General features: G+C 35.4%; 4 protein-coding genes across 9 annotated transcripts; 2 read left to right on the top strand and 2 right to left on the bottom strand.

Moving 5' to 3' along the window:
• The first annotated feature begins 20,927 nt into the window (after window positions 1-20,927).
• Window positions 20,928-31,496, top strand: LOC104903884 (uncharacterized). Its single transcript, XM_010692015.4, has 14 exons — window positions 20,928-21,177; window positions 24,978-25,089; window positions 27,539-27,651; window positions 29,094-29,216; window positions 29,341-29,540; window positions 29,628-29,703; window positions 29,840-29,926; window positions 30,017-30,097; window positions 30,214-30,246; window positions 30,355-30,408; window positions 30,486-30,527; window positions 30,699-30,777; window positions 30,887-30,957; window positions 31,050-31,496. The coding sequence occupies exons 1-14, from the start codon at window positions 21,013-21,015 to the stop codon at window positions 31,116-31,118; spliced, it is 1,305 nt and encodes a 434-aa protein (XP_010690317.1). The 5' UTR covers window positions 20,928-21,012; the 3' UTR covers window positions 31,119-31,496.
• A 908-nt stretch (window positions 31,497-32,404) lies between these two features.
• On the bottom strand, window positions 32,405-34,820 carry LOC104903883 (uncharacterized). Its single transcript, XM_010692014.4, has 4 exons — window positions 34,539-34,820; window positions 34,303-34,400; window positions 33,032-33,286; window positions 32,405-32,829 (listed from the first exon to the last, which is right to left on the bottom strand). The coding sequence occupies exons 1-4, from the start codon at window positions 34,732-34,734 to the stop codon at window positions 32,665-32,667; spliced, it is 714 nt and encodes a 237-aa protein (XP_010690316.1). The 5' UTR covers window positions 34,735-34,820; the 3' UTR covers window positions 32,405-32,664.
• A 5,816-nt stretch (window positions 34,821-40,636) lies between these two features.
• Window positions 40,637-46,255, top strand: LOC104903882 (protein DJ-1 homolog C). Of its 3 annotated transcripts, none has more exons than XM_010692013.4 (9): window positions 40,637-41,024; window positions 41,469-41,669; window positions 42,498-42,647; window positions 42,759-42,938; window positions 43,406-43,474; window positions 44,218-44,418; window positions 45,121-45,258; window positions 45,389-45,736; window positions 45,839-46,255. In XM_010692013.4, the coding sequence occupies exons 1-8, from the start codon at window positions 40,842-40,844 to the stop codon at window positions 45,599-45,601; spliced, it is 1,335 nt and encodes a 444-aa protein (XP_010690315.1). In that variant the 5' UTR covers window positions 40,637-40,841; the 3' UTR covers window positions 45,602-45,736; window positions 45,839-46,255. The 3 variants fall into 3 exon arrangements, with proteins under 3 accessions (XP_010690315.1, XP_010690314.1, XP_048492339.1); XM_010692012.4 differs by having other exon boundaries at window positions 45,814-46,255; XM_048636382.2 differs by lacking the exon at window positions 40,637-41,024 and adding an exon at window positions 41,093-41,334 and having other exon boundaries at window positions 45,814-46,255.
• Window positions 46,256-51,362: 5,107 nt separating this feature from the next.
• LOC104903881 (uncharacterized) lies at window positions 51,363-58,514 on the bottom strand. 4 transcript variants are annotated; one of them, XM_019251947.2, is made up of 6 exons: window positions 58,012-58,054; window positions 57,033-57,114; window positions 56,863-56,922; window positions 56,411-56,554; window positions 54,512-55,264; window positions 51,845-52,347 (listed from the first exon to the last, which is right to left on the bottom strand). In XM_019251947.2, the coding sequence occupies exons 2-6, from the start codon at window positions 57,039-57,041 to the stop codon at window positions 52,000-52,002; spliced, it is 1,314 nt and encodes a 437-aa protein (XP_019107492.1). In that variant the 5' UTR covers window positions 57,042-57,114; window positions 58,012-58,054; the 3' UTR covers window positions 51,845-51,999. The 4 variants fall into 4 exon arrangements, with proteins under 4 accessions (XP_010690313.1, XP_019107492.1, XP_010690312.1 ...); XM_010692011.4 differs by having other exon boundaries at window positions 51,363-51,988; window positions 56,863-57,114; window positions 58,012-58,508; XM_010692010.4 differs by having other exon boundaries at window positions 56,863-57,114; window positions 58,012-58,514.
• Window positions 58,515-72,089: the final 13,575 nt, after the last annotated feature.

Genomic DNA, 72,089 nt, shown 5'->3' with positions numbered 1-72,089 from the left:
TTGATTTCAAGTGACCAATGACTTATGTAATGAGTTATAGCTTGTTTTTCTCTTTTCAACTTTTTTTATCTTGTTATTTGTCGTGGTCTTTTGTGTGCCTACTCAATAACTTGAAACATTATATATTGACTTTAATTCGATTTTTCAAGTTTGTTAGATTATTTTGAAAAGGCATATATATGAATTATAGTTAGAATTTCATCATTTCATGGAGTGAAACAAATTAAATGTGGTTTATAATTTTCTCGATAGAATTATTATTAAGACTTTACCAAGCTTAGAGGCATGTTAATTTGTTGATGTTTGTGTTAGGTGCTTTTTTTTTTTGTTGCCCATTATTGCTCGTAGTTGGGTGGGTGAATTATTTGTGATTCTATGCTTTGGTGTGATACCCCCTTTTCCACCAATGGACAAGTTTTCATTGTGGTTTAGGTTTCCTTGTTTCTCCCCTAACCTCACCTTACATTAGTTCATGTAACAAAAGTGACTCGATCTCGATTATTTGTTTCGATTTATTTCAACCAAATTTAAATTATAATAAAAATTATTTGACCTGATTTACCACAAAATCGTATTGACTCAAATTACCTATTAATGTATAATCCAAAATAAATAAAACGAATTAATAATTCATCTTCTAATATATCAAGCATTTATCAAATTTGATGTTGACGACTTGTTTGTCATCTCTAAACTCGTAGAGGCTATTAGCACATTATCCTTGGCTAACTCATTAGTCATTACCATACACAACCAAAAATATGGTCATAGAATGCAAATTGCAAAGATTCCCTAAATAGACAATTTTGACCCTATTGACTTCCTCATCCTTAACCACCATTGCAGGAATGAAAGGGCATATTAGTAATTTAATATATCATAAGGTCCATTATACTACTCTTTCTCTTTTGTTTTTGCCAATGATTATTGCACTACTTATAAATCATAATACTATAAATAAGATGCTTGAGAAAGACTCGCAAAAACAAACACAAAAAAGAAATATAGAATTCAACTCTTCTCCCAACCCAACAAAATCAATATATAGGCTCAACATGGCACGAAGGAATGGCGAGTTCTCAAAAATGGCAGAAGAAAGAAGATCATTAAGAGTGAAATTTGTGGTAAGAAAACAAGATTTAAATCAAATATTAGAAGGTATAAATGATGGTAAAAGCACAAATTTTGATGTAATGAAGGCATTTTCTGCTGCGGGTGCATCTACAATATTAGAAAAACGTTTACATGATCTTGTCATTATCAAGCAAAAAAGAGTTAAAGGTTCAACTGGAATTAAAGTAAGGTGTCAACATCCTTGGAGTCCTTCTCTTCGTAGTATTCCTGAAGTTTAATTTTATTTGAAAATCGACCTTTTTTTTTATTTTCCTTATTGGAAGCATAATTTTGCACTTCTACTATGATCTCTATACACCTAAAGTTTTGTAAGCATATGTCTTTTTTCTACCCTCACCCTTTATGAATATTGGGTAGGGTTTTTTGGGTGGAGTTTGTTGTAGAAGTGATATATTATAGTTGTGTAATAATACTAGCTACAAGATTATGAATAATACATTATAAATATGAAGTATTATATTTTTTGTTAATTACTTCCTCATTTATTTTTTAATCGCAACACTTACACTTTCCTGAGGCACAATATTGACGATTAACAATTTTATTTATGTATTTGTAAAAATTATTCAAATAAAATATTAAAAATTTTCACATTGAGACGAATCAAATAAGATCTCATATAACTATGTTTATCCTTTTCTGTCAAAGTATGAACTGTGATTTTGTGAGTAGTGGAAAGTCAAAATATTGCAATTATTTAAAAACAGAGAAGGTATTGCTCTACCTATGGAATATTATATATAGCATATCCATTGGTGTGTAATTTGACAAGGTACTATACTTCTATTGATAAACCAAAGAAACTCCTTTGTCTTAAATTTATTGTAATATGGTTACAACTTACGACCCCTCATAATTAAGGTTTCACTATGCCCTTTAGAATAGTTGCTTTGTTTCAATCATCTTCTGTACTTCAATTAGATATTAGAATAATCATAGTGTATTAATATTTTTAGCAATTAATAAAATAGAGGAGGTATGATGTAAGTGTTTATTCATAAAATGTTCAAAATAAGTCCCCTTATGACATCACTTTTTCATACTTTCATAGTTCATACTAGGAGAAAGCTTCAATTGTATCAACAATTCATCACAGATTTTACGTAATAATAAGGAAAGAACCTTTTAATATCAAGGTTGAGGCTCAATCTTCATTAGGGGCACTTTGGAAGAGGGGATCCCCTTATCATCCCCTCCCCCTCTCAAAAATGTCTATCCGCTAACCCAAATCGAATTAATTTATGAGATGTTCCGGTCTATCCTGAACAAAAAACTCGTCGTATATTTTATGAGCTCATATAAACAGGTTAAATCAAAGGAGGCCCACGAAAAAGGGTAACGCATGTTGGGCTATGGCCTGCTCGACGAGTCCGTAGTATAAAGCTACCTTTCATAGAAAGGCTCAAATATAGCTGCACCTACTCCCATGTGCAGGGAAAGAAGCCCATATTATGGATGATTCAGGCCTAACCTTAACTTTTATTTTATGTGGAATTGTGGATTATATAATGTATCTTAAATCTAATGGAGCACTTAATCTAATTGGTGGATTGTGCTCCATGATCAGAAGTATGGTCCCACAATGTAAAATAGAACATTTACGAAAATGAAAATAATTATTTTACAGTAAAAATAGAACATTACAAGAGTTTACTTACAAAAATGGACATTTGACTGTTGAAGTAGAACATTACCATATAATTCAATTACGAAAATGAACATTTTACTGTTGAAGTGGAATATTACTAGAATTCAATTATTTAAATAGAACATTTGCTCATGAAACATAGAACATATTTTCACATAAAATGTCATTTTTTGCTGAAAAATAAGTTGTAAACGAACATTTTTTTAGAATGGAACATTTGCTTATCGTAAATAGAACTATTTTTACGAAAAATAGAACATAATTTTCTGCTGAAAATAAGCTTAAAACGAACATTTATTGAAATAGAACATTTGCTTATCCAAAATAGACAATTTACACGGAATATAGAACATATAAATTTTGTTAAAAAATATGTTTAAAACGAACATTTTGTAAAATAGAACGTTTGCTTACTGAAAATAGAATAATTTTCACGAAAAATAAAACATATATTTTGTTGTATGCTTAAAACGGACATTTGTTGAAATAGAACACTTACTCATCGAAAATGGAACAATTTTTTGAATGCACCGTCTGCATTATGCTCCTGGAAGCACAATATGAATTTCACACTTAATGCACACCTAGCACCTGCGGCGACGCCCCCCAAAAAAACACTATTCCAAGTTTGAAGTTCCCAACTCTTTAGTTAATTTTTTGTTTTTCTAAAATAAAAATACAATCGAGAAAACCGTTATTTTCCATAATTTTCATGTCTTATGATATTTTTATGATATAAGTCATTAAAAATTTTTAATATTAATAGTCAAAATTTGACAATATAAAAAGAAAATGAGAATATTATAGCAGTATTATCTTTTGTGGGTGGAGTATTTTTTTTAATTGGTAAAGGAGAAGTGTCTTACTAGATTGGAACCTCACACAGGTTAATATTGACCGATCCAACTACACAAGCACGACCCTTTGAAATTGGAGAGGGAAAAGTAAGAAATCCTACCCCTGAAAGGCCTTTAGGCTCTAGTACTGGATTTTGATCCCACATTATATACAAACCTTACAAGTTACAAACTTACAACTAGAGCATTAATCTAGAATGAATTATCTTAAGCATCAAAAAAAAAATCTAGGATGAATTATTACTTTTTTTTTTTTTGACAGGGTTCTACACAACTTTATATTGACATCTTTTCTATATTAGTTTAGCATTTTCCATGACAAAGGAAGTACAAAATCATACAAGTCTCGTAGCTTTTTTTAGAGTGTACATATCCCCGTATTATGGTGGTGCGTAAGTTATTTTTAGGGAAGCTAACAGTCAGATGAATTATAAGACCATTGATCAAATTGCCTTGAACGACATATTTTGTATTTTTCATATTAAAAATTAATTCTCAAAGCCATTATCTGTATGACTGTATGTTTAGGCACCATATGCTTTCTAATAGAATTCTAATATCTCCGAACACATCACATGAGGTCCATTCCTCGGATCCTTTTTTTTTTTTTTTACTAAAACGACGTTAATTTCATTAAGCTAAGGGATGTATCCCTGCAAGATAATTTTTTCGCTACATGTTCCATAAGAGTTTCGAGTGTCTATCTCCACCCGAATATCCTGTTTAATTAAGTTCATATAGACCGGGGTGGGGATCAAAATACATTCAATTTGAAAGCTTTTTCTACTATCCATTCTCGCTTGGTTTGCTATTTCATCTGCTACCATATTTGCTTCTCTTCCTTCATGCATTAATCTTCCTCGTAGCTGCTCTAGGAGTGTCCTGCACAGATTTTTTTCTCTCGTTAGTTGGTCTCTTTTTTGTTCATCTGCTTGCAGTCTGACGCGATGATCACTTGTTCCCATCCTTCATCCTTTGCCCACTGCATTCCTGTAGCCACGGCTTTTATCTCCACCTCTTTTGAGTTCCTGCAAAAACATTTCTTCCTAAACCCTTTCACCCAGTTTCCATTTCCATCTCTACAAGCTCCTCCCAAACCGCTTTCCAAGGTCAAGTTAGAGTGCGAGGCATCGACATTTATTTTTAGACATCCCGTAGGTGGTGGAGTCCAAGAAGGTTGTTTCAGTTTTTTTGAGGTTGATATAAACGGGTTTGGTTGGGCAAAGAACCACTCTTGTGCAAACCATGACATGTTTTTTATCACAAAATCCAGATTTTCATTCTTTTTTTAAAAAATCCAATCATTTCTTCTTTTCCAAATCGTCCACAAAGTGAAAACAAAAATTACATTCCAAGGTATAAGTCCATACCTGATTTCATCGATCTCTAAGTTTCCTTTTATCCACTCTCGCAGGCCTAGGTTTTGAGGTAAAATAGGCTTATTAATTTTTTCCCAAAGTTCGCTAACTCTAGGACAGTCACGCAAGATGTGTATCATATTTTCCTTTGGGTTAAAGCACAACCTGCAGTCTGGCGAATCTAAGCATTTTCTTTTCCAAAGATTCTCATTTGTAGGGTTTCTTTCCCACCAAGTTTGCCAAAGAAACAATTTTATTTTAGGATGACCTGGAGCATTCCAAATGATGCTCCAGTCTGATGTGTTAGTGTTTAACGAGTGCAAAAAGTTTTTGTTTTGTATGAAAGTAGCAGCTGTTTTGTTGTCAAACTTTCCATCTTTTGTCCAGCTAGAATAGAGGAAGTCTGGTTCATCATTTAACGAGAAAGAGAGGATCTTGTTTTTTTCTTCTATGGGAAGGTCATGGATTAGAGAGTTATACTGAACCAAACCATTAGAAGCACATTGAGCTAGTGATTTTCCATCTTCCCCTTCTTGTAGGGGGCCATAAATCTTACTACGCAGAGCATAAGTGCCTACCCATTTATCATTCCAAAAATTAATGTTTTCTCCCGTCCCCGGGTTCCAGATAAGACTTTCCTTGTAAGTTTCCCACCCCTTTCCTATGTTTTTCCAGATAAAAGACCCTTTTTTGAAAGAGAGTGGCTCTCCATTTGTTTTTATATATTTTTCATACATAAACTTTGCAGCCCAATTTATTTGGTTATCTAAATTACAGCATTGCTTCACTAGGCCTAATGTATTTAAGTTTTCGCTGGTCCTAAAACCTAGGCCACCCAAACTTTTAGGCTTGCAAATTTTTTCCCAAGAAATCCAATTTATGCCTTTAGTACTCGAGCCCCACAGGAAATTTGCAGATATGCTATCCATTTTTTTCAGCAAAGAATTGGGGAATTGGATGCCCTGCATGAAGTACCTAGGTATAGCTTGAAGAGTTGAAGAGATAAGGATACATGATATATCCCTTGAGGTCCAATACCCAGTAACTAGAAAAAACTAAAACATGTATCATAGATTTCAAATATGTCTATTTTTGGACGGTTTTTCGTTAATTTACGCACTTTGAAATGATTTTATTTGAGAGCTTTTCGAGAGTCTCGTGATATCCTATGATGGCTTTATCAGGTATGGGACTCTCTTCATTGTCTTAAAACGACTTTTACAATTCAATTTGCATTTTTCAGTCAACTTCGAAATAACTACCAAAGCTGACATATTGTATTTAGGCATGAATATACTTTTAAATGGCTTCCTATGACCCAAAGATAATGGCTATTTAAGGACTATGTTTAGGTTTTTACAAGCCAGATAAATTTTTTATCCGAGACCGATTCGACAACCTCTTCATGTGCTGGGATGTTTCTTAGGTGGTTGCTTTCATATTCCTATTACAACTTATTTCACATTTTTCCAATTCAATCATGAAATAACTTTCAAGGTCGTCATATGCCCATTCTTATGACCTATGGATACATCCCAGGAGATCCATTGTCAAAGTCATAATAAGAATGTCCACAGTGTGTATTATAAGCATCCATATTTGGCTACTCTGGTACAATCTTCGAATTTTCCTAAGCACGGAAATGTATTTTATCCAGGATTTATCGAAGTGTCTCATGATAATTCAGAATGATTGTTGGATGGTTATAATCCTCTACATTAAACTAAAATAGTTGATATGCCTTATACCATTTGTAAGTTAACACTTAATAACCTATTATTAACATTAATAATTTAAAAAAGCATTGAGAGATGTTTGGATGATAGGGGTATGGAATCGGCCAGATCTTGTATCCCACGTAAACCAGGCAACAAATTATGACTCAGTTTAAATCTGACTGCTAATCCAACCCGATAAAATTGGGTCTTGCCAAGAAATTAGGACTTGAAACAAGACAAAAAATACTACCGTTAAAAAATCGAGAATAAGTTGCATTTTACTCTTTTGTCTTAATATTTAATGACGGTGAATTAGTGTATGTGTTAGTTTTGAATTGAAGTTATTATCAATTTACTCGTATTTTGATAATTTTAACAGTCTGGTAATTACAAAACTCATTTTAATAAAGTTTAGCTAAAGTTATTACTACACTTGTGCATTTGCAATACATTATGGAATTTTTCAATGAATAATAAATCTTTTTTTTAGAAAGCACAACTAAATTGACAAAATATAAAATAACAAAAGTATCTTTGACCTAACTAACTAAAACATAAACTAACATTTTAAGCTATGGACATTCGACTCGTGATGAAATTGACCTATTCCAAAATTGATACGAATCCGAATTTACACGACCAATCGTTTTTGCCAAGTCTAATTGCATGACACAATGTGCTGACAACGCAATTTTAATTTTTTTTATTTTCCTTTTTGTGCAAAATAAGTAATAACAAAACTAACTAATAAAAATACCATATAGCCATGTTAAAAAAAAGAGATTATTATATAGTCCAAGTTGAAATAATCGAATAAATAGATAAGATTACCATATAATGTCAGACAACCTCATTGGAGTAACTTGGGCAATTTTGTTTTTCTTTTTTAGAGGAATTTGGGCAATTATTGTGTGCAAAGTATGATGCTCAAATTCACTACTCACTAGCATAGGTTGTCGCCTAATAAAACTCATGAAGGAAGGTCTCATGATATGATATTCCGTAACTTTATAAAAAGGAAAGAGGGACCTTACACACTATGCCTCAACACAAAAGACAATCTACTTATCGATCTACATGTACCAAAAGCTTCAAACTAGACGTAAGAGAAACATCACAATTCACAAACATGTAGACATGTAGTGTGTTTCTCCCACTAACGTGGAAAGAGACTTGCTTTGATTTAAGCTAGAATGCAAAGAGAAAGGACAGAAAGTCTGTATTATGTATGGTTGCCTGTCTTTTAGGACTTGCATATATATTCCTTCTCTTGGAAGGGATGATTTCGGTTGGAGGTAACTTTTACTCTTTTATCTGTTTAATTTATTTTCTTTAGTGGGCCATTACGTTCTTGCTACTATCTGTCTTTTTGAGTTGCCTCTTATTTTCTTTATTTTTAGGTGTCCTAAAATATTATATTTATTTTATTTTTATTTATTTGTTTGGACTAAATTATCCATAAATTTTACACAAACTGTCTAAAATACCCTTACTTTTTTTCAAAATATGTGCCCCATTTTATTGTTTTACACCATTTTAATGATCATGTATTTTTTTTTTGCATTTTTAGAAGGAAAAAGAATATAAAGAAGTAGTTTCAAGACAAAAATAACAAAAGAAAATACTTCATCAGGTATTTTTCTTGGAGAATCTTACTACTCCCTCCATTCTCCGTAAAACCGTAAACGAAAAAAAACAAGTACTATTTTATGGGACAGAGAGACTAGAGAATATTAGTTTACCCACTTCTTTTTTTTAATAGATTCACTAATAATTTATATTATTATCTGTTACATAAAGTATTATTTTATATTTGTCACTATCCTTCTCTCTTTTGGCCAATAAATTAATACGTTTAGAATCCACATACTCATTCTCCTAAAACATTTTTTTTGAGGGTACTCATTCTCCTAAAACATTATACCCAAAGAAGTGGGTAACCTTTGCTTGGTCTAGTGGTTTGGTTTGCATCTCACAACCCCACTAGAGGCACTTTGGGGGTGGGAATTTCCCATTACCATTCCCCCTACTCCCAGTGGACTTTGCCTGCAAACCCGGATCGGGTTGACCTGTGCGAGATTCTGGTCCGTTTAGGGCGCCTTCTTTACCTTTATTTCAAAAACCTTTCATTTTTTTTTTTGGTTTGGAATGTCTCGATAGTTAAGTTAAAGTTATTACCTTAATATATAAAAAATACACAATTACATTAGATCTTGGTTCTTTTCCGTCGTAATATGGAAGTATTTTTAATTATCAACATTTCATACTCTTTTTACATATACATAATTAAATATAATATTGTGATGATTAATTATGACTATATTTCAGGAAGTATTTTAGATATCTTAAATGATAAGGTGCTATAACATTTTAGTTGCTAAAATAATTAGTAGTGTTCTGGAAGCACCTAAAATAAAATTCTAGGTGGTTAAAATGATTGAAATTAATAAATTAAAATCAGGTGGCTTAAATTTTGAAAATCATTCTACAATTTTGATAACTACTTTTGTCAAAATAACTAATCAACTTAAGCAACTAATTTAGCGAAAGACTTAAGCTAATTTAGCTATCTTATCGTTTTCAATACCTTATCAGTTTTGACTATTACCTTATTAGTTTTAGCTAACTTACTAGTTTTTAAGTTCTTTTTTAGCTATTATTGTTAAACAGATTCTATATGTGCAATGAAATTAAGTAAACAGAACGACTATTTGTGAATAGATGGGATATTTCTATTATGGTATTATTTGGCATACATTTTCTTCAAGTATGTTAAAATAGTTTGTATTCTTCATTGATTGAGATTTCAGTGACTTAGTGTTATTATTTCACTATTTCCAATTCATTTGAGTCTTAGAGGAAGGTTCCTTAACTAGTCTTGTGCCCGTTGGTAGGCCAGCTGATCCATTCCTTTATTGTGCTCCTGGGCCTACTGGCCCTTCATAACTTGTTTCTTCTGATATTAATAAAATGCCCAATCATAATTGATGTTTCGTTATTGTTTTTTTATAGATTCCCAAATTAGTCATTGGATTTCTTGGCCGACTTCAAATGGTGTATTGTCTTCACCCAAGATTCGTTGAGCAAAATAGGGTATCAAAAGTTTTATCAGTATATTTAACTAATGAATCTAACCTATCTCAAATAAGTTTCAACTTTATTTTTACCAATTAGAAGCTGTCATGAATGATTTCATCCATGATAAGCCTCTTTTTCCATTTTATTTTCAGTTTTTAGTTCTTTTTCTTGTTTTGTCGAATAAACTATTATAGATTTCTTCAAATCCTGTTATGGGATTTTTAGTCCCTATTGTTGAGATTTCCTTCTCCCGGAAGTTGTGAGTATGTTTTTTTATTTTTAGGTATGAGAAATTGTTCTCATTGGTTGAAGCTCGGGACTCGATATGAAGGTTTTGGAATCTCGGATGCGGTTAACATGGCTCGATCAAGAATACTCTTCCTAAAATATGTGAGAATGATAAGACATCATCATCAATAGCTGCTTGATTAAGCAAATACAAGAGGTATAAGGGGGTTGCGCTATATCCCCTCAAAAAAAAAAAAAAAGGGGGTTGCGCTATATTACTCGATCTGGTTCATTGTAATTTATTCGGAGACAAATTTGATATAACCTTGTTTAATTGTATCTTATTTTTCTTTAATATCTATTGTAGATGTCGTTTGGCTTCAATTAATGAAATTTCTCTTTTAAAAAAATGAGCTCCAAAGATTCTATTATTCTAATAAGTTAATACTTTCTCCGTTTCGAAATAAGTGAAACACTTGTCTTTTTTATGTAAGACTTTTTTGAAAGTAATGTTTTACTTATCTCCGAAGGAAGGAAGTATAAATTTAAATTAAATGTTTAGATGATTTAAATAAATTCAACTATTCATGTAAAGAGAATTAACAATATTCCCAAATGGTAAAGAACAAGCTAAATATTGTCAATGCTTAAGAGTATCTCCTCGTCCCAGAAGATAACACAAGAAAAATATCTTGTGAAAGATATTAGTAACATGATAACACCAAAACGAAGAAAACTAACCAGTAAATGACCAATCTTTTTGCAGACTTAGAAGCTACGCATCCCCCTACTAGAAGAAGTAGGAGTATAAATTAGTATATCCATAATTAGGCATGAAGTACATAACTAAAGCTTAATTAGATTAATAAGATTACCAACCTTTGTTCGCGGAAAATTCTGGGATTGAACTTATTTTACCGTTATCGATACTGTAAATTCGAGAGGGCTACTAGAGACTAGAGTCCTCTTATGTTCATGTTGTCAAGATCCAAAGTCGAGTGACAGTGACCTGTGACTCCAATGGAGAATTACCAGGATTATTTTTTTTTTAAGAGAAATTTCATTAATAGAAGGTTAAACGATATCTACAATAGATATAAAGAAAAAAAATTACAATGAACCAGATCTAACAATACAGCGCAATGAGAACATTGATGAGGAAATATATCATTCTGATATAGTTTTTGGAAGAACATTCTTGATCAAATCATGTTAACCGCATTCGAGATTCCAATATCTTCATGTTGAATCTCGAACTTCAACCAATGAGAACAATTTCTCATATTTAAAAAGAAAAAAAAAACCTACTCACAACTCCCATAGGAAAGAAGGAGATCTCCACAAAATAGATTAAAAACCCCATAACATGATTTGAAGAGATCATAAAGTGATACTAATTTATTCAACAAAACAAGAAAAGGAACTAAAAATTGAAAATAAAAGGAAAAAAGGGGCATATCATGAATGAAATTATCCATGACAGCTCCTAAACTGTTGAAGAAGGGGTAGAGGAGATTAGGGTTTTAGAGAAAAAATAGAGAGCAGAGACAACTACCAGGATTACTTGAATTGCTGCGTAGTGTGTGTTTTTTTTATTCATCTACATTCAACAAGAAGAGATGCCTTATTATAATACTAGTATGTATGTCATGCGTGCTTGGATGTTTTTTAGAAAAAAAACTCGAGTTATTTTGACATTAATAAGAGTACAATTTGAACATTAGACATACGACGTATTATTGTTTTTAATTGCAAAATTTGATTGGTTTAGTATCTGTCAATTAAGTCTTTCGCTAATTTTCTCTTTTACTTTTTAAAGTTATATTCGATGAACAAAAAAGAATTTTATTGAATTTATATATGATTTCTTATTTCAAAATTTTTTTGGTTGATTTTTGAATTAAGTACACTACTTCTCAGTTTTTAATATAATACGGAATACTTGATTGAGTATTAATTGATAAAATATTTGACTAATATAATCTTCATATATTGTCAGTATAAATGTGTCAATACGTCATCTGTTTCCTAAAGACCTTCCCTCTTTTCGTTTAAGTGCGTTTCCAAAAGATCTTTCTTCTTTTACTTTATTCCTTATTTGGAATTATTTTTCCCTTTTTACCCTCATATGTCTCTATCATTATGGTCCACCATTACATTATTAATTCAATTTTACTCCCTTTCTCTCTCCTACTTTAACCCATTTTTATTTGTTTATTTATCTTAACCCCTTTCTCTCTCCTACTTTACCCACCCCACACAAGTGGATCCTCCTTGGTATATTTAGGAACAGTAACAAGAAAGATCTTTAGGAAACGGAGGGAGTACTTGTAAACAATTGGTTTCATTTATGGTGACTAAGTTACTATACAAATGTGTTCAGCATTTTTGTTAATTTTTTATCTTGTATTTGAGTTTGATTTTTTTATTTTTCCTTTTTTACAAAGTAGTTAATTTATTAATGAGGGTGGTAAAGTAATTTTCAAGTGGGACATTGTAGCTCCTCGCTTCCCTTATATAATAGAGATAGGGAGTCCCTACTTTCCTCAAAGAAAAAAAGTTCTTTAATATGAGGGATTATAGAATAATAACAACTTTTAGAGTTTATTCGTCGTCACAAGTTTTTGAGTTAGTTTTTAGCGTTCTGACAGGGTCAAAATTCTAATTAAGAAAATAGGAGTGTTTGGTTAGGTAGTGATGTAGGTAGTGTTTTGTGTAAGATTGGCAAAAATCGACCCAACTTGATAATCTAACTTGAGTTGAGATTCTCGAACTGAGTCGATCCAACCCAACCTGAAAAATATAACGGGTCGGGTTAAGGTTGACTTTTTGAACCTGAAAACAACCCCCAAAAACCTGATTTAGAAATCGGGTCAGATCCAGGTCGGGGTCAACCTGAAACTAAATTCGACTTCTATAATCTTTACAACCTATTTTCTATTTTTCTAACTTGTATTGAATTAATCCTGTTTCTTGAATCTTCTAAATTTCTAAACATATAAAAAAATCTTTAAGATTTGATTAAACTGGCGTTCGAGTTCAACACTCACCCAACGTATTGAATTATTGCAATGATTAAATTTAATTTTATGTCAATTTGGGTGGGTTTTGGTTCAACCAATAATCGGAAAGGTCGGATTCAAGTTATGATTTTCGACCCGAAATTAGAATCAGGTCAGGTTTGGGTTAGCGGCAAGTGACACGAAATAGAAACCTGGTCCACCTGAAATTGACCCCCAACCCCACCTAATTGTCACCCCTAGTTTTGTGCTATAAGTAGTGATCAAGTAATGGTTGTTAAAAGCTAAAATTGTAGCTTTTGAATATATATAAGTTTTACATTAATTTTTTTGAGTTATTAAGAAGTAATTATTTATAAACATTTATTTTGACATATTTTTTCATTGAATATCAATACTTCCTCCTTTTTTTTTCTTTTATGTTACACTTTCACTTTTCACCCATGTCAATGCAAAACTTTGAAGACATATATCTCTAATTTTACATTGGTAAAAATTATAAAAAGTATATATTAAATAAATACATATATTGAGACGAATCAAACAAGATCCCACATGACTATATTTGTATTCACATATAAATCATAAACGATGGTCAAAGTGAACTTGTGAATAGTGTCAAATGTCAAAGTATAACATGTAAAAAAAAAAAAGGAAATATATATTATTTCGTTATTTTGACAACTAACACCTACATACTAACTACTATTACAGGTAACAACTACTACAGAACTACTCTCTCCGTTTCTTTTTAATTTAATTAATCACTTCACTTTGGGGGAGAACCAAGGAGGAAGTACAAAAGTATGAGAGAGAAATTGAAAAGGTGGAGAGAGAAATAAACAAGTGAGTTAAAATATTAAAAAGTGAATGACATGGGTGGAAAAAGAGGAGAAAGTAGATGTGATATGTTACTAAAAATAGAAAAAGCAACAGTGTGTATATTAAAAAGAAACGAACTATGTAGATTGAAAAGAAATGGAGAGAGTATAAGCTAGTACAAGCTAAGCCTATAGCCATAACTACTGTTGCCAAATCAAATACGCCCTTACAAATATAACTAATAGTATTGAGTAATGTGATAGACTTAGAATAAATAAAAAACCCTAAATGGACCTGGTTCATACTAATTTAGTGTGCACCTTGTTGGTCATTGATATTAACTTTAAATAATGAGTTTTACAGAAATATAGTGAACTTATATACAATATAATGGATTTTATTAACGGAAAATATATAGTGAAATTATTTGCAATATAATGAAGGAATTAATTAAAATGTTTTAACATGTAGGACGATCTAAGTTGTATAATATATTTCGTGACACGTGTTCTAACATATAGAATTATTTAGAATCTGCATGATATAGCGAGTTTTTGCATGATATGGTGAGTTTCTGCATGATATAGTGTGTGTTTGAATGATGTAGTGTATTTCTGCATGATATATTGTGTGTCTGAATGACATAGTGAGTTTTTGCATTATAAGTGTGTGCCTGGATGATGTGGTGGATTGTTTAGACATGATGTAGATTTTGCATGATATAGCATGTTTCTGAATGACATAGTTGGAAACTGCATAATTGTAGTGGATTGTTCAGTAATGACACATGTTTTTTGCTTGGTGCATACTATTGTTTACGTGAATTGGGTCCACACAAGTTATATTGGATTTAGAAAGACACACATTCCCATACATGTCTCCCACATGGCCACAAAAGGCTATTATAAATTTATAATTCACATTTTTTTTTGGCCCTCATCCAGAAGGCCCTTAGCAAGAAGAATTTTCCTCTAAAAAGCCCTCGGTCACTCACCCTAAGACCCCACAAGCCCCAAACCCCCCCCCCCCCCCCCCCCACCACCACCACCCCTACACACGCAGATTGAAATTTGCTCTCACCAAGATTTGAACATTGGTCTCACATGTGGGAGATAAAAAGGCACACCGTTGGTAGAGGTGTAAGTGGATTGGACTGAATTGGACTTGCCAAATTCAAATCTAGTCCAAAAATTTTTGGTCTCGAGATATTGAGTTCAAGTATGATCCAAATATTTTTTGAGTCCAGTCCAGTCCACTCCAATTCGATAATTTTTTCTTGAGTTTGAATCAAGTCTAGTTCGTTTTTTTTTTCTCCAATTTAGATTCAATGATTCACATCGTTTTCTCATAAATGAATTTCAAAAAATTAAGTTCATTATATCCATTCCATAAAATAAGTCACATACATCTTTTATATATATATATTATATTATATTATATTATATTATAAGTAATAATAATAAAAGCTATATGGAAGAGGGATATGAGGTAATTCCAAACCTTGAGGGGGATCAATTTAAGAGGAGGTGGGGGTAATCTTAAAAGGAAAAATAGGTAAAGAGTTTGGAATAAAGCACTAACCAAACCCTCACAAAGAGAAACAAAGAACTTTATTCCCTTTTTCTTTTTTGAAACCCCTAACCAAATGCCCCCTTACTATTTTCATATGTCTTATATCATATATATATATATCAAGGACCTTTGGATCCAATGGTTAAGAGTGTAAGCGAGCGGACTGTGAAATGGCCAGAGTACAATTTCGTCCAGTCCGAACTTGTCGGACTTGACTGAAAGTTTTTTTGGATTGGACTCGAACTCAAATTTTCAAGTCCAAATATTTTCGTATTGGATTTGGACTCATCCTCTTGGAGTCCACTAAGTCCAGTCCAATCCAAAAATATTTATATATATATTCATAATAATAATAATATTATCAATATTAATAATATTATTATTATTAATAATATTAACAATATTTATTATTATTACTATTATATTTATTAACATTATTATTATATTTGTTATTATTATTATTACTATTTTTATTATATTATTATATTTATTATTATTATTATATCTGTTATTATTATTACTATTACTATTATTATTTATTATATTTATTATTAATACTATTATTATATTTATTATTATTATCATAATTATATTTATTATTATTATTATATATATTAATATTATTATATTTATTATTATTCTCATGATATTTATCATTATTATTATATTTATTATTACTTTCTCTGTTTTCTTAAGATCTTCCTTGTTACTGTTACTACAAGGAGGATCCATTTGTGTGGGGTGTAGGGTGGGTAAAGTAGGAGAGAAAAAGGGCTTAAGATAAATAAAAAAAATTAAAAGGTGTTAAACCAGGAGAGAGAAAGGGAGTAAAATTGAATTAATAATGTAATGGTGGACCATATGATAAGGACATGAGAGGGTAAAAAAGGAAAAAAAATTCCAAATAAGGAATAAAGTAAAAGAGATAAGATTTTTTGGAAACGCACTCAAACAGAAAGAGGGAAGATCTTTAGGAAACGGAGGGAGTATTATTTATCTATTATTTATTATTGTTATTATATTTATTAATATATTTATTATAACTATAATTATAATAATATTTATTATTATAATAATAATTATTATTTATATTTTATTATTACGAATATTGCTTATTATTATTTATGTATTATTATTATAAATAATTATTTATTATTTTATTATTACTAATATTTCTTATTATTATCTATGTATTATTATTATGAATAATTATTTATATTTTATCATTACTGATATTGCTTATTATTATTATTATTATTTATGTATTACTATTAATTATTATTATTAATATCATTATTATTTATTTATTTATTTATTATTATTATTATTATTATTACTATTATTATCTTATTCATAATAATATTAAAGATATAATAATAGTTTTTCATTTCCTTTGATGTTCCAAACCAAACAATATTTTAAATCAAAGAGAAACGCTTTCCATTTAATTCTCTTATAACCCTTTCTCATACCCTTTCCCTTCCTCTTGACGAACCAAACACCCCCCTAAATTTATACTAAGGGTGTTAATGGAGTTGAGTACCTTGTGAGCAACTTGAACTCAACTATGTTAAAACTCGATTTGACTCAAAACTTTTAATTAACAAGCATACTGAGAATAATGACACAACTCAACTCGATAAACTCCTAAGTAGCTCAATAACTTTTTTACTAATATTTCTTTCTAGGGGTTTATTTTAGTATAATAGAAAATAAGATATCAAAAATCACTTAAGAAAAATATGGACCAATCCCAACAAGTACACCTCATGATCACACAAAATATTAAGTAGAAAATGTTGATTATTCTATGATATTTTTTTCTAGTGGATTTTTTTTTATAATACTTCATAGCAAAAATTGTATAACAAAAAATATAAGTTAATAAAACATGGATTGAGCTAGACAAGCAAAACTCACAGTCACACGAAAATATTAAGTGGGAAAATGTTGATTATATTGGAAAGAACCTAAAATAAATCCTATAACTTGAGACAAGTGACCCAAATAGGTTTGCGTAAGATCCCGTAATAAGAACTCTATCACTTGATAAATGTAGTACATTTTCGTTTCTAGTGTTTGAATTTGCTACCTACTTCTTGTTTATGATGTTCAATTTTACATTTTTATGCTAGTCGATACAAGACAATCGACTATGGATATGTTGCATCTTTATTTCACTTGCTATTAGGAGTGCGAATTAAGTTGATCGAGCATCTTGCAAGTTGCAAGTAACTCAAACTCGAGTTGAAACATTAACGAGCACGAGGCATGAGTTGAGCAAGGGCCTAACGAACACGAGTCGTGCAAATAGTAATAGTTTTTGAGTTTAGTCAAACATAACTATGCTTGCAATCGACTCACTCAATTAACACCCCTATTCCATACTACTTTGATAAAAGAAATCCATCATCTCCTTTTTTTCCGCCAAATATCCTTTCATGCCATGGAGATCAATGTAAGGACTCTTAGTAGTGTAGACGATGGAATCTCTAGTCGCTTCTCCACTACGATTTTACTAAAAGTAAAAGCAAAACACAAACATAAAAACATGGGGAAGTATTATTATGAAAATAATGGACGTTGACATGAAAAAGATATGATACAAATCTATATATAATCTTTCCAAATTTAATTACAACAAAATTTATATTATAATATAATCATTTTCCCCACTAGTTTCCAAATTGGTATTGTATCACTAGTTCATACTACCTTAACTCTACAAAGAATATAACACTTGCATATGTTACGGAAATTTAGAATAGAGTTGGTTGTAGGGTATTTTGTTAATATGTTAAAGTAAGGAGAAAAAAGAATTATTTAATGTAAATGGTCCTATATAGGGATGGCAATCCAATCCGAATCCGACCCTAGTCCGCTCCGATCCGAAGGAAAAAATCCGAGTTGACTCCGACAAAAAAGGAATCCGACTCCGACTCCGTTTAAAAAATCCGACTCCGAGTCGGAGGAGGGTCGGAGTCGGATCTCATAAAATAATCCGACATCCGAATCCGACTCCTACTTTGAGTCAATCAATCCTTTTTTCTTATTTATGTAATGTATTATTTATGTATAATCTGACTTCGACTTTCAGCCAGTTGTATTATATAGGCTTTTCCCACAGAAAAAATGATTAAACAATTGGAAGAAAAATAGGTCGGATCAGGTTCGGAGTCGGATGTTCGGATTTTAAGTCGGATGTCCGGATTTTAAGTCGGGTCGGATCTCGGAGTCGGATGTTCGGATTTAGGTCGGGTCGGATTCGGATTTTCAAAGTCGGATCTCGGAGTCGGATCTCGGATTTAAAATCCGACTTTCTGTAGGGTCGGAGTCGGATTATGCATAATCCGGTCCAAGTCCGACCCGTTGCCATTCCTAGTCCTCAGGGCCGTCTTGAAGATTTTGGGGCCCCGGTTCTGACATGAAAATTAGGCGTCTAAATTTATAGAAAATAAAGATGGAAGGTTAGAGTTCTAAAGATCGAAAGCTGAAATCTAAAGATAAATCATTGACAAATTTATTAAGGGTGGGAAACAAGAGTGATTTATTCAAATATGAAGTGAAAATTTCAAAATAATATATATTGGGCCTTTATAATTTTGTGGGGGCCCTGTGCTATTGGGCTCTTTGCACACCCTCATCTACCCCTCTGCTAGTCCTATATGTAGGTATATTTCTTTTTTCATTGCGTAAGTTTTGCATTAGTTTTGAAGTGTATGAAGTATATATATTTATATATGATCTCTTAGTACTTTCATTACCTTACCTTGTTTATCAGAATATAGTAGTATTTAATTTCAAAGATTATATGACTTATGGTGCAAAATCAGTTGGTTGATTTTACAAACAAGTCAATGGGCACCTAATAGTTAGATACTGAGCGCCACAGGAGTCTTAGTTCTTGGGGGTTACCGGTTTTAATTAGTTAAAACCTTGCTAACGTACTTTGTTGTAATCTAATTAATTAAACTACAACGCCTAATAAATTCAGGCGATAAGTATTAAATATAACAAAAGACACAATAATTAATCTATTAATTAATAGAGCTGAATATTCCCACTTATATCACAAACTTCTAGAAAGTTTTTCTATCACACACATGGAAATAAACTTGGCTGAACAATTAAAGGGAAAACACAAAGATGATTACCTCCATGATTCCAGCTAAAACTGGAGATGAACAAACTTGCTACTTAGTACATGCTCTAGGTCTAGAAACTAAACTATAACCCATGAAGGGGGTTGGCTAATCTAGCTAAGGCTACACTAGAAAGAAAGTAAATTGCACGTTGTTGTGTGTTGTGTTTGTTCTCTTTTAATTGATCCTTCTACTTGTATTTATACTTCATCATTATGCGTAACTTCCATACATCTTTGAAGGGAAATGATTTGAATCGTTTATGATTCAAATCATAACAGCTTTCTTCTGGCGCCAGAATGGCCACGTCTCAATACCCACGTAATTTACATGCTCCATGATCAGATTGGTAGTTACCCACGTCCTTGTCCACGTTTTTATAATTGTTTGGCTTCCATCTCCTGAACATTCTTGGCTTCCATGAGCTTCCTTTTATGGGCTTATGGTCTTTGACTTTCATTGACTCTTTCTCGTGGGCCTTCTAGTATGATTGGGTCTTCACATCAACATAAACATTGAACCTTTTAGGACTTAATACAATACTCCCTCCGTCCCAAAATATAGTTCTCATTTCCCTTTTTTCACGGTAATTTATGCAAGTAGAATATAAGAGGGATAATAATGATTTTTTGTTTATTTAAATAAATGTTGTATGGGAAAAGATGATTTTAGGAGAGAGAATGGAGAATAATTGGTAAAAGAGCATTAATTGTAACATTTTGGTTGAATAAACAAAGGAAAAAACAAATTTCAAGAAGCAAATAAATAATGGGACACGGTTTTTCTAGACAAATTACGGAAAAATGTGGAACTAAATATGGAAATGGGAACTATATTTTGGGACACCCAAAATGGAAATGAGAACTATATTTTGGGACACCCAAAATGGAAATGAGAACTATATTTTGGGACGGAGGGAGTATATCGTAATAAATATTAGCCATTATATAAAAATGATATTAACAGTGACGACGTAACTAAAGATGTCATCAAGTGTTTGTAATAACGTTCCCAAAGGCCAAAAGTATTCTCAAATGTCCATGACAATAAGAAATGTGGCACAGATTATGTGTAACATCTAATATAATTAGACTGTACATGATCTGTGTTACTATCCCATACATATCAAACACAAAAAAATTGAAAACACCACACACACATGAGATGAAAGTTGAAACCCTGATTAATAATAATCCTCTAAGTTTCTTACCTCCAAAAAGTGTATGATGTCATAGTTGTACAACTAGGCTATGTAATAGTAATTATATATAGTAATTCTATAAAAAAAAAAAGAAGGGTATATATAGTACAAAAATACTAAAGTAAAGAGAAAGCATTATATAAAGCATAGGTTATAATCGTTTTAGTTACCATCTCTCTTTTGTGTCTCTATAACATATCATAACGTAAAGAGAGAAAGGGAAAGAAAAGAGAGATGGAGAAGCTTAGATGCTTAACCCACCTCTTTGTGACGGTGTTCTTGGCGGCGTTTTCTGGCTACGTCGTGATGCCGGCAATAACGGATGTTACAATGGAAGCACTTTGTCCTGGCAAAGATGAATGTTCTCTTGCAATTTATCTCTCTGGTTTTCAACAGGCTGTACGTTTCTTCTTTTTTCTCACTTCCTAAAATTTTTAATGTCTTTTTGGAGGGTTAATTTTGATTGGTAAATATATGTAATGTAATGCAATAGTTTTTTTTTGGGTGTACACAGAGTAGACGGGATTCGATCTCAGGTATTCGGCATCATTTCTAAAACATTAATCAATTAACCTATATGACATTCATAATGTAATGCAATAGTTGAGTACATGTGAATAAGTATCAAGGTTAACCTTAATACTCCTTTTGTCCTTAATTGATTCGCTTCTTCGTAGTTTTTATAAGTTAAAATTTAACTATTTTCGTGTTATTTTAGTGATTTTTTCAAACTAAGAATAATTGTAAACAGAAACGAGATAGAAACAGTATAAAAAGATATTCCTTCAAAAGTAAAAGAAATAGTAAAGGAAACTTACTTCTTTATATGGTAAAGACAACTTGTGATACTTTGACTTAATAGTTTAAAATAGTTGGAATCAAATGTGACTTATTATTGAAGGATAAATAAATTTACAAAATATATAATCGTTAGGCCATATCTTTATGGAGTAAAAATGTGACTTATTGAAAATTTGACTAAGAATTGCTTGAGTTAATTATCATATTGAAATTTGAAATTATAATAGTAATAGAACATTATTTTTAATAATGTAATCTTGTACAAACAATCGACCGATGAATCCTTGATATGGAATATAATATATGTCCCTTAACCTAATAACCTATAATAATAACTTATGAGGCTACATAAATTCGACGCTTCTTCTTTAAAAGAACTCATCAAATGATAGGAGATGTATCTGTATAGCCCATCATGTTATTTTAGTTCATGTAATCCATGTACAATAAAAAAATTTAGAAATTGCATAGTATAGGTTTGATCACGAGACCTCAAGTACATCTCTATTATATAAGCCAAGGGAGGAGGTGTGGTGTCCTCTTTTGAAGTGACTAGAATACCCTTAATGATCTAATTAATGGAATGAAAAAAATTACAAAAGCAAATCATTTAAAAATTCTCATTCCAACTTGCCATTTAAAACAAGTTTAAAATGGTATATGCATCAAATACTTCAATCAAAAATTAAATGGACAAAATATTTATACCTTATAAAAAAAGATGGCATACATAACGTGCACATGAAAAGTCTGAACATTCACTACCTTTGATACTCTTTAATTTAGTTAAACCAACTCATTATTTTTGTTCTTTCTGTTCAATATTCATTCACAAAAAATTAATGTTAACAATCACTCACAACCTTTTTATTTTTTTACATTAGCGAATTAATATATCTAAATTCATCTAACTGTTGAATTTTTCAGATTTAAGTTTAATCATAAATAAAGTACGAATGAAATATCTATAGAATAACAAATTTTGAAATTAACGCACGCATCGTGTGCATATGAAGGCTAGTATACTAAAGTTTTAACCACTAGGTTAAGTTGTATTTAGTGTTATTATCATAAAATATTATAATAACTAGTTAAATGTTAAAAGAGGTTGAAATTAAAAATGATCAGGTCGATAGATTAAATTGGAGTAAAACATATCCTAAAAACTAAAACACCCAAAAAGCACCCATAAAACTATAACAACATTTATTTAAGGGTGTGTTTTCTTTATGTTATAAAACATAATTTAAGATGGATCAAACTCTATTATAAATGAACATTTCCAATTTAAAAGAAGTTGAAATTAAAGATGATCAGGTCGATTAAGTGGAAAAGGAAAATATACCTAAAGATGATCAGGTCGATTGAAGAATGACATGGTAACCGAATTGTTTGTACTTAAAAGAGTGTGACTGTGTGAGTACGTTACTGGTTACTTTAGTGTTTACACAATTACACGTACTTCAGAAAATGAACCTGTAGTCAATTATATGTGCTGTGTAAAACTGTAAATCTTATGTTATGTCTGTCTTTGTTTGCCTATCTTTAACTAAAAGGATAAAAACAAGTGTATGTGTAACAAAGAAATTTCTCACCCTTGTTTTTTCTGAGAAAACGTTTGAAAAACGAAATTGCTACTTTGCTAGCTATTTTCGTCTGTTCTGTTCTTCTTCTTTCTCTTTCCTATGTTGTGTTTGTTGTTATTGTTATTGTAGTTATTAGTTATTACTATATTCTTCCATTGCTTATTTAGTTGGCAAGGTCATTTTCAGTGGGGTCAAAACATAATTGTTAAATTTTATTGGGGTTAAATGGTCAAATTTTCAGGATAATTTCCAAAAAATCGAAATTTTTAAAGGAAATTTTTGCAATTTTACCAATTCAAATAGGGTCAAATGACCCCACTTGTTCGTAAGTGAATCCGCCACTGCAACAAATTATGATTTATAGTTTTTATTTCGAAATAAAAATGTTTATATACTCCACTGAAAATCCGAAAGGGTGAATGGATGAGTAGTACTCCCTTTGTATTTTTTTTATCTTTCCTACTTTGACTTTGCACATTTGCCAATACACTTATTCTATATTAAATATCTTTCATTATATATTAGTAAAAAATATAATAATTGAATACTAATAAAGTACTCATTGAGACGAATCAAACAAGATATCACATGACTATATTTTTTTCTTGTATATTGAGAAAAATCTAAAAGATTCTTTCTAATTGTGAATAGTGTCAAGATTCTAAGTGAGAAAAATAAAAAAATACAGAAGCAGTAATTTCTTTCATCTTTCACCCACATGTTATAAATTAAAATGTACTTCTTGAATGCATACTAGTTTCATTAGTTGGTAAAAGCTCCCAAAAATATTTGAAATTAAAGGAGTCTATATCAAATCTTTGTGACTTTTTAGTTTTTACCACTTAAAAAAACAAAACAAAAAATTGAATATCAGCAGTTTGATCAACAACATCATAGAATAAGTTGGCTTTTTAATTTTAAAGTGTACTTCACATACACTCCTTAGGGTACTTTTTATAAAGTGTTAAAGCGACCTAATATCTCATTTTTATTTTCTCAAAGAAAGTGTGAAGTGAATTATCCATGAGAGAAGTGCCTCAACTTTCATATTGGTTCTTTAAAACACCTTATTACCATGATAGACCAATGATTTTTTTACTGATGAAAGCATTAAGCTTCTGTTATACTACTAGTTTTTTTAACTTTTGAACTTTTTTTAAACAAAAGAAAAAGTTATACCACTGAGCCCGTTGTGATCAAGGCAATAATAACGTAGTTATCAATATAAGTGACAAAGATGTTTGTGCAAAAGTATTGGTGATCACTGATCAATAGTCTGAGACTCTTGAGTGTTCTGAAAGACTCGGATATATTATTTAAAGTTTATTTGATATTCCTTTAAGGTTATGTTGAGTTCACCTTATTTTTACTTATTTTAGATTTAATCAGATTAGATTAGATCAGAAAAAATAAGTTCAGATCAGATCATGCTTATATTTAAAAATCATTATTACTATTAAATATCTTTCATTACATATTAGTAAAAATTATAATAATTGAATATTAATAAAAGACGAATCAAACAAGATTCCACATGACTATATTTTTTCTTATATATTGAGAAAAATCTAAAAGATAAGATCTTGTAAATCAGATAAGTTCAGATCAGATCAGATCAGATCAGATTAGAAAAAATAAGTTCAGATCAGATCAGATAAGTTCAAATCAGAAAATTTCAGATGAACTAAACATAGCCTAAATATATTCAATTTGAGTACCTATGAGATGTGAGTTTCAACCATTAAGTATATGGGTCGGTTGGTTGCCAAGACAAGCTCGTTGTTTGTTGATTGTAATATGAATGTGCTGCAGGTATCAGGAATAGGATCAGTAGTGATGACTCCATTGCTAGGTAATTTATCAGACATGTATGGCAGAAAAGCACTCCTGACACTTCCTTTGACACTCTATATCCTTCCGCACGGTAATATATTTCTCTAGCTTATGAAAATACCTTAATGTATTCTATACCATTTGACTTTTACATTTATCAATGCGTCACTTTGGTCAATCATACCTATAATTATCAATGAGAAAAAGTGTCAAAAAGTTTTGTATCTTCAAAATTTATATATGAAAATTAAGGAATCTACAATATTCCACATAATTACTACATTTTTCTTTTCTTTTCTATTTTTTGACATCAAGATAACGTCCAATAAAGAAAGAAAAGCAATACATGAAACAAAGGAAAGAAAACTTAAAAAGCAAAAATGAGTTAATTAATACCCCTACTATATTGACGCCACCAATAGTCTAACCGGTTGGCCTCAGCCACTTGCAGACGTGACACCTGAATCACCTAACATATCGTGAAAAGCCTAGCGGTTTGTAGCTAGTATCCGATCCAGGGTCCATCGTATATTAATATTTCTAGGTTTTCCCTTTCTCACAAGTTCCCGCGACTTTGTTAGAATTTGTATCCGCGTATGTTGTTGCGCCGCTGTCCAAGAAATTGCGCGCAGACAAGCCATAGCTTTCGTGAATATAATTGAAGCTGAGTAGCAAAAGGAACCATGATGATGGCGTGGACTTTGGTTCCCTATACCCTCCACCCAAGCTATACCTCCCATACCCTTGACATTTTGTATTGTTCAAGCAATTTGGATTGTGATGGAAGGATAAGTTATAAGTATCCGTCCCGATATTGGCGATTTTAAAGCCAAGGGTTGGGGGTCCAGAGGGTTCCGAGTTGGATCCTGTAGAGCCTGCACGAAGAGGGTTAAAATGCACCATATAACAGTGCAAAAGTACCAAATATGTAGATTAGAAACATAACATTTTAGATAAAATTAGGACACCCTTTTTTCAACGGTCTACGCCTCCCTTATAATTTGTTTTTGAGAAACGCTTTTTGTTACAACACGAAATATGTGCTTTAGTGTTGCGATTTTTCGCCTCTCTTCAGTCAAAGTACCTATGAGACCAAAAACATCACAATATAACAATTAGCAGTTTTCTAAATAAATAGTGTTGTGACTCTAGCCTCAAAATATTATACATGACTAGACCTGTGAATGGGTCGGGCACGGGCTCGGCCCACTGTCTTGGGGAAATGACGGGTTGGAGCATAACCCGTGAGTGGCAGGCCGCGCCGGGCTTGAAAATTTCAGATTTTGTCCACGGTCCGGCCCAGTCCTGTGGGCCGAGCTCGTGCCTCCTGCAGGCCTGTCTCATGTTTTATGTTGTTTTTTTGAATTTTAGGCTAAAAAAAAAAAAGAAAAGGGGTGTTTCAGCCACGGGCCATCTAGGCGGGCTCGTATCGGTGCGGGCCTGAAATAATTTTTTTTAACCGTGACAGGCCACAATCCACATAGCGGACAATGAGCAGGGCCTCGAGTGGGCTCGTACCGACCCGACCCATGCCCACCTCTAAACATGAATCTACTATATATTTGTTGTAACGATAAGTGATGAGTATTTTGTTTCCAACTGCCTTCTCACTTAATACCCCCTACTCACCATATGTCACCAAATCATATAATTCTTTTTTTATCTATTGCAATATTAAAGTTTGGCACACTTACTTATAAGGTCATGTGACAAAAAAGGAGATACAATAAAGAGACAAATAAAGGAACTAATGTAATAGGTGAGAAATAATACAAATTTACTGCAACTTAAATTGAACCTCAAAACGTTGCAATAATAAAGAAGGAAGCACAATAAAATAATTTACAAGGAAGGGCTATTTATATATTTTTGATATTCAATCTTGCCCTCGTACTACTCCCTCCGATAATGGACTCTTCCCCTGTTTTTTATTGCAACATTTCTTTATCTAATAATGTTTTTTTCTCTTTCTCCTATCACATTTATCCCACTTTTAATTTCTATCTCTCTTCTCTCCCTATAACTTCCTTTCATAATGTGCAAGAGTAATATTGCGGAAGTAACTACCAAAAAAAGCTTGATTTTTTAATTTTTGGAAGATCCTTTGGAAGATGGTGGCCCTGAGATATCTATTTGGCGGAAGTCACATTGTCACATGTTTCTCCTTCAGCCTTCAGACGTGAGATTTTACTCTAAGCAGTGAAATATCTCTGTTGGATGTTGAAACATAACCAATTATTTCTTTCTACTCTGAAGGTGGAATGAGTTACTTCTTGTTGCATGCTTTGCTTGCACTCAAATGCAACAATAAAGAGTACATCAATATCACTATCATTGTTTTAATAAAAAAACTGAACCATTAATTCGAACTTATGCCTTTGAATTGCCAAAAAATAATTTCTAATGTTACTGCTTCTTTACTATGTTGGATCTTTCCGAAAAATAATTGTTAAGTTTTTGAAGTCCACAACAACTTGGGATATGATTTTTTTATTATACCAATTCTGCTAATGGGATTATTTAATTTCGTATTTGTGCAGTGGTATTGGCATATAGCAGGGAAAGAAGCTTCTTTTACGCCTACTACGTGCTAAAGACAGTGGCATCCATGATATGCGAGGGCACTATAAATTGCCTTTCTCTTGCTTACGTAGTACGTATTCTTCTAAGCCCTTGATATTATTTTTTTTCTTTGCTTTTTTTTTTAACTTCTCTCTGACTCTTTGTTCCACATTCATATAAATAATTGCATCAACATCTCTCCCACATCCATACATAATTGGATTCAGGATGACTTCAATAAGATGCTATCTGTACTGTTAAACATTATCCCAAAATTACTTAAAATCATTCCAGTTTCACCAAACATTTCCAACTTTACCCTTCCTTTTCTTCTATTCTTTTCCCAAACCACCACCTCCTGCCACAACCAACCCACCGCCACCTCCATCCCCCCACTGCCACCTTGTAAACTACCCATATTTCGAAAAAAAAATTGGGGCTAAGGGGAGAACGTATGACCAATTAGTTCGACACATGGCCAGAACGTCTGACCTGGACGTTCAAGCCATGGTTCGCACGTTTGGCCAGGAAGTTCGACCCATGTCCTGAACGTCCAGGCAGACGTTCGGGCCATGGGTCGAACGTCACATTCGCCCTCTTAAAAAATCAAATTTTTTTAGTTAAGGGTCAAACGTCTTGGCAACACGTTCAACCCTTAGCCCTAATTAGAATCATTTTTTTATGGTGTGGGTAGCAGTGGATGGCAGGTGGTGGTGGGTGGTGGCAGGAGGAGGTAGGTGATGGGAGTGGCGAGTGGTGGAAACAAAAGAAGGGTAAAATAGTAAATTCAAAGTAAAACCAGAGTTATTTAAAGTAATTTTAGAACGATGTTTAACAAATACCGATGCTATATGTAATTTGATCTTCCAACCACTGACACAACTCTTTTTCACAATGGACTTATGTACTATATAATCATGCAAGTCCTTCCGTGTCAAGCACCTTCCAGGTTTATACTACAGCTATCACTATAGTAATATTTTGTCTCATTAGTTATACTACAGCTACAGGGGCATGGGTCGAACTAGCACGACTTAATACACAAGCCTAACTGACCTACTTGCTTACCCACTCATTTTCAACCAAAAAGAAGTAATTTTCTTAAAGAAACCACATGACCTGGTGGCACATGAACCATTTTTCGCAAATTTGGCATAACTTGGCACGTCACAGCTTTTCCTTGACCCATTTCAAGTCCCACCCAATGAAAACATAACCTACTACCTCAACTCATGCGAACTATAGCTACTAACTTGGTCTAAGATCGTATTCTTTTGGATTGAATCGAACTGATGAACTAAAAGAGTGAGAAAAAAAACAGTTGAGCGACTGAACTCAACTGAATTAAAACTATACCTGATAACTCCAAAAAGATTTTCAACTATTAATCAAGAACCAAAAGGAAAAAAAACCTCCACCCTTGTGCTATGGAGTAGGATAGCTGATAGCATGGTTCTCTAAGAGGACTAGGAAATAAAATCAAAACCATAGCATTTGATAGTTGACTTAATTAGCTCTGAATTCTATCTCCAGGCAGACAAAATTCCACAGGGAAAACGAGCATCAGCATTTGGTGTACTTGCAGGGGTTACTTCTGCTGCATTTGTCTGTGGTACATTAACAGCGAGGTTTCTTCCTACAGCACAAACATTCCAGGTTCTCTCTCTCTCTCTCTTCCCCTTCGCTTGTTATAATACAGGCTATCTTACTACTGAACGTAATTTTCACAGGCTGCTTGTTATCATACAGATTATCTTAATACTGAACATGATTTTCACAGGCTGCTGCAGTTTCAAGCATGGCTGCTGCAGCTTACATGAGAATTTTCCTAAAAGAAACAACGCCAGAAACCGATGCTTCAACTCAGCCACTCCTGAAATCAGAACCAAGTAGTTCTTCAGATGAAAATTTGTCAAAGAAAGTTCAAATTTTCAAGAAAATCCCGAACTTTCATGATGTCAAGAGCTTACTAGGAAGCAGGTGCTAAGATTTCCACTCATCTTCTAGTTTCCTACTTGTAGTTGTTTCACATATATATATCTAAAGCATCTCTCTCATCTTATGCAGCAAAATATTCTCACAGGTCGCAGTTATGGTGTTATTCCATAGCCTCGCTGAAGGTGGTCTGCATGCCTCATTAATGGTAGTCGCTCAAACCCACAAAAAATACATCAATGTAGCCCTAAAAGCTATAAACGACTCTATAACAGCAATAAGAAACGTTATAAATGTACGAATTTGGCGTAATTTTGCATAATTATGGTAGTCACTTGATGCAGTACTTCCTGAAAGCAGAGTTTCACTTCAGCAAGAACCAGTTTGCAAACCTAATGCTGATAGTTGGTGTTGCTGGAATGGTCTCACAGGTATTAATAATATCAACTGAAAATTTTTCTGAAGTCTTAAAGTTACTATATTCTCTCACCGCTCATACAGAAAATTGTCAAACTCTGCAGCTAGTTTTGATGCCCATGCTGCTGTCAGTAACAGGGGAGGAGTGGTTGCTAAGGATTGGGCTCTTAGTGGCCAGCACGAATGTACCTATTCTCACTCTGTCCCTTCCGCACCCCTCTTCCAAACCTAAACTTTCATCGTTTGTGCAACAGATCACATTTTAGATTGCATTGCTAATAGAAGCCCGTGAATTTTGCAGATGATTCTTAACAGCATTGCTTGGAATGTATGGGTAATACCTCTAGTATACCAACCATATTCAGCTACAGCTTAGGCTACAACTAATTTTTCCTCATTAAATTACCTGAAAAACTAAAATATGAAACAAATCTACACACAGGTCATCTATGCAGTAGCCGGCTTATCAGTCTTCGTCATCTTCACAACTCCATGCGTGAGTCTCCCTGTTATACTTGCTCTGTAGTCTCAAATCTTTTCTGACACATAACAGAAACTGTCCAACTTGTGCAGATGCGAAGCATTGCTTCCAAACAAGTAGGAGCCTGTGAGCAGGTAAACACCTAACCACTGCAGACTGAAAATGTCCGTCATACTTAAAGTTCAGCTTATCTAGCTTCCATATTTTGCAAAGGAAAAAACACTCCCCGCTCCACAACACATTGCTTTCCTTCCCGAAAACCTCATCTATCTATGTACTCATCACACTTGTTTGCTTATTAACAGGGTAAGGCTCAAGGATGCATCTCGGGGATAGGTTCATTTGCCAATATCATTTCTCCATTGGTTTTCAGCCCTCTAACTGGTAGGTCAAAAACAAATACCTCCAATTTCTTATGGAGAATTCAGATATCCTTGTTATTTGGCATTAACGAGGAGCAAATGAACTTATTTCAATTTTTCTTTCCCCTCAGCTATGTTCCTCTCAGATAAAGCACCATTCCATTACCCCGGTTTCAGTCTGTTGTGTATTGCACTTTGCACGGTAAGGCCTCCTACCTTCCTGACTGCCATGAATATGACTAAAATATCCAATATTTACCAAGCATTTAAACATAAACACTAATATTGGTGCAGGCAATAGCTTTCATTCAAAGTCTAATGATAAGAGCAGCTCCTCAAATTCCAGGCAACATCATAGCCTAGGCCTAATTTTGAAAAGCTCTAGTGAGAGCATATATTCTTCCACTATCTATTTCATCTTGCGTGTACAGAGGGTATCTCACATTTGAAAAGCCAAATATATAATGAGATATACTGCCAACATTGCTGCAGTCCAGTATGAAGAATCAAGCCAGAAGCCATCAACAAGGCCTGTACTATAAGACCTCCGTCCTCCTGTACTATAAGACCTTGCCAGTTTCTATGTACATATAGTAAGCATCATATAAAAAGCCTCCAAATTAGCTCATCTATGTGTATCAAGATATGAAATCAAAAGCACCTCAACAAGCACAATGGCTGATTTTCATCCACCCTTGTATTTACATATATGCAGTCCATGCACAAGCGTTTTTAACTTTTTATGCAGTCCAACTCCAACCACCCTTCTGTTTAAAGATTGCCTCTATAGATAATATTGAACAAAACCTCTACGATAATTAAGACAACACTATTTTCCTAAAATGCATTTAGAAGCCTGTAAATTGCACATTACGTTTATCACTAGGTGTATAAATGTGTAATCTATTTTACAGACTTTTAAATGATGAGAATTCTTTTTCATTGTTTAACAATGAATTCTGCCATCTCATTGTTTATCACTAGGTAAGTAGGTATATAGATGGGTAATGCATTTTACAGACTTCTAAATGAGTATTCTTGTTCATTGTTTAACAATGAATTATGCCATCTCATTGTTTAGAATATGCACACCTAACGTCCTCTGATTTATTACTGCAAATTAGCCAGCAGGTAGGATTCCTACACAATGTGTGGTTCGAATAATTAACAACACAAAATAAAGCCCAAAGTGCCACACTAAAATGGAGCCAAAAAAATCAATATAAGACATCAAATACTATCACAACTAGAAGGCACGTATAGCATTGGTTTCAATCTAAATTCTAAGGTGACAAAAGAAATCGCTACCTAAGCCAGAGCAATCTGAAATAACAATCAACAGTTGAAAAACAGATGCCTCCCACTGTAATCGTGGTTAAAACCAACAACATCATAATTAAAATTACATGATATGTCAACACTGGTTCAGTAATACCAGCATCAGGTAAGGCCGTCCAAGTACATCTCCAGAGGTAAATTAGTGGCTATAATAAAATCTTTACGTAATATCACTAGACTTGAAAATCCAAGTTACCACATCCATATCCACAGTCCACATGTAACAGACTAACAGGGTACATGGGGCCAGAATGGAGACTCAAATGTAACAGTGTCTAAATTGAAGTTCACAAGCAATAGACTTTTCAAACCAGGCAAGTGCTTAAGATCTCGTGAAATATGAAATCAAGTGACTTGTGAAGCAACTAAAAGTCCAAGATTATCCAGTCTATGATGAGAGACTCATTCCTAATCTCCAATGGCTAGATGAAAAGACATTTTTAGGCTGTCCGGAAACTTTAATAGGAGCTGCTTACAAATACTAGTACAATAAACCTATGTCACAACTATAGAAATTCAGATACATAGATGCAGAATGTACATACTATACAGAAGCATACGTCCCAATCTTTTAAATGCTGAAGAAGCCATCATCACCATTGTCAACGTCTCTATACTCAAAGTTAACATCTCCCCCATTGCCTCCATATTTGAAACTTGAATTCAAATAGCATTTCATACCATCAAAGAGATTCAAATTATCAACAAGCTTGTGATACGCATTGCAGCCACAGCACTGGCAAACAACCACAAAATGATATTTAGGAAAATAAGAATACAAAGGGAAAGAAATTGAATTTCATGAAAGTCATCCCACAAAATGATCAGAAGGGTAAAACATGCGTATCTAAAGAGGCATATACGAATATTAACAAAAGCAGACCGCCGAACACTAACATAAATCTCGTCCATACAAACAAGTAAAACGAGATCATTACCTGAACAAATACTGTACCATCAGTATATGCGTGAGGATTAATGGCACGAGTTGTACGCTGGCTACAAATGTTACAAGTGAATGCAATAAGCATCCTTCGCCTAGGAGATTTTGTGAAAAGAGACCAAGGGAAAGTGGAGATCTTCGCATTACTTGATTCAGCATCACCAGCAGACTCAGGGGGTCCTTCCATCCCAGAACCTGTTGTCCATCCTTTGCCAGTAGCAGCATTTAATACCAAGCCCATTGCACAATCCTGAGGAACAATCCGATAAGGATTAAAACATTATGGGTAAATTACTTTCTACAACAGACTATTACTTATCAACCCAATTAGAGGAAAGTTTACACACAGAAAAGCCTAAGAAGACCACTCGACCTTGAAAACGGTTCGACACAGAAAATCTACATTCAGAATTCAGGCCTCAAAATTCCATTTATTTTTGACAGCTACTACAAAAGAGAGCTAAACTTGGCCAAATGTGTTTGTCTTCCTCTTTCTTTCTTTCTTTCTTTCTTTCTTTCTTTCTTTCTTTCTTTCTTTCTTTCTTTCTTTGTCACTTTAGTCTCCTCTTCTTTTACTTTCAAACCAAACAAGGTAAAGTTAAATCATCGCTTGGTCGCAAATAGGAACATGCACCCAAGTGTATGTAGAGGATGGTGCACCCTACTAAACGATGTAGTTTTAACATTTTAAGAGTCCATGATGTTGAGAAAAATATTGTTTTTTGTTTCCTTCAATCTTGCAGCTTTTTTCACCTTTTCAAATATGATTGTTAGCGAGATTCCTTTTTATTAAAATTTGAATTCTAAAAGGTATGTTCTTTTAGTTTAGACTAGAGGTTGATTTACTATATGTTCTTTTCATTATGAATTTTGTTCATTTGTAATTGGAGATTTACATTTTCTTTAATTTTAAATTATGTTTTCTTTTAGAAGAATGATATGTTCTTTAGGGTGCAACAATGAGCACTGTGCACCCTAGTGCATAATCCACGCTTTGGGCCTTGTGCTTCCCCAACTAAAAACTCCCTGCCTCTACAATACAAAAAGAGCAGTCCCAAACAAAGACTTACACAAGCATAGAATATAACCTTATCAGGATTATTATTATTTTTACAAAAACCTAATAATCTCACATCAAATTCATATGAAGTACATAATTTTCCCCAATTTCTACAAGTAAACTAAGCAACAACAACTCAATCAACATAACAACTACCACACTCATGTCAAATCCAGTCACAAACATAAAAAATACAATCAATTTACCTTCGAAAGAGGAGAGAGAGAAAGGCGTTGATTATCAGCAAGAGGAACAATCCTCATGTCCTTTGACTCAGATTGAATATGGGATTCATCATCTCTACCTGCGAAAAAAAAAAACAAAGGAAAATCAAATTCCTTCGAATTCGTAATCAATCCAAAACAAAATCAGAGAAAAACCTAAATTAAGCTAGTACAGAATGATTTAAAGATCAGACAAAAGAGCTGGAAAAAATGATCACCTTTAGAAGAGAGAGAAAAACGGAGTATATTCGGTCGAGAAGGTTGTTTAGGAGAGAAGATAGAGAGAGGAGAAGAAGAAGATGATGAAGATTTGAGAGTTGCAGTTGCAGATGACATTGTTAGGGTTTCCATTGTTGATCGCAGGTCGATGAAAGTGGAAAGATGATCAAATTTGGGAGAGAGATAATAAACCATGCATTAAAAACTGATAAAGACAAAAAAGGAGAATGAAAAATTGGATGATATTAGGAATTTAGGATATCATATTCATTTTCTAGCTTTGATATTTTTCATTGATTTAGGATTTTAGGTCGGTTTGGCTTTGGTCAAAGTCATGTAATAATTGATCTATTTTACATTTTACATGTCAAATTTTTGGATCCTCACGTTTAGATAAGGGTTTTTTAACATAAGTTAATTTTAGAAAAAAAAAAATTTAGAATAAATAAAAAGTAAATGATTTCTTTGGTATACATGGAAATTTAATGTCTATGGGATGTTTCATTTTCTAAAAAGATATCTCCATTATGTAAAGGTTTTGCTATTTAACGTCTCCTAATATTTCCTAATAATGTCCTAAATACAGTATTTTTATACTGTATATTCATACTTCTATTTTTTTCTCTCTTCTTTATTTCCCTTCCCTTTTCCCTTTTCCCTTCATCACCATTGGAGTCACCACCACCAACACTGCCACCACCAACACCACATCAACATCGCCGCCACCAACACCGCCACCACCACCACACCAGCACCGAAGATTCATATAACACGGAGGCTAGTGATGAGGAGACTGGGTTTTTTTAAAAAAAATTATACACAGGCGTCCACCATGGACGCCCCACCACCGGTGGAGCGCCTGCCATGGATGCCTCCATCGGTGGTGGGACGTCCATGGTGGACGCCTCCCTTTTTTTTAAAAAAAAAATCACTATAAATGAAGAGGAGAGAAGAAGGGTGCGACGCCAGTGGTGCGGCGGTGCGACATTAGTAGTGTTGGTGCGGCAGCGGTGGTGCGGCAGTATTGTGTCGGCACTGGTTTTCAGTGGGTATGTAGAAGAAGATGAGAGGGAGAGTGAAGGAAGAAGAGAAGGAAATCTGAAAATGAGAAAATATGATATATCATATGTATTTAGGGCGTTACTAGGAAATTTTAGGGCGTCGTTTAGCAAACTAGTTATGTAATTTCTAGGAAATGGACTAAATGTGTTTGGTTGACATCAAACCAAAAGGGAGGTGGAAATTTCAATTTTCGAGGAATTTTCAATGCCCCCATTTTCTCCACTTTATGTCAACCAAACAATTACCTAAATTAGAAAATCACGAGAATTTCTATTGGCTACACTATTTTTTGTATACCAAACAACCACTAAGTTAGGTTTAGCATATAATTTAGATAAATTTTGACAATTTAATAACTATTTCCACATCAATTATGTGGTAATTTGATAATTATATAAAAAAAAAAAAAGATCATGTGGTAATTTGATATCAATAAAAGTTTATTATTAATCTGATAATTCTGCTTTTTCCTAATATCTCATTCAATTTTAAAACACGTTTATCTTAAGTACTACTTCCTTTGTTTTTCTTTTTTTTTTATACTTACTCAGTTTTTTAGTTTCAACATTTTACTTTTTGGTGAGTGTATTAAAATAATTAGATGTTGCATGTAAAAAAAGGTAGTATATCTTATACTAAATGATCTAATGCACAAGTTTGACTTCTGATATTTGTGATTATGTATTTGGTTACAAAATTATAAAATAAAATGCTTTTATTTCACACTCATAAAAAGATATATTAAGGGGATCAATTTGTCTGAATTTATTAGCCAATTTGAAGGCTATATAAAAGCATGTTTTCGAACAACGGGCCTCATAAGATGCATCATGGGATCATAAAAGAGGCATATGAAAGCAAATCTATGCAAGATAGTGACGGAAACTATTCATATGATGGCTTTCGACGTTATTTCGATGTTGAATTGGAAATATTTCAAAATAAGTTGTAAGAATAGTGACTTGAATGGTGCCTTGAAGGTGTTTGGTAGAATGCGTGAAGAAGGAATGACATAAGGATAACTTTGAATGGACATATATCTCAATCTATAAATTATTTTGAGGTGATTCAAAGTGGAGGTGATAGCTTGTTCCGAGAGCTTTTCAATGATAGGTCATATGCCCAATTCCGCTGAGAAACGAGAAAGTTATGACAGTTTTACGAAGTCGCCCAATGGCATTGGGCGAGGTCGCCCGATCGGGCGGCTGACCAAACAACGACCGGGCGAGCTTCACCCGATCGGGCGCGCAACAAAACTGGGCAAAGGGAAATTACCGCCCGATCGGGCGGATGTTGCCCGATCGGGCTGCTGACCGGGTAACGCGGAAACGCGTTTTCTGTTGTGGATATAAATACATTATTTATATCTTAGGGTTTTAGACTACGAAAAACACTCTGTTCTCTCTGTAATCTGGTTTTCCTTACATAATAAAATATTCTCCCTCTCTCTGCCGTGGATGTAGCCAAATTGGTGAACCACGTAAATCTGTTGTCTGTTTTTATTGTTTTTGCATTCATAATTTGTTTCTCTCTCACGTCCGTTATAACAAATTGGTATCAGAGCTTTGGTGTTCGATCTGTGTGAGAAAGATGTCTGGGATGAATGTCAAAATTGATAAATTTACTGAGAGGAATAGTTTTAGTCTGTGGCAAATCAAGATGCGGGCTTTACTGAAGCAACAGGGGTTGTGTGCACCGTTGGCCAAGAAGGCAACGGATTCAGTTACCGCTGAGATGGAAATTCTAGAGGAAAAGGCGCATTCAATAATTATGTTGTGTCTGTCTGACGACATAATTACTGAAGTTGCGGAGGAGGAAACTGCTGCTGGTCTGTGGTTGAAGTTAGAGAGTTTATACATGACGAAATCTCTAACCAACAAATTGATGATGAAGCAACGTCTGTTCAGCCTGCGTATGCAGGAAGGTACGTCTCTAAGGGATCATCTAGATAAACTGAATACCATCTTATTAGATCTGCGAAATATTGATGTTAAAGTAGATGATGAGGATGCTGCTTTAATATTGTTGGTATCTTTGCCTATATCATATGAGAATTTTGTGGATTCCTTTATTGTTGGTAAAGATAGTCAGTCGTTAGAAGAAGTAAGATCTGCTCTGCACACTAGAGAGATTCGTCATAAGGCGTCTGGTACAGGTACAGGCAATCAGGCTGCTGGATTAGTAGCCAGTAGTAATGGACAGGAGAATTTGGGGAAAAAATCCAGGAAACCGTCTTCTCGGGGTCCTAAATCTAGTGATGTCTGTAATTACTGTAAGGAAACGGGGCATTGAAAAGGGAGTGTCCTAAGAAAAAGAAGCAGGAGGACAAGAATGAAGGTTCTGCTGCTTTGGCAGAAACTGGAGGTGATTCTGAGGAAGATCTGGCCCTAGTAGCTAATAGTCAGTCACATTGTAGGGATGTGTGGGTTCTTGATTCTGGGGCGTCTTGTCATATGTGTTCGCGCAGGGAGTGGTTTATGAACTATAAACAGTTTGATGGAAGTGTTATTATGGCCAACAGTGAGGTCTGTAAGACAGTTGGTATAGGGTCCATCAGAATTAGGACATGTGATGGCAAAGTCTGTACTTTGAATGATGTTAGGCATGTTCCACAAGTCACAAAGAATCTGATTTCACTTCGTATGTTATACAAGAAAGGGTTCAGTTTCAAAGGTGAGGGTGGAGGGTTGTATGTCTACAGGGATTCGAAGATGATTCTGAAAGGGGTTAAACGGGAGACATTGTATGTGTTGCAAGGGTCTACGTTATATGAGTCTGGGGTTGCTACATTGGCTGTTTGTGATAGTGTTGAGAAACAGGTGGAGCACAGAGGCACTCTAGGTTGGAGTGGTGGTTCACGTCAGGGAGAAGTCTGTCAACACTCACAATCTGAATATGAAATTCCTTCGTCATCAAAATTGGGTCAGTCAAATTTGACTCATGGTCAACATGAAATCTTTGGGAACTCTTCCCAAAGGGACGGTTGTGAAGACATGGTGGGTTTTGCACTGTATGTCGGAGAGGTGAATATTTTTGGGTCGTCCAAGGAAGGTGTTACTTGTGCTAGGAAAGAGTATAAGGAACACATCTGTTCGAATCTGATTCCACAGGTTAAGTTCCAAGGTTGCTTGGACTTACAAGCTGTTCGTGATTGTTAGTTCCCTCTTGGGGCAATTTTGGGGTCCTTAGGGACTAATCTGGTCTGGTTGTCTGTTGGGACAAATCTGGTGTAGGGAGATTCTGGGAGTTGTGATCAATGCATCTGGTTTTCTGGTTATTGTGAGAGGATTCAAGTCAAGGTGGAGATTTGTAAGAATAGTGACTTGAATGGTGCCTTGAAGGTGTTTGGTAGAATGCGTGAAGAAGGAATGACATAAGGCTAACTTTGAATGGACATATATCTCAATCTATAAATGATTTTGAGGTGATTCAAAGTGGAGGTGATAGCTTGTTCCGAGAGCTTTTCAACGATAGGTCATATGCCCAATTCCGCTGAGAAACGAGAAAGTTATGACAGTTTTACGAAGTCATCCAATGGCATTGGGCGAGGTCGCCCGATTGGGCGGCTGGCCGAACAACAACCGGGCGAGCTTCGCCCGATCGGGCGCGCAACAAAACTGGGCCAAGGGAAATTACCGCCCGATCGGGCGGCTGACCGGGTAACGCGGAAACGCATTTTCTGTTGTGGATATAAATACATTATTTATATCTTAGGGTTTTAGACTATGAAAAACACTCTATTCTCTCCGTAATCTGGTTTTCCTCACATAATAAAATATTCTCCCTCTCTCTGCCGTGGATGTAGCCAAATTGGTGAACCACGTAAATCTGTTGTCTGTTTTTATTGTTTTTGCATTCATAATTTGTTTCTCTCTCACGTCCGTTATAACATAAGTCATAGATAGTTTATTAAGACCAAGTAGAAGGTCGGCGGTCACAACCACTTGAGAGTCATGTCATGCCTGATGCCACCCTAAGGCCTTTGGCAAGGTCCTAGATAGAAAATATTGTTAGACTTAAAAACTCCGAAAATGGTCATATAATAGCCTAATAAGAAGGTCACAAATACATGCTTTCAGACAACCTCATAATTTGAAAAAATACCTCATAGATGAATCCTTGGATCTTAAAAGGCCATCGCAATCAAATTTACGCCTAAGAACGCGCATATGGTGGCTTGGTAGTTATTTCGGAGTTGAATTAGATATATGCAATATAAGGCGTAAATGACATTTCAAGGCAATTTAAATGGTCCCAACCACTTGAGTGTTATCTCAATTCCCTCATGATGGTCTTAGACAAAAAAAAAAGAAAAAAATGTTGTGCATAAAAGCATATAATATTCCCAAAATATGCTAATTTGATGGTTATAATACACACTTTCGAACATTCTCCAAACAACGAATCTCATGAGATGCATCATGGGGCTATACAAGGTTGTTTGCAAGCAAAGTCTTTCCCGCTTGTTGGTTTTGTTAGGCGAAAAACTAAGGGAAGAAATAACTAAATTGAACCAAATAGCTTTATCCCCCATCTTAATATAGGAATTAATGATAAAACTAGCTTGACGAAAATACTCCCATCGGTCCAATAGAACCGGGTTTATTTCGATTTCCATTTTGATTTCTATTTCTATTTCTATTTCTATTTCTATTACTTTTGCCTTCAGTTATCCTCTTTTAGGCTCCGTTTGGCAGGGCGTAAAACGTTTTCCCGGAAAACGGTTTTCCTCTATTTTCAGTTTTACATTGTTTGGTTGGCAAAAGAGCGTAAAACCATTTTCCCTTTGGGTAAAATTGCTCTCCCAATTATGGAAAACCATTTTCCTTTCAAAATGAAGGGAAAACTATTTTCCTTATCTCTCTTGTACACTCCACTCACTACCTCCTTACTTTCCCTTTCATTTTCCTTTCATTTCATCATTTTTCTTACATCGAACCAAACAACGGAAAACTAATTTTGGAATTGTGTTTTACATTGTAAATTGTTTTCCATGAAAATCATTTTACACTGAAAATGTTTTAAGCCCCACCAAACGGAGCCTTACTACTACTACTCAGCAGTTCGATTGAGGTACTTGTCGGAAGTGCACTCCACATACTCGACGAATTGCCTGACAGAATTTCTGTACGATTCTAGCTCCATATGTTCTGTAACTGTTAAATCTGCTAAACTTAGATTCTGCTACTTCTTGCAAGTTACACTACACTCTTTGTTGGACAATATAAACAAGCAGAAAGATGGAGTGTTTATCATCAGTATTAACTCCAAATATATGTTCCTTTAATCGATCTTATCTCAACTTCCACACCCCATTTCGAGTCGTACCCAATTTAGCTAGAACTCCAACAGCACTTCCTACTGCAACTGAAGCTCTAGCAACAGATAACCCAGCTATAATCACCTCTGTCTCCCCCAAAAAGGTTATCAATTTTCTCCTACTAGTGTTTTATATTATGACATTCTGATCTTTTCAAAATTCAGTGTTACCTAATTCGCTAAACCCCGCCAACTACGATCCGAAAAAGGTTGAATTGGTGTATGCAAGAGGGTAATATAATTCCCTAATTCTCCTGTGAATTATGGTCGATTTTGGGATATTTTTGGCCCATTTTGGGTGGAGTGCAAATTGGAAAAGCGAATTATATAGCGAATTATGTTACACTTGAGTACTTATGGGATCATCTGACAGACCTACATAGTGAATTGTGTTCCCATATCCATTCTTGCACAGTGAGTCAGTGGATAATATGGTTTTAGATACAAGGATAAATGGGTTGGTTGATTGGTTTAGTGGTTAAAAGAAGGACTGTTTCTTCTGTTTTGTTAAGAGCAAAAGTTAATTGTGATGTTTGTGTTTTTGACAGGTTTTAATTCCTATTGGGTATGGAACAGAAGAAATGGAAGCTGTGATAATGCTGCACATTTTGCGTCAAGCTGGTGCTCATGTGACTCTGGCCTCTGTTGAACCGCAGCTCGAGGTCGAGGCGTCTGGTGGTGTGAAGCTTGTTGCTGATACTTTAATCAACTCTTGCGCTGATAAGATATATGATCTTATCGCCTTACCGGTCTGTTCTTATGTGCTTTATTTGTTTAACCATTGTGTTTAGCTTTTACGTTTGCTGCTAGTGGAGAAATTCAAGATGGAGAGAAAAGTATTGTGCTGCAATAGTATTGTTTCATGATCTGATGTGCAGTATCTTTAGTCAAATCCTATGTAGTAGAACCTTACCTCGGACCTCCTGTGGGTACAAATGCTATTTTTTTGTAAAATGTGGATTGAAAAACATCAACTAGTCTATTATATCACAATCGTTGATCATAGGATGGCTTAGTGGCCTATTTCTCGGTCCATTTAATGGAAATAATGTAACCTTGCCATGAATAATTTCTGATGAATGTCCTAAAAAGTAGAAGAAATTCTTTTATCTTTTAGAAATACTCCCTCCATGCCTAAATGTTTCTCGCATTGAGGGTGAGCACAGAGATTAAAAAGAGTCTTAAATATAGATTAAACGATTGAAAGTGGATAGAGAGAACAAAGTGAAGAGAAAGTATTGGAATAGAGAACAGGTGGATGGTATGGGGAGCGAAGAGTTTTTTTTTTTTCATTCAAACATGAAATGTGCAAACCTTTTTAGGACAATTTGTTATAGTAGTGTGAAAAACATCAGGGGTTAGACTGAGGGAGTTTCAGTTTTAACGAGTTGTATATGTTACATGGTGAGTATATGTTAGAAAATCTCAAGTATATAGATGTCCTCACACTGTAAATGATTGAGCTCTGGTTTATGAAACACTTAGCTTACTCTCTCCTTTTACATTATTAGGGTTTTCAATAGCCGTGCATCTTTATTTAGATACTGAATTTAAGAGGTTACTAATACTGAATGCAGGGAGGTATGCCTGGTTCTGCTCGGTTGAGAGATTGTGAAGTTCTCCGCAGTATTACTAGCAAACATGCTGAGGACAAAAGGTTATATGGTGCTATATGCGCTGCTCCAGCTGTTACCCTCCAGCCATGGGGGCTACTAAAGAAAAAACGGGTATATGATGTGTACTGGCATCTCTTTTAGGTCTTCCTGAACTTGTTTGAAGCCTATTGTCAAGTTTCAGATTGTATAATTAATTAACTTTTCACGAATTTTCGCAACAAGATCACTTGTCACCCTGCATTCATGGACAAGCTTTCTACCTTTCGGGCTGTCAAATCAAACATCCAAGTTTCTGGAGAGCTTACAACAAGCCGAGGCCCGGGAACTACTTTTGAATTTTCTCTGTCGTTGGTAGAACAATTGTTTGGTGAGTCTGCTGCTCAGGAAGTGAAAGATTTGCTGGTAAGCTTGTTGACATATGCTCAGTAATTAGGAATTCTGCATCCTCCTTGTTTCTTCTGAGTTTATTTTGTATTTGTTTTATGGATTCAAACGGAACTTGTCATAGTTAAACAAGTTTTTGACAATGAATTCTGTGACTAAAGTTTATGTAAGTTGTTGTTCGTCCTCTTTGCCATGTTCTTTAATTACTGTTGATCACTGTTTTGTAAAATGCTCACTTTCTATCATATGTATCAGGTGAATGAATCAAACGCACCACTGACCAAATCTGGTTCGCATGATTAGTTGTGTTGCCAAGTGATATTTTCTTCTAGGAACTGAGAACCTTAGGCAATCATAGGAGTTAGGACACATTTTCAAAAACGAACTTGCTGATTATGATTATTTAGCGTTCTTCTAGTACATGTTTACTTGCATAAATCAATGTATACGTTACTAACCATTGTATTTCTGCATCTATAATCAAGGTACCGAGAGAAGATCAGCCTAGAAAAGAGTTCAATGAAGTGGAATGGTTGCTTGATCACCCTCCCCATGTAAGCACTTTCCTGTATACTGGGGTTTTCCTTTTCAGCCCCCACCACCCATGTGGCCACTTACACTGTTGAATATCCATCTACATTGTCAGTTCCAACATTATAACTTTTAGTCCTTAATTAGAGCATCTAGGTGATTTATTTTCTGATCTTAGAACTGAAAAGGTTTTGTTACCTTAAGGAACTTTAGAAATGTTGTAGATTTGTTCCTCATAATAGTCTCTTGTGTTGCAGTAAGGTTTGGTGGATGACCCTCACCCCCAACAATGCCCGCATCCAAAAGGATGAGAAAGGGAATTACCTTTCAGTTGTTACTGGTGGTGGGACATCCATACTTGGCTATTAATCTTATTCTAGTTTTGCTATCTTTATGCAACTCATTTTGTTCCTCCAAAGGGTAGCTTAGCTACGACTAGTCCTAGTGAGTGCTTCCTTTTCATACCAATTACATGAAATGAAGTTTCTAAGTTCAGTTCTTCAATACCTATGTGTCTCCTTATTGAGGGACCGAGTGGCATTTTCCCTGCCTAAAAATTAGAATGATTTTTCTTGCTTTGCCCTTAATCTTGTTATAACTACTTCACCTGTGAATTTTGAACATGAGGAGACAAGATCATTAGTATCCCAAAGTGCTCATAAATTATAATGGTTGATTGTTACAGTGCAAACTTGCAGGTTCAATTGTTTGTTCTGTTTCTCAAGAAATGAGTTACTGATTAAAATGTTAATGGTGTACCATATAGGTACTCATCCCAGTGGCAAATGGATCTGATGAGATTGAGGTTGTAACTATTGTTGACATCCTTAGAAGAGCAAAAGTTAATGTTGTGATTGCTTCAGTTGAAAAATCCCTGCAAATTTTGGCATCTCATGGAACCAAAATTATTACTGACAAGTTCATCAATGTAGATGCTGAGTCTGTTTATGACTTGATTGTTCTTCCGGTGAGACCATTGATGCTTTATTCTTGTCCCTAATGAAATATTTCGTGTCTTGAACTTCTTGCTCTTACCAAATGAAGGGCTCGTTCATGTTAATTGTTGAGTTTTATGTTTTGGGGTTTGGCAATTATTTCAGTATTGATAGCACGCGTGTCTGAATAATAATTCAATTAAGCTAATAGATATCAGGGGAAGTTGGCCAATTAGTTGTGGTAAATGCATGCTGTTTCAGAAAAAAAAACTTAGTGCTAGATAGTTATAATTCTTTGAGTTGGCAAAGAAAAGATTGTGAGCCTGGTATTGGTATTGCTAATTGTAAGGCATAGTCTCTCTCTCTCGTTTAATTTACTGGCTTAAGCTCATGTGAGGCTGAGGGAAGAGAAGGAAACTCAGATTACAGTAATACTTCACGCTGGAAACTCTCCAGAAGAAAATCAAAAGCTCCCTCAACCTCGGGGTTGGTGGAGGGGAGGCGACAATTGAGATGGAAGTTAAGGTTGCACATATTCTCTTTGAAGCATGACTGATGGCCACCCATTTGTCATTGATCACTCTATCATTTCACTTTCTTTTTTTCTTTGGGGGGGGGGGGGACGAGCTGCAATTCTAATACTGGCTTATCTGTTTGTTGTTTCAGCAAGAAGATATGAAAAATGGTGTGGGTTTTATCTGGCCCCTGGTAACATGATTTTTATATATTTACAGGGTGGTCTCAATGGGGCTAAGCGGCTAAGTAAGTCGAAGGTTCTTAAGAAGCTCCTTCAGGAACAGAAATCTGCTGGTAGAATGTATGGAGCAGTATCCTCCTCTCTGGCGCTCCTGCAAAAACAAGGGATGCTCAAGGTAAGTGCAAATTCTTTCTGAACTCTCCAAAGCTTTTGTATCTGTGCTGTCATTAGGAGATAAGTTAAAACTTGGTAGGAACAAAAACAAAGGGTAGCTGCTTGACTCAATTTTCTGGTGGTGGAAGTAGGAAAAGAGAATTGCTGCTCATCCCTCCATATCAGACAAGCTAGGAACTGAAGTGGTTGATGGTGCCAAAGTAGTTATTGATGGGAAGCTTATTACCTCCAAAGGACTCGCTACTGCAACTGATTTCGCCCTTGCTATTGTGAGCAAGCTTTTCGGACATGCCAGGGCAAGAAGTGTTGCAGAAGGTCTTGTATTTGAATACCCGAAGAGTTAACAACTAACATCAGAGTTCAATGATGCTTTATGATGAGAATGTCTTTTTCTCTTCCCTTCCCTTGTCTGAGGGCAGTGCTCGATAGCATCACGTGCAAGTCGTTGGAATAACAAAACTATTCTTGAATGATTGGAGGTAACTCTTTCGGACGATTTACTTATTGATTCTCATTTTTGTTCATAACCTGACTAATTGCTCTGTTGAACTCACAGCTCTTGTTCAAATGATATTTAACAGAATTCAGATCATCCGATAGGTAATTTGCACTTGCCTGTACTCAATTATTACCATGACGCCCTAGTGTGTGCTATCATCAACGTGCTGATAAGTGATGGGTTTTTAAGGAAATCTGCACTTGCCAGTATTCGATCGTTTCCATGATGTCCTAGTGTGTGCTATTGTCAAGGTGCTGTTGAGTGATGGGTAGGTTTTGTGGCTTAGAAGTGGCTTTGTTGATTCACTGTTGCTAATAGCGAGACATAGTCTTTGTCATGGCAGCAGAATTTGCTGCTCTCATATTTAGGGCAACTACTCTTGAAATGGCTACTTGTAATCAGATTGAATATCTTTAGGAATATTGGTTTGAAATAATATGAAGTACTAGCATTTTGTGCAAAATAATCCACACGAGGGATTGCCCTTACTGGTTCCATACTTCCAATGTTTGCATATTTTGGCTTTCTGTATTTTTTTTTTAAAGTACCCAAAAAGGGAACTAATTTATATTATTAGAATGAGCCAAAACAACAATATTATCAGGAACATCATAAAAAAAAACCCAAACCTGCTTTCCAACTTCAAGGGGTTGAAAGTAGGCTAAATTATGGGTGACTTTGTTGCCAGATTTCTTAACAAAAGCCAAACAATAGAAACAAAACTAGAAGATAAAGCTAGAATGTCCTGTATGATGAGATGAAACTCGCTAGCACACGTAGCCTTGCGACGAAGGGCTTGAATGATCACCAAACTATCATTCTCCAACAAGATGTGAGTAAACCCCATATCATGAGCCAACTGTAATTCTGCCATCACTGCTTTTGCCTCCACTATGCCCACATCCCAGCACGAGCAGGTTTGCATTGCTACACAACACAACACTCTCCCGCACAACACAACACCCTCTCTCGATCATCCCTGCACACAACACCAAACTCAGACCTCACATCCCTCAGTTTTCTTGTCTCAGTATTCACCTTAATCAACCCTCATCAGGCGGCTTCTATACTTGCGGATGGTTTGCACTTGCAGTCCCCTTCACCTTCTTTCTCACCCAACTCGCCTTGATCACTCCAGCACATATCTTCTTTTCATAAGCTATCATTGACTATGGGACAACAATGTCTCCATCACCGCCTTACATTTGGCTCCCCAAATGGCCCAGCAAACCGTGAGTCTCATCAGCATCCATCCTCTTAAAGCAACATTCACACCAGTTCGCAACCTTGGAGCATCCTCTGGGAAAATCAACCTCAAGCTCAGTAACTTCCCAAACCCTCTGACATATTTTCGCTTTCTAGTTGAAGCATTATTTACGCTTAGCTTTATTAGAAAAGAACGAAGGCAATTCTTTTTGATAGATCTTCATATCATCTGGTTTTGCTTTTGCTCATTAATTCTTTGAATTTACATATCTTAAGTCTAATTAAAGATGATTATTTTTAAATTAGTCCTGGTTTACTTTGACTTAGAATATAATTTCTATCGTCAAGGTGATGTTGAGTGATGAGTAGGTTTTGTGGCTGAGAAGTGGCTTTGTTGATTCACTGTTGCTAATAGCGAGACATAGTCTTTGTCATGGCAGCAGAATTTGCTGCTCTCATTTAGGGCAACTACTCTTGAAATGGCTACTTGTAATCAGATTGAATATCTTTAGGAATATTGGTTTGAAATAATATGAAGTACTAGCATTTTGTGCAAAATAATCCACACGAGGGATTGCCCTTACTTGTTCCATACTTCCAATGTTTGCATATTTTGGCTTTCTGTATTTTTTTTTTTTGAAAGTACCCAAAAAGGGAACTAATTTATATTATTAGAATGAGCCAAAACAACAATATTATCAGGAACATCATCAAAAAAAAAAAAAACCCAAACCTGCTTTCCAACTTCAAGGGGTTGAAAGTGGGCTAAATTATGGGTGACTTTGTTGCCAGATTTCTTAACAAAAGCCAAACAATAGAAACAATACTAGAAGATAAAGCTAGAATGTCCTGTATGATGAGATGAAACTCGCTAGCACACGTAGCCTTGCGACGAAGGGGTTGAATGACCACCAAATTATCATTCTCCAACAAGATGTGAGTAAACCCCATCTCATGAGCCAACTATAATTCCGCCATCACTGCTTTTGCCTCCACTACGCCCACATCCCAGCACGAGCAGGTTTGCACTGCCACACAGCACAACACTCTCCCGCACAGCACAACACCCTCTCTCGATCATCCCTGCACACAACACCAAACCCAGACCTCACATCCCTCAGTTTTCTTGTCTCGATATTCACCTTAACCCAACCCTCATCAGGCGGCTTCTATACTTGCGGATGGTTTGCACTTGCAGTCCCCTTCACCTTCTTTCTCGCCCAACTCGCCTTGATCACTCCAGCACATATCTTCTTTTCATAAGCTATCATTGACTATGGGACAACAACGTCTCCATCACCGCCTTACATTTGGCTCCCCAAATGGCCCAGCAAACTGTGAGTCTCATCAACATCCATCCTCTTAAAGCAACATTCACACCAGTTCGCAACCTTGGAGCATCCTCTGGGAAAATCAACCTCAAGCTCACTAACTTCCCAAACCCTCTGACATATTTTCGCTTTCTAGTTTAAGCATTATTTACGCTTTATTAGAAAAGAACGAAGGCAATTCTTTTTGATAGATCTTCATATCATCTGATTTTGCTTTTGCTCATTAATTCTTTGAATTTACATATCTTAAGTCTAATTAAAGATGTTTTTTTTTTAAAATTAGTCATGGTTTACTTTGACTTAGAATATAATTTCTATCGTCAAGGTGATGTTGAGTGATGAGTAGGTTTCGTGGCTGAGAAGTGGCTTTGTTGATTCACTGTTGCTAATAGCGAGACATAGTCTTTGTCATGGCAGCAGAATTTGTTGCTCTCATATTTAGGGCAACTACTCTTGAAATGGCTATTTGTAATCAGATTGAATATCTTTAGGAATATTGGTTTGAAATAAATATGAAGTACTAGCATTTTGTGCAAAATAATCCACACGAGGGATTGCCCTTACTGGTTCCATACTTCCAATGTTTGCATATTTTGGCTTTCTGTATATATTTTTTTTAAAGTACCCAAAAAGGGAACTAATTTATATTATTAGAATGAGCCAAAACAACAATATTATCAGGAACATCATCAAAAAAAAAACCTAAACCTGCTTTCCAACTTCAAGGGGTTGAAAGTGGGCTAAATTATGGGTGACTTTGTTGCCAGATTTCTTAACAAAAGCCAAACAATAGAAACAATACTAGAAGATAAAGCTAGAATGTCCTGTATGATGAGATGAAACTCGCTAGCACACGTAGCCTTGCGACGAAGGGGTTGAATGACCACCAAATTATCATTCTCCAACAAGATGTGAGTAAACCCCATCTCATGAGCCAACTATAATTCCGCCATCACTGCTTTTGCCTCCACTACGCCCACATCCCAGCACGAGCAGGTTTGCACTGCCACACAGCACAACACTCTCCCGCACAGCACAACACCCTCTCTCGATCATCCCTGCACACAACACCAAACCCAGACCTCACATCCCTCAGTTTTCTTGTCTCGGTATTCACCTTAACCCAACCCTCATCAGGCGGCTTCTATACTTGCGGATGGTTTGCACTTGCAGTCCCCTTCACCTTCTTTCTCGCCCAACTCGCCTTGATCACTCCAGCACATATCTTCTTTTCATAAGCTATCATTGACTATGGGACAACAACGTCTCCATCACCGCCTTACATTTGGCTCCCCAAATGGCCCAGCAAACTGTGAGTCTCATCAGCATCCATCCTCTTAAAGCAACATTCACACCAGTTCGCAACCTTGGAGCATCCTCTGGGAAAATCAACCTCAAGCTCACTAACTTCCCAAACCCTCTGACATATTTTCGCTTTCTAGTTTAAGCATTATTTACGCTTTATTAGAAAAGATCGAAGGCAATTCTTTTTGATAGATCTTCATATCATCTTATTTTGCTTTTGCTCATTAATTCTATGAATTTACATATCTTAAGTCTAATTAAAGATGTTTTTTTTTAAAATTAGTCATGGTTTACTTTGACTTAGAATATAATTTCTATCGTCAAGGTGATGTTGAGTGATGAGTAGGTTTCGTGGCTGAGAAGTGGCTTTGTTGATTCACTGTTGCTAATAGCGAGACATAGTCTTTGTCATGGCAGCAGAATTTGTTGCTCTCATATTTAGGGCAACTACTCTTGAAATGGCTATTTGTAATCAGATTGAATATCTTTAGGAATATTGGTTTGAAATAAATATGAAGTACTAGCATTTTGTGCAAAATAATCCACACGAGGGATTGCCCTTACTAGTTCCATACTTCCAATGTTTGCATATTTTGGCTTTCTGTATATATTTTTTTTTAAAGTACCCAAAAAGGGAACTAATTTATATTATTAGAATGAGCCAAAACAACAATATTATCAGGAACATCATCAAAAAAAAAACCTAAACCTGCTTTCCAACTTCAAGGGGTTGAAAGTGGGCTAAATTATGGGTGACTTTGTTGCCAGATTTCTTAACAAAAGCCAAACAATAGAAACAATACTAGAAGATAAAGCTAGAATGTCCTGTATGATGAGATGAAACTCGCTAGCACACGTAGCCTTGCGACGAAGGGGTTGAATGACCACCAAACTATCATTCTCCAACAAGATGTGAGTAAACCCCATCTCATGAGCCAACTATAATTCCGCCATCACTGCTTTTGCCTCCAGTACGCCCACATCCCAGCACGAGCAGGTTTGCACTGCCACACAGCACAACACTCTCCCGCACAGCACAACACCCTCTCTCGATCATCCCTGCACACAACACCAAACCCAGACCTCACATCCCTCAGTTTTCTTGTCTCGGTATTCACCTTAACCCAACCCTCATCAGGCGGCTTCCATACTTGCGGATGGTTTGCACTTGCAGTCCCCTTCACCTTCTTTCTCGCCTAACTCACCTTGATCTCTCCAGCACATATCTTCTTTTCATAAGCTATCATTGACTATGGGACAACAATGTCTCCATCACCGCCTTACATTTGGCTCCCCAAATGGCCCAGCAAACTGTGAGTCTCATCAGCATCCATCCTCTTAAAGCAACATTTACACCAGTTCGCAACCTTGGAGCATCCTCTAGGAAAATCAACCTCAAGCTCACTAACTTCCCAAACCCCCTGACATATTTTCACTTTCTAGTTTAAGCATTATTAACGCTTTATTAGAAAAGAACGAAGGCAATTCTTTCTGATAGATCTTCATATCATCTGGTTTTGCTTTTGCTGATTAATTCTTTGAATTTACATCTCTTAATTCTAATTAAAGATGATTTTTTTTAAAATTAGTCCTGGTTTACTTAGACTTTGAATATAATTTCTAGTGAACATCAATTAATGAGTACAAATCATTTCTAATCGGCGAAAATCAATTTTAATTAATAAAAATCAATAAGACACAAGAGAAAATTCAAGTTTGTCAAAAAAGAAAATTTAAAGTGTTGGGTCAAAAAAAAAAAATTAGTAGAGTGAAGTCCTTGTAGGCTTGTACTGAATACATTATCCAGAATGTGCCAAGAGAAAGTGTATATAGTGTAATATAGTTGAAATTTACAATCTATACGCTTTGAAATTACAATTGTCATGCTTGATTCAAGGCATTGTTCCCGTTTATCAAGCGCATGTAAACGCTGGAACACACACTTTATCAGAACGTAGAAAAGTTTGACGTTGGCCAAACTAATGAGAAGACAAAAGATAAGGGAAGAGGGGAACAAAAGCTGAAATACTAATAAAGACGAATAAAAAAAGTGGCATGTAAGATTAATTGGCAAAGTTTGGTTATGGCAATATGTACAAGATTTGAAAGGTGACAATTCTCTCCCATGACAGGAAAGATAACCCTGCAATATAGAGGTTGAATCAGCTGTAGAAATCCTCCGGGCCACTATCGCCATCTCCATCATCATCAGATGAATTAGCATTGTGCCTGTTCAGTGACAGTATAAGCTCCAGGAAGTCCTGTCTGGAACCTGAATTTTCTCCACTGTGTTCCGGGCTTGACATACGGTTTTCCAGTGAAAATAATTGCAAAAGCAGCTCCTGAGGTGAAGACACAGGATACCTCCAACCCCTTTGCCTCGGCCTAAACTGGAAATGGATTAAAAATTATTGTCATTAGTATCATCATCACCATCACCATCATTAAAATTATCATCGTTGTCAGCTTTGCTATCATCATCCACATTAATTTCACTATTTTCCTCATCATCGTTGTCATCGTCTTCATCATCACTATCACTATCACTATCACTATCACTATCATCATCATCATCATCATCATCATCATCAGATAAAAAATAACTTCCCTCAACATTATACATTTCTTCGTCGTCACCACTATCATCATCATCATCATCATCATCGTCGTCATCACTATCATCGTCGTCGTCGTCATCATCCTCAGAATCACCAAAGTTAAAGATAAAAGATCGATCACTTATCACAACCTTTTCAGAAAGCAACGCAGAGATAAGTTAGACATCCTCCGGTGCTCATCGAGCATAACAAGTCTATTTTCCACAAAAGGTCAAAGTGATCTGGAATTTGGTAACCATCAAAATAACCACAATATCTCTAGAGAGATTCGCACTTGGGGAAGGGTATTCAGGATTGGATATACACGACCTTGCCTAAAATAACAGTCTATTTCCATTAAATTTCTAATCTACAAAGCAATGACCATTTGCTACTTCACCACACTCACTGAAAAAACAAAGTGGTATTTTGACTTGGAATTTAGTCTCAGCAACAAAAGCAGGAAGTAAGTTGGCTTTCTTTTCTGAATTTTATTTTTGGAAAAAAATTGTCACAGAAAAGTCAACCTTTAGGCCGTTTGGTAAAAATAAGCCAATCTTTATTACTCTTGAATAAGTCTAACTTTAATACCAATCTGTTTTAAACAAGTTACCACCACTTATCACCTAAAGGATAGCTAAAATGTGACACGTGTTCTATAATCATTGGTTATTTAAACAATTTTAAAAATAAAATTGAAATAACAAAGCAACAACTGCACCATCATTAGAGGCGTCTTTGGCATCATCTCTACCTCCATCATCATCAGTTCACCAACATCTCTACCTCCTCCCTCCACCATCATCACCATCAGAGCACACACCACCCTCCTCCATCATCACATCATCATCTCTCCCTCCTCCTTCCTTCACCTCCATGCCTTCCCTCTACCCCTCCCCTGCCACACTGCCACCCCCTCCCCTTCCTCTTCCACATATGCCAACACTAAAACACCACCACAACACCATCAGCTGCCAAAACCTCCTCAAAAGATCCATCAATTTCTCCTTTTCTCCACTGTCAATCAACTGTAAAATCAATTAATCAAATAAGTTATCATTCCCTCCATGGTTGCTGGGTCAAGTGAGCAGGAGAAGAGGAGGTGGTGGGCCCAGAGAAGGTGGGCTTGGGTTTGGATTTGGGTCGCATTTGGGGTGGGCTTGTTGCGGAAATTTCGAGTTGTTGTGGTAGTGGATTTTTTTTGAGGGGATGAGTTGTAGCGGTTGTGATGGGTGCATTAAAGGAGGACCACCACTGCCCCCTCCCACTCCGCCGCCGCCACTTTCCTTTTCTCCTACTCCTTCCATCCCTATCTTATTGTTTTGGGTGGGTTTAGGTTGCTTGTGGGTGCGTTTGGGTTTCAATGGTTTGTGGGTGGGTATGGTAGGGGTTTGTGGGTGGGTTTTTGTAGGGGTTTGTGGGTGGGTTTTAGTAGGGGTTTGTGGGTGGGTTTTTGTAGGGGTTTGTGGGTTCCAGAGGTGGTGAGGTGGTTTCGGGTGGGTTTTGGTGGTCGTGTGGTGATTTCCGGTGAGGTTTGGTGGCGGTTTAGGTCGTCTCGGGTGCGGTTTGGTGGTGGTGAGGTGGGTTTGGTGGGTTTTGGTGGTTGTGTAGAATTTTGGAGGGAAAAAGAGAAGAGGGGTGGCAGCCATGGATTGAAAGGGAGGAAAGAGGAGAAAGAGAAAAGAAAAAGAATTTTAAAAACACAAAAAAAAATAGATTCTTTTACCATTGGAACCGGTCACAAGTAATTTAACTTGTTTAAAATTGATGGGTGCTAAAGTTAGACTTATTCATAAATAATCAAATGGATGACTTATTTTTCAGCGAATGGCTTAAAGGTTGACTCATTTATGACAATTTTTCCTTTAATTTTTGGAGGGGCGTTTAAGAGATGGATTCTTGAAATCCCTGAAAAGGCAAAACCTCCTCTTTGAAAGATAGAAAAAGAGCAAAAAAAAAAGCGTTTTGTAAGGAGCGATGCATCAAAGGTAAAGAGAGATAATGGACAGAGTGAACTCAAGACTTACCAAAATGACAATCAATTAGACTTAAATAGGGAATGAAAGACGTAGAGAAACATCCAGACCGTCGAATAAAATGTGGAGTATATTTGTGGGCTACCAGAGAATATGACAAGCAAAACGCATAGAATGATATACTTAAATCGAGGATTTGATGTGTGCAACTGAAACACGACCTTTTTATTTTTAGGTTATCGCCCATCATCATAGAGACCTTCTCTGAAGCAGGCTTAAAGCAAAAATTACTGCACAAATAAAATGATAGCACATTCACAAATTCTAAGAGAGGAAATACCTCATCAATGTTAGCAGGCAAAATAGCTTTTTCCTCTGCCTTTGGAGTCCATATCTTGATATCATTTTCAATTCCACTACTGGCAAGAACTGCAGTATGTGGATGTGCCTCAATGCAGTTAACCACATGCTTATCAGCTTCCATTACACGGATGAGCTCTCCGTCCTTTTTTCTCCAAATACAAATCCGACCACAATCAGATCCACTTACGACGTACTCGCTCTTTGGCCCAAAGAAACTTACACCCTTGACTGTTTCACGATTAATATGGCCCTTGAAAACTTGGGGAACAGGTCTGTTGTCTGTATCCATGACAGATTCAACTGCCCCTGAAGAGTCATCAGGTCCCGGTTCATCAGCATCACTGCAAGTTGACAGAGGAGATGATGGAGCAGGATTTGGTCCCCATCCCATATCTTTAGTGAAGAGATAGATCTGCTCGTTATTATAGGATACAAGAAGCTCACTTTGGTCGGAAAATGCAAGACCTGTTATCCCTACTTTCTCATTACCAACCAGATGTTCAGGGCAATAATAGTTTATGGGTTGATCAAAATCAGTTGACCCATCCCACTTATATTTGCGGATATCATAAACCCGAGTATACTCATCAGACCCTCCAACTGCAAACAGATTAGGCCTCATGGGATCAATGGCAATAGTGTTTAATTGCACAACAGGACGGTACCTCCTTCTCCCAAGAGTTGAATGGCATGTAAACAATTCTGTAGAAGCTTTAGTTCTCAGATCAAACTGCATTAACATATAACAAAAATATCAGCACTCAGTCTTAGTAAAGGCAATCATTAGGACAGCAAGGTGAAGCTTACAGATTCATGGCAGTTCCTAAAAGAAGGCTATTTATGGGCTAATTGGAAAGTCTACTTTAGAGTGCTATACAAGCTCTACCAGACAGTCAATGTTTAATGGGAGGACAAGCTAGCCAGCTCAGCAAAACAATGAAAAAAACAATCAAAACAATTGATTGAGAAAATTGATGAAAACCAATGAAATGATGAATGTGAAGTACTCCCTCTGGACTTTATTAGTTTACCCCTTTCTTTGGGGCACATTTGCCGAGACACTCATTTGAACCTTAATATCTCTAATTTTCGATAAGCAAAAATTACAAAAAGTTGATATTTGGATAATACACATTGAGACGAATCCAACAAGATCTCACAGGATTATATTTTTCCTTAAATACAAATTACAAGAGATAGTCAAAGTCATGTATGTGAATAGTATCAAAAGTCAAAACAGGTAAACTAATAAAGACCGGAGGGAATATATAGATATAATAATATAATAATATATATAGTCAAACACATTGAGATTTGCTAGAATGAGAAAGGAAAATATGAGAAAGCCAATCATAAGCTGCCACATGGCTTTTGTATATATTCCAACCCCCATCCCCACATTTTTCTAGTTATGTAAACAACGATTGTATATGTGTGTATGTGTGTGTGTGTGGGGTACCCGGAGTTAGGTACTTGTCGAAGTGTCCATACCCATGTCAAAGACTCAAAGTACCATAGTTTCGACAAGGGTACTTGAGTTAGAATGAAGAATACAATCGGTGACTCATTATACATATATCTCTTGGACCCCCCCAAAGTGGAAAAATGGTGTGAAACTTGGTGATTAAAAATATACGGGGAAACATCACTAGGGAAACTAGAAAGCAGAAACACATGTATCTCGTCTCATCAAAAGATTGCTAATTGTTGCATATCTTTTTTGAAGTGACCTTTAGATACTAGATCACCAGGTATGCCAAATTAGCCTCAACTAAAAGCCATTAGTCCTAGTTAAGTGCATTTAACTTTGAAAGTCTCTTGCAATGGGAAAAGGGGGAAGGGGAGAACAGTGTGATAATGAAGAGATCTTAATTACATGCTGGACCAATCCATCTTCTCCGCAAGTATAAAAAACATGAGGACTTCCAGGTTCGATTGCCAGCTTATGAGCTCGGCCTTGATGCCTGCCAAGCAAAGATGTCTCCACATGGCCACCTTCAAGAATTTGCGCATGTCTTACCTGCCAGCATAAATTAAGTACACAGAATCAAACTTAAATTCGAATACTGACAAATGATACATCATTAATACATCTGGGAAAGAAAAGGAGTCTAGTTTTCCAAAGTAGCTCAGCGAAACATTTCCAATTTTGTGTAAAAGAGGTTTCTGAACTTCCAAATATATAATCAGTCTTATTGCATTCCAAATTCTTTCCACTAGGACATAACCAACAACAAATTTTATTAGCATAGAGATTTCTGTATAGAAATAAATTATTTACATTCCTCCCTCCTCACCCCGAAGAGGAAAAAAGAAACAGAGAAATACCTGGCCATCTGCTGCACAAGTAACAATGCTAAGGTCATCACTGCAAGGCATGAATCTTGCCTGAAATATGTTGTTACCATGACCAGAATGAAATGAGAGTTTAGCATGCCCAACTTCCCAATCCCATAATATAACTCTCCTGTCATCAGAGCCAGACACAAGAATCTCACCAGACGCATTGAAGCTCACTGTATTCACACAGCCTCTATGCCTCTCTAGCTTCCTCAAAATATCAAATCTGAGAACCAACCCCTGCCACAGAAACATAATGTTAAATTGTTAACACAGCTAATCCAACAAATAATGTCAAACACCTTAACCACTAAAAGTAACATGTCTCTCTTGTTCATCGTTCGCCTGCAACAAGGAGATGGGACAAGGGGGTACTAAAAATTGACGGAGTAAATCTGAATTTATTTACGGTTTGGATTGGAGAATAACCTAATGGGGGAGACTATTCCCCTCAAACAGGGATAATAGTTGCCTACTCCCTTCCTAGGATAATGTTTTCCCCGTTTCCTCCTCTCTCACCCCCCTTCCCTCAGGCCTGCTGCCCTTTTCTGCTCCAACGTACCCTCTCAATGACTGTTCCACTAGAAACAACACCTCCTTAAATTTACTCCCTGTGAATTTTCAAATGGCTATTTCTTAAAAAGCACCCCTTCAGTGTTTATAAAAGCATGTTGAACAATAATGTGATAGGAATATTCAAGCTTAAGCATAAGAGCAGTGGCGAAGGCATGCACCTAGGAGAAGCAAGGCATACAATTCAGCAATAATATTACAATTGTCCATTAATTCTCTTAAAATTCCGGCTTCCGCCACATAATTGACAAATACATCAAATCAAACTCTTTTAAGATGGTTTGGTCCCGTCTTTCCCGTAAAAATTTGTAACACTATCACTGTAAATACAGCAAGTAGTAATAATTTAACTAACATCAAACCCCATCACTCCAATTTGATGAAAACCCATTACCACACACAGCACTAACAATCCCCAATGAACAATTACATAAATATGCAAACTTTTCAGATTCTATAATCCCAATTAATCAAAAACAAGTAACAGAAAAAAGAAACTGATCGCATCAGAAAATAACGCACAAAACAGTTAATAAAAGAAAGAATTAGGGTTTGAGAAGTTACCTCAGATGCGGCGAGACGATGAGCGAAGTTTCTAGAAGAAAGTTGGCCAACCTCTCTTCGCCAAACATCTACAATTGTATTCTCAGGTACACTTCTGGGCCTTTTGACACCCATCTTATTGATTGATTGAAAAACCCAATTCAGATTTAACTGTTCTCTGTTAAATTGCTAAAAAGTGGGATTTAGTCGAAGAAAAAAATGGGAAGAGAACTAGAGAAGTGAAGAGGGTATCTGGGTATTGTATGTGAGTTTTTTTTTCTTTTGATACGGAATTATGGATTTACGGAGTGTATTTGAGTTTTACGTAAAGTTTTTAGGGAAATTGTGCGTCCAATGTTGAATGATGATGATTCTGACAGTATCAAACACACGTATTGTAGAGGATTTTGTTTGGTGTCATCTCTCTCCTTTCCTGCATTTTTTATACGTGAAAGATGATGATCAAGGATCTGATTTGAAGCTGGCGGTGAGAGAGAATATTTTAAGCTTTCACTCGCTCTCTCTTGTGGAAAGAAACTGCTTAATTAATGAAATAATTACATAACCCTAATATTATACTCCCTCCGTCCCAAAATATAGTTCTCATTTCTATTTTGGGAGTCAAAATTTAAAATCTTTGACCAAATATTCTCATTGATGTATACAAGAAAATATATTCATGTGGGGTCTTGTTGGATTCATCTCAACGTATACATTCATAATATCAATTTTTATAGTTTTTACTAATACGAAATATAAGGTCAAAGATACGTCTCGGAGACTTTGCAAATAGAAATGGGAACTATATTTTGGGACGGAGGGAGTATCTTATATATAATAAAAGAGTCATAAGCGAGTTGGGAGAACTAATTTTCCCCTTATCCCTTCATGACCGGCCAACCCTAATCCTTAATGGATTTGGATTGGTTTGTCCAACTTGTGCTGTAATATGTGACCATATAGGATTAATATATTTTTGTATAGGCTCGTTTAGAGCTGTCCTATTAATCATATTTATTCTCTAGCAAGAAAAATACGATTACTAAAATAATTAACTTTATTATCTTCATAATATAATTTTTATTTATATATAGTAATTGTCGGGATACCTAAGGACATATTTCTTCAATCTCTCACTTGTCGAAAGACAAGAGCGCAATGTTAAATTTCTCAAGTCACTTAATGCCAAATTTGATAATACCATGTTATTCTCAAATTTTTTTTTACTTGATTGATGAGTTCGAACTGCTCAAATAAGGATTAACTCTTTTATCCTATTCCGCATGGCCATGCAAATTTCCAGTTCTCGCTCATCAAGAGGCTCAAACATCGTTCCTATTTAATAGGAGGACTTATCCATTCTTGTTTGATCATAACTCCCACACAATTCTTAGTCCACCTGATTATTATTGCGTTTTTATAACCTCCTTTTACGGCGCGATGTTTAACAGCGTCAAGGTTAAACTAATGTCTAAGTAATCCACTAAATATAGTAGTTTGATTCTACTTTTAGAATCTAGCTAGGTCAAGTCTCGATGTATCAAGTATACATCCATATAATCAATTAGACATCTATATGTATCCATACCTCATGGTACTACGCCATCAATTAATTATATACTGGTCTTTACATAAATCACTTATGTTCAATTTAGTGATACATACTATGGACTTTAAATAAATAGTGATTTTAGTTCACTTTATAGGGTTCCATTATCAAAATGGTTTCGATAATCCTATTTGAAAACACAAATTATTTGGACATTTTATTTAATACTAAACCAATCAATTATTAAGAAACCATTTTTTATTGATAAACATTCAAAGCACAATACATGTCTTTACAATTGTAAAAATGAAGTAAACAGCCTGAAGCCATTCTCCCATATACTTAAGTCCCATAGACCTAGTATGACACTCGTGCTTAGGTTTTCCTCTCTTCCAACGATTTCTCGAATAAGATGGAATTTCCTGAGCACATGTTTAGACCTTTGATGCGATCTGGGTTCCTTAGACTGATCAATGGCACCAATGTTGTCACAATACAACTCATCAATACCATTCTCAATGTTAGGAACTACACCAAGCTCACTAATGAACTTTTTAATCCAAATAGCTTCCTTTGTTGCATCTGATGCCACAATGTACTTAGCCTCTATTGCAGAATCTGTGATGGTACTCTGCTTAGAGCTCTTCTAGCTCTTAGCTCCTCCGATCCATTGAGACAAAATATGAAACCAGGGTGGGATCAGAATTCATCTTTGTCAGTCTGGAAGCTTGCATCGGTATATCCAGTAACAACCAACTCATCATCACCACCATAAACCAAAAACTTATCCTTTGTCCTTCACAAGTACTTAAGGATGTTTTTCACTGCAATACAGTGTGCATCTCCTGGATTTGATTGGTATCTGCTGCATATTCTCAAAGCATATACAACATCTGATTGAGTGCATATCATGACATACATAATGGATCCTACTTCAGAAGCATAGGGAACATTACTCATACGCTTGATCGACCTCATCAGGACTCGAAGGACACTAAGTCTTACCAAGTGTTATGCCATGTTGCACGGGAATGAAACCTTTTTTGGCTTTTTCTAGCTTGATCCTTGCAAGAACCTTATCAATATAAGTCTCTTGACTAAGTCCAACCAGCCTTTTCGACCTATCTCTATAGATCTTTATTCCCAATATGTACTCTGCTCCTTCTAGGTCTTTCATGAAGAAACAGTTTTTAAGCTATTCCTTGACTAACTCAAGCATGATTTTGTCATTTCCTATGAGAAGTATGTCATCCACATACAAGACTAGAAAAGAATACCACTCCCACTTTACTTCTAGTATACACAAGATATCTCTTCATTTATGAGAAAGCCAAATTGCTTGACTACCTCATGAAATATGAGGTTTCAACTCCGTGATTCTTGCTTTAGTCCATAAACGGACTTCTTAAGCTTGCATACCCTCCCTGGATTTTTTGGATCTTCAAAACCTTGAGGTTGTGTCATGTACACATCCTCTTTCAAGAACCCATTCAAGAAAGCGATTTTGACATCCATCTGCCATATTTCATAGTCATGAAAAGCAGCAATTGCAAGGATTATTCTAATGGATTTTAGCATGGCTACTAGTGAGAAGGTTTCATCATAGTCCATACCATGAATTTGTTCAAAACCTTTCGGCACCAACCTTGCTTTGAAAACACTAATGTTTGCATCCTTGTCTATATTCAACTTGAAAAACCATTTGCATCCAATGGGTTTTACCTTATCAGGCAAATCAACCAAGTCCCATACTTGATCTTCAGACATGGAATCCATTTCAGATTTCATGGCCTTAAGCTATCTTTCGGAGTCTTTACTATCCAAAGCATTTTGTAGCTAGTAGGTTCTTCTAATTCTAAAATCATTATTTCAGAACTTTCTGTCAAAAGAAAATCAATATATCTCTTTGACGGAATGATGGTCCTACTAGACCTACGTTGGGGAAAAACAGAAGAAGTTTCTACCTCATTAGGTTGAGTGATTTCGCATGGAGTATCTCCAAGTGGGACGATAGGAGGTACATGAATTGAATGCACCGCCTCCTGAGCATTTTCATGTCGGGCCGCCTTTGATGAGGTTTCATCCATTTGTTGCTCATCTCTAATTTCTTCGAGATATACATTTCTCCCACTTATTTTTTATGACAATAAACTCCTTTTTGAGAAAGAGACCATTACAAGTAGACCTGGCAATCAGACCAATCGGATCGGATTCGGACCGGACCAATTCAGATCGGACCGTTTTCGGATCATGTTACATTCAGACTGTGATCGGACCGGATCAGACCGTTTCGGATTGGGTCATCGTTCGGACTATTATTTCGGACCGGACCAATTCAGATCGGATCATTTTCGGATTAAGTTACATTTGGACCGGGATCGGACCGGATCGGATCGTTTCGGATTGGGTCAACGTTGGGACCATTATTTCGGATCGGAATCGGACTATGGTGGAATGAATGGAATACTTATGCCAATGATATTCTTTTTATATAAAAAAACGGGTAAGTTTCGGGTATTTCGGATCAAAGCTTAATCGAAACCAATAATTTCGGATCGGTTTACCTTCGGGGGATCAGTTTTAGATCAGGTCGGATCAGTTTCGGATCGGGTAAGATTATATCGGATTTTTCGGATTTCGGATGAGTTTCGGATCAAGATTATTTCGGATCGGGATTCGGACCGGATCGGGACCGTTTTGGATTCGGATCAAGGTTCGGACCGTCTCGTTCGGACCACGGATCGGATATTTCGGACCGGATTTTCGGATCAGGACCAACTTTGCCAGGTCTAATTACAAGCAACAAGCATTTTTTTTCACTTTGGTTGTAGAATTAGTATCCTTTAGTCTCTTTTGGACAACCCACAAAAAGACATTTATCGAATTTTGGTGAAAGCTTATCAAAGTAAACGTTTTACATAACCTTCACAACCTCATATCCTTATAAAAGACAATTTTGGAATGTTTCCAGCCCACAATTCATGTGATGGTGTCTTTTCCACTGCTTTGGATGGTGCTTTGTTAAATGTGAACGTCGTTGTTTCACACTAGTGGAAAAAACGTTATGTGTCACTTAACAAAAGATTTGGTTTTAACAAAACCGGATCCGTAAATATTGTAATTTTTGGGAGGCAAAGTGAGGAGAATTAACTGATCCGATTAGTTAACAGAAAACTAATAGCCCAACAAAATAAAGGCCCAACTCCAATGAAGCGAGAGCAAACCCATAACCATAACCTGCCACTTCTCTCAACATACTAAAATAAAAACGCTCTCCTCAGCAGCTCATCCCTCACCTCTCGTCTCTTCACTGAACAACCTCACCCATTTCTCGTCTTCATAATCGTTCATCATTAACGCTCACCCATTTCTCTTCATCATAGTCGCTCATCACCAATGCTCACCCATTTCACGCAAATCGCCTCTTTTGATTTCACTCCTCCCACTAATACAAAAACTTCTTTCGACAACTCATCCTTGCTCGCTGCTCGTTTCTTTGAGATTATTTTCGTTTCTTAATTTCGGTTGTCGTTTGATTCTTTTACATTCCTGTAATAGTTTTTGATCGATTATTTCGTATTATTGCAAACGAGTACAATCGGTATATTTGTGTAATTTCGATTGTCATTTAATTTTTTCTTTTCCATTCTCTGCAAACGAGTACCGGAGTATATACATCTGCATTGCAATGGAAAATTGACCAATTATAGGCATTTGTATTGCAAACGAAAAGTGGAAAAAGCGAAAGTAGGAAAGCTAAGTACATCTGTGGTAAAGTTTGCTTCTTTTCTTAATACTCCCTCCGTCCCATAATACAGTCCTTCTTCATTTTTGGTGGGTCAAACTTTAAAATCTTTGACCGAACATTCTCATTTGTATATATAAAAAAACATATTCATGTGGGATCTTGCTAGATTCGTCTCAATGTGTAGTTTCATAATATCAACTTTTTATATTTTTTATTAATACGGAATTAAAGATATTAAAGGTCAAAGTTACGTCTTGGAGACCGTGCAAAAAAGAAACAAGTACTATATTATGGGACCGAGGGAGTACCATATTGACTTAACTGATGCGGTCATTGCAAATAACTGGATCAGATAAGTCTACTTAGTTGACCCAGTTACATGCCATGATCGGATCAATTAATTCCTAACTGATCTAGTTTTGAACCAGAACAGTTGAGTTTGCCTAACAGCTTCGATCTCACCCGATCCGGACCAAAATCGGATCAGTATTAAGTCTTGTTTTGACCTAATCCAATTAGGTTTTTTTCACGAGTGTCAAGTGCAAATCCCAAAAATGAAATAGGAAGATTCGTAAGACTCATCATGGATCAAACCATATTAAGTAGAGTTCGATTCCTTCTTTCAGAAATGCAATTTAACTGTAGTGTTCCTAGTGGAGCCCATTGTGAAAGTATTCCACAATCTTCAAAAGATCATTGAATTCTTGAGATAAATATTCACCATCACGATAAGATTGCAATGTCTTAATTTTCTTCCCAAGTTGGTTTTGTACTTCATTATGGAATTCCTTAAAATTTTTAAAGGATTCCGACTTATGCCGCATGAGATAATCAAATCTAAATCTGCTTATTACATCATCGGAAAAAGTATGAAGTTATAGTACCCTTCCCTAACCAATGTACTCATAGGTCCACGCACATCACTATGTTTGAGGGCTAAAATATCATTCACCTTTTTCAATTGAACCTGTAAAAGGTGACTTTGTCATTTTTCCGATCAAGCAAAATTCACATACATCAAATGATTTGAGAATTCCATCTTTATGAAACTTCTCAATATGCTTTGGTTTATGTGGCTTAATCGATAATGCCATAGGTATGTAGAATTTGAATCATTTGTTTTATGTTTCTGCTGTCTATGTTATAGATGTGGGTTTTTAAGTCTAGCATATATAAACCATTTGATAACTTGGCCGAGACATAGAATAAATTATTCAAATAAGTAGAATAACATTTATTCACTAGTAGAATAATTGTTTATTGCTGCGGTGATATTGCTGCGGTTTTACCCATACGCAGCAATATATCACGAAAAAAGAAAAGAAAAAATATAAAATAACCATATTGCTGCGGTTTCGGCTGAAAACCACAACAATATGGTTTCAACGGATTCTTTTTGAAAAATTTTGACCATTTGACCAAATATATTGTTGCGGTTTCTGACACAAAACCGCAGCAATATATTAAAATAATATATAAAAAATATTATTTGGACATATTGCTGTGGTTCCTATTAAAAACCGCGACAATAAGCTTTTAATATTAATATTATTTGGACATATTGCTGTGGTTCCTACAAATACACATTTTCAATTGCTTGGGAAAGTGACTTACCAACCTTACCTACTCCTTTGATAATGCCTTTGCTATTATCATCAAATGTTACACTTCCTCCTTCGAATGTTGTGAGTAAAAGGAATTGTTCTTTGGCCCCATCAGCACGAACTATTGCGCCTGGTGCATGGAACAGCACCAACTATTGAAATTGCAAAATACAGCACGAACTATTTGGTAAGGGTGCACGTAACGGCACAAATGACTTTTGTTACCTTAGATTAGCCCGATTTGCATAAAAATGACCTGTAAAACATTGAACAATCTTTTTTTTAATTCGTAGATTAATACGCACACATCGAGGCTTGATGGGGATGCAATTCGGGGATAATATGTTCGTTTTTTTTTTTTGCAAATTTTGAATATGACCCCGTAAGGATCAAATGAGCCGTAAAACATTGAACAAGCTATTTGTTAACCCGTTTACCGATGCGCGCAAATCGTTGCTGTACGGAAACGCAAATCGGGGCTAATACGTTCATTTTTTGCAAATTCTGACGTTTAAAAAACATAAACTAAGGTAACAAAAGTAGTTTCTGCTGTTACGTGCACCCTTACCCAATAGTTCGTGTTGTATTTCACAATTTCAATAGTTGGTGATGTTCCATGCACCAGGAGCAATAATTCATGCTAATGTAGCCAATTTTAGCTTTTGTGCGCTTAGTGACAGCTAAACACAGTCTCCTTCTTCCAACGCAGTGCCTCTTCTAAGTTGTAGGAGCTTGTCTCTTCTTTATCTCTTATCGCGAGAGCAATCAATTATTTCATTCCTGCAAGAGCTAAAACACACACGATCGCTAGAACTATTAGTTTGAGGCATTGTTGGTGATGTAGGCTCCTCTTGTAGTGGCTTCTTTGGCTTCAAAGGTAGTAGGCCATGTCGTGTCCCATTCATGAGCACAATTTAGATGTTATTCTTGCCATGATGTAACACTTCTCTATCATATTGCTATGGTCTTCCCAAAAGAATAGAACAAGCACTCATAGATAGAACATCACACCAAAATTGATCTTGATACCCACCAATTCGAAAAGAGAGTAAGGCTTGTTTTCTCACCCAAAGACTACCATCTTCATTCAACCAACTCAATTTATGTGGCTTAGGATGAATTCTTGTAGGCAAATTAGCATCTTTAACCATGGTAGTAGCAACAACATTGGTATAAGAACCATAATCAATAATAATAGAATAGTGCTTGCCATTAACCAAGCAAGTAGTCTTGAACAATTTATCCCTTTAATTAATTTCTTCATCATGAGATTGAGCGGAAATTAAAGCGCATTGCAAAATTAAACAATTTGAACCATCACCTTCAGGATCGTACATAGGAATACCTTGGAAATTAGGAGCACTAATAATTTCCATTGCATAACTCATTGCTATTACTCCCTCCGTTCCATATTTTTTTGTGCATTTGGGTTTTTTTTCACTATTCATATGTAGGAGGAATATCCTTTATATCTATCTATATATAGAATAAATATAGTCATGTGGGGTCTTCTTTGATTCGTCTTAATAAATTCATCATTAATATTCAACTTTTATAATTTTTAAGAACATGAAATAATAGATATCTATCTATACAAATATATTAAAAGTCGTGCGAAAACAAGAAAATTTGCCACGTGGCGCTCTCCCTAGGGAGTTTTAGTTCATCTAATCCATGTACAATAAAAAAAATTAAGAAATTGCATAGTATATGGTTTGATCCCAAGACCTCAAGTACATATACTAAAGTTTTAACCACTAGGCTAAGTAGTATTTAGTGTTATTATCATAAAGTATTATATTAATAAATGAAATTTTTTCTTACCCGAGGCATAGCCCAAGCCTAATAACTAGTTAATCATATAAAATGTGCATTGGGAAGCGTATGAACAGTAAATGCACAAAAAAATATGGAACTGAGGGAGTATATGCTAGGGGGATCACTACAAGAAAAACCCTTTTCAGCGACCGCTAAAAGCATGAAATCAGTCGCTAAAACGGGTTAGTGACGACCACCGGAGACCAAATACTCGTTGGTCGCTAAAAGCCTAGTCGCTAATCCATTTTAGCGACCGATTTGCGTTAGTCGCAAAGTTTGCAACTACTTAGTGACTATGTAGCGACTACCGTATGCGAGACTAGACAAACGATGGAGACAACTTTTAGCGACTGCCATATTATTTTAGCGACTACTAAGTTAGTTGCAAATTAAAAAATTAAAAAAAAAAATTAGCAACTAATCATCCCCTTTCGAACCACTTTCGTACCCTTGATCACTAGACCCAGGATCATCTTCTTCCGCCAATTCCTCCACAACCTCAGCATGAGCGGGTTTGCGGTCTTGACCAGGCTTGCTCATCACAGCTTTGTATAATTGTTTACAATTGGTTTTCCAATTACGAAAGCGAACAACCAATTCTTCGAATCCCTTTGGAAAATTTGATGGAAACAGTCCCAAATATGGGCGTTCTTCCATTTTTGGTCCCAACTAATGTTTATTTCTGGCGGATCCCAACCCAAGATAGTGGAAAGGTTCTAATAAAATTGATTCGATTATTAATCTTTATTTTTTTATTTTAGTCAATTTCAAATGTAATTACCTTACCTTCTTATTTACAGGACCAAAAATAGAAAAAATGAGGCAAAGTTGGGATCAGCCAGAAATAAACGTTAGTTGGGACCATAAATGGAAGAACGCCCATAGTTGGGACTGTTCCCATCAATTTTTCCAAATGGATTTGAAGAATTGGTTGTTCGCTTTCGTAATTGGAAAACCAATTGTAAAAAATTATACAAAGCTGTGATGAGCAAACCTGGTCAACATCTACTCCGAGATCAAATTGCTTTATTCCTCGGATCAGCAGTACTTGAATTGGAGGAAGAAGAGATTGCTTTAGTCCTCGAATCAGCATTACTTGAATTTGAGGAAGAAGTGAGGGAGGTGCACTCAATAATTTATATTTCCTGAGTAATTATTATTATTATTATTTATGGATTATATACACCTATTCTTCTAAGATTTTCTTTTCTATTTTTTATCAGGATGATTCTAAACGATCACCTAATAGTAAGGGATCAACAAGCAAAGATAGTGGAAAGGTTCTAATAAAACTCATTCAATTGTTAATCTCTATTTTTTATTTTAGTCAATTCCAAATGTTATTACCTTACCTTTTTACTTTAAGGACCAAAAATAGAAAACAATGAGGCAAACTTGCGATCAGCCAGAAATAAACGTTAGTTGGGACCAAAAATGGAAGAACTCCCATAGTTGGAACTGTTCCCATCAATTTTTCATATCCCTTTAACGTGGCATAATTTTGGAAATATGAGTCTGTTTGCCTATCAAAATCATTGGATCGACTTCCTTCGCCTAATAACACCGCTAAGTCAGCAACGATCCTCGCCATGAATCTGTATCATTTTTACTGTCCAAATCGATCACAACTGCTTTTACCTTCTCCATGTGACAATTGTAATTTTTCAATCTTTCCTAAATCACCATATAATTCGTTGAATGGCAATAACTCAGCTCCTGGTATTAATCTACGGAGGTCACCAAATTTCTTACCTGTTAAACACATTATATACCATCTACCATTTTCAACACTTAACTCCTAAAAAGCGATTAGGTAAAGGTTGTGAGCGCACGTCCGAAGTTGAACACCATGTTTTGGGTCTTCGACTCGGGCACAATATCAATAAACTCGAATTTATCAATACTTGTAGGTTCCCTCCTTAATACTCTCTTCCCGGATGCCACATAACGTCCAGAACCAGAAATAATTCTTAGGTTTTTCAAAATCTTCTTAAGTCTATGTCTCTCTAGAACAATCTCTACTTCTTGAATCACCTCAGGCGGCATAATGATAATAATAGACAATAATAATCTCTCCCAAAATAATACTTCAAATAAGTCATTTACCTGCAAGGACCAAAAAATCGAAAAAATGAGGCAAAGCTATGATCAGCCAAAAATAAACGTTAGTTTGGACCAAAAAATGGAAGAACGCCCATAGTTGGGACTGTTACCATCAATTTTTCCAATCCCTTTAACGTGGCATAATTTTGGAAATATGAGTCTGTTTCCCTATCAAAATCATTGGATCGACTTCTTTCGCTTAATAATACCGTTAAGTCAGCAACGATCCTCGCCATGAATCTGTATCATTTTTATTGTCCAAATCGATCACAGCTGATTTTACCTTCGCCATTGACAATTGTAATTTTTCAATCTTTCCTAAATCACCATATAATTCATTGAATGGCAATAACTCAGCTCCTGGTATTAATCTACGGAGGTCACCAAATTTCTTACCTGTAAAACACATTATATACCATCTACCATTTTCAACACTTAACTTCTGAAAAGCGATTAGGTAAAGGTTATGAACGCACGTCCGAAGTTGAACACCATGTTTTGGGTTTTCGACTCAGGCAACAATATCAATAAACTCGAACTCATCATTACTTGTAGGTTTCCTCCTTAATACTCTCTTCCCGAATGCCACATAACGTCCAGAACCAGAATAATTCTTAGGTTTTTCAAAATCTTCTTAAGTCTATGTGTCTCTAAAACAATCTCTACTTCTTGAATCACCTTAGGCGGCATAATGATTATAATAGACAATAATAATCTCCCAAAATAATACTTCAAATAAGTCATTTACCTGCAAGGACCAAAAAATAGAAAAAATGAGGCAAAGTTATGATCAGCCAAAAATAAACGTTAGTTTGGACCAAAAAATGGAAGAACGCCTATTGTTGGCATTGTTACCATCAATTTTCCAATCCCTTTAACGTTGCATAATTTTGGAAATATGAGTCTGTTTCCCTACCAAAGTCATTGGATCGACTTCTTTCGCTTAATAATACCGCTAAGTCAACAACTATCCTCGCCATGAATCTGTATCATTTTTACTGTCCAAATCGATTACAGCTGCTTTTACCTTCTCCATTGACAATTGTAATTTTTCAATCTTTCCTAAATCACCATATAATTCGTTGAATGGCAATAACTCAGCTCCTGGTATTAATCTACGGAGGTCACCAAATTTCTTACCTGTTAAACACATTATATACCATCTACCATTTTCAACACTTAACTTCTGAAAAGCGATTAGGTAAAGGTTATGAACGCACGTCCGAAGTTGAACACCATGTTTTGGGTTTTCGACTCAGGCAACAATATCAATAAACTCGAACTCATCAATACTTGTAGGTTTCCTTATTAATACTCTCTTCCCGAATGTTACATACCGTCCAGAACCAGAAATAATTCTTAGTTTTTTCAAAATCTTCTTAAGTCGATGTGTCTCTAGAACAATCTCTACTTCTTGAATCACCTTAGGCGGCATAATGATAATAATAGACAATAATAATCTCCCAAAATAATACTTCAAATAAGTCATTTACCTGCAAGGACCAAAAAATAGAAAAAATGAGGCAAAACTATGATCAGCCAAAAATAAACGTTAGTTTGGACCAAAAAATGGAAGAACGCCTATTGTTAGGACTGTTACCATCAATTTTCCAATCCCTTTAACGTTGCATAATTTTGGAAATATGATTCTGTTTCCCTACCAAAATCATTGGATCGACTTCTTTCGCTTAATAACATCGCTAAGTCAGCAACTATGCTCGCCATGAATTTGTATCATTTTTACTGTCCAAATCTATCACAGCTGCTTTTACATTCTCCATTGACAATTGTAATTTTTCAATCTTTCCTAAATCACCATATAATTCGTTGAATGGCAATAACTCAGCTCCTGGTATTAATCTACGGAGGTCACCAAATTTCTTACCTGTTAAACACATTATATAACATCTACCATTTTCAACACTTAACTCCTAAAAAGCGATTAGGTAAAGGTTGTGAGCGCACGTCCGAAGTTGAACACCATGTTTTGGGTCTTCGACTCGGGCAACAATATCAATAAACTCGAATTTATCAATACTTGTAGGTTCCCTCCTTAATACTCTCTTCCCGGATGCCACATAACGTCCAGAACCAGAAATAATTCTTAGGTTTTTCAAAATCTTCTTAAGTCTATGTCTCTCTAGAACAATCTCTACTTCTTGAATCACCTCAGGCGGCATAATGATAATAATAGACAATAATAATCTCCCAAAATAATACTTCAAATAAGTCATTTAAGAGTTCACTCATGGTACACCCGGGTGTACCATGAGCATGGTACACCCAGGGGTATTTTTGTAATAAATTAGAACTTTAGGTGCTCATTTGACACCAAATTTGCTCATATGCACATTTTGCTCATTTACTCATTTACTCATTTTGCTAATTTTACTAATTTTGTAATAAAAGTGTTTTCTCATTTCTTTAAATGAGTAGCAATGTTTGCTCATTTGCTCATTTGTTCATTTTGTTCATCTGCTCATTTACTTATTTTGATCATTTGGAGAAAATAATCTTGGGTGTATCATGAGCATGGTACACCCAGGTATACTATAAATATTCTCGTCATTTACCTGCAAGGACCAAAAAATAGAAAAAATGAGGCAAAGATATGATCGGCCAAAAATAAACGTTAGTTTGGACCAAAAAATGGAAGAACGCCTATTGTTGGGACTATTACAATCAATTTTCTAATCCCTTTAACGTTGCATAATTTTGGAAATATGAGTCTGTTTCCCTACCAAAATAATTGGATCGACTTCTTTCGCTTAATAACATCGCTAAGTCAGCAACTATCCTCGCCATGAATTTGTATCATTTTTACTGTCCAAATCGATCACAGCTGCTTTTACCTTCTCCATTGACAATTGTAATTTTTCAATCTTTCCTAAATCACCATATAATTCGTTGAATGGCAATAACTCAGCTCCCGGTATTAATCTACGGAGGTCACCAAATTACTTACCTGTAAAACACATTATATACCATCTACCATTTTCAACACTTAACTTCTGAAAAACGATTAGGTAAAGGTTATGAACGCACGTCCGAAGTTGAACACCATGTTTTGGGTCTTCGACTCGGGCAACAATATCAATAAACTCGAATTTATCAATACTTGTAGAGTTGTAGGTTCCCTCCTTAATACTCTCTTCCCGGATGCCACATAACGTGCAGAACCAGAAATAATTCTTAGGTTTTTCAAAATCTTCTTAAGTCTATGTCTCTCTAGAACAATCTCTACTTCTTGAATCACCTCAGGCGGCATAATGATAAT

The sequence above is a fragment of the Beta vulgaris genome, chromosome 9 (genome assembly GCF_026745355.1).
Source record: "Beta vulgaris subsp. vulgaris cultivar EL10 chromosome 9, EL10.2, whole genome shotgun sequence".
Taxonomy (NCBI): Eukaryota; Viridiplantae; Streptophyta; class Magnoliopsida; order Caryophyllales; family Amaranthaceae; genus Beta; species Beta vulgaris.
The sequence above is the reverse complement of the archived record's forward strand: the minus strand, read 5'-3'. Positions and strand labels throughout refer to the sequence as shown.

Coding starts and splice junctions, on each gene's coding strand:
- LOC104903884 (XM_010692015.4), top strand. CDS start 21,013: ATGGAGAAGCTTAGATGCTTAACCCACCTCTTTGTGACGGTGTTCTTG. Junction 27,652..29,093: donor GCCTTTCTCTTGCTTACGTA/GTACGTATTCTT, acceptor TTCTATCTCCAG/GCAGACAAAATTCCACAGGG. Junction 30,528..30,698: donor AAGTAGGAGCCTGTGAGCAG/GTAAACACCTAA, acceptor GCTTATTAACAG/GGTAAGGCTCAAGGATGCAT.
- LOC104903883 (XM_010692014.4), bottom strand. CDS start 34,734: ATGGTTTATTATCTCTCTCCCAAATTTGATCATCTTTCCACTTTCATC. Junction 34,401..34,538: donor TTTTTCTCTCTCTTCTAAAG/GTGATCATTTTT, acceptor TTTTTTTCGCAG/GTAGAGATGATGAATCCCAT. Junction 33,287..34,302: donor CTCTCTCTCCTCTTTCGAAG/GTAAATTGATTG, acceptor ATTGTTCCTCAG/GATTGTGCAATGGGCTTGGT.
- LOC104903882 (XM_010692013.4), top strand. CDS start 40,842: ATGGAGTGTTTATCATCAGTATTAACTCCAAATATATGTTCCTTTAAT. Junction 41,025..41,468: donor CCTCTGTCTCCCCCAAAAAG/GTTATCAATTTT, acceptor TGTTTTTGACAG/GTTTTAATTCCTATTGGGTA. Junction 45,259..45,388: donor AAAAACAAGGGATGCTCAAG/GTAAGTGCAAAT, acceptor TGGTGGAAGTAG/GAAAAGAGAATTGCTGCTCA.
- LOC104903881 (XM_010692010.4), bottom strand. CDS start 58,125: ATGGGTGTCAAAAGGCCCAGAAGTGTACCTGAGAATACAATTGTAGAT. Junction 57,115..58,011: donor ATCGTCTCGCCGCATCTGAG/GTAACTTCTCAA, acceptor TTTCTGTGGCAG/GGGTTGGTTCTCAGATTTGA. Junction 55,265..56,410: donor AAGATGGATTGGTCCAGCAT/GTAATTAAGATC, acceptor ATGTTAATGCAG/TTTGATCTGAGAACTAAAGC.